This window comes from Anopheles nili, chromosome 2 (genome assembly GCF_943737925.1).
Source record: "Anopheles nili chromosome 2, idAnoNiliSN_F5_01, whole genome shotgun sequence".
NCBI lineage: Eukaryota > Metazoa > Arthropoda > Insecta > Diptera > Culicidae > Anopheles > Anopheles nili.
This window is the reverse complement of record NC_071291.1, coordinates 41,623,233-41,694,754: the sequence shown is the minus strand read 5'-3', so window position 1 is coordinate 41,694,754 and position 71,522 is coordinate 41,623,233. Positions and strand designations below refer to the sequence as shown.

Below are 71,522 nucleotides of genomic sequence, written 5' to 3'. Positions count from 1 at the left end.
GATTCACCTCGGATTGCGAAGGGATTGTGTGCTGATGCTGCTGGTAGCTGGCTGTTTTGTGTTTCGATTTGTTTGCGTTCCAACCATGGCTGGAAATAACTTCTCGGTGGGTGGGCAAATAAAAAAAAACACGAGATGAAGGGCTAAATCGTTGTTTACCTTTTGATCCGGTAACCGGGGTTTTGAAGGTGAACCATTAATCGATACATCGAGCTCGAGAATCCCAAACCCCCGCGGGAGAGAACAAAACGACCAAACCTTTCTGGCTTCGGCAAAAGGCTTCCGATCGAAGGGATCAAAACAAAGTCACCGTCTTAGGCCTTCGGCATAATGAGCGTTGGCATGAGTTGTGCGTGGAAAAAGCCGCAAAATAATGACCGGTTGGGGGAGTGTCCTTAATCGGTGTGGATCGGCCCCATTTGTCTCCGTTAAGCCCGCTCATTAGCGAAGTTGCCGAAGTTTACTTGCGCGCGTTGACGTTTTGATGTGACAAGCTTTCGGTTGTGATTCGCCACCCAAATTCATCTGTCGATTTGTGGTCAAATCCGGTCAGCCGTACCGTAGCCAAACGTCGTCGTCGGGCTAATTTATGCAACCATCCTTACGATCGGGGTGGGATTTTCTTGGGAAACTTTTCTGCCCTGGGACCCGAAGCGCAGCTCGTTCATTAGTGCCCGCGTGAGGCCTCTGTCGCCTTTCGAGGATGGGAAAAGGACATCAAGACGATGCCGCGAGCCTTAATTCCACCGTTCGAGAGTGAGTTTTCTTTCGATTCGCTTTTCCACAAACGAACCGACCGGTCGTTCCGACGAAGAGCCATCCATTGCTGGACTGTTTATTATTCATTGGCGTAATTTATGCAGCGCGATCGGTGTTGTTGTGTAATAAATAATTGATGCGGCAGTTTTCCCACCTTTTAGTGGACGATTCTGCGTGGAGGGTCCCTTGTTTTTATTTCTCGTCCATTCTCAACGTCCTCCTGGACGGTGGATGCTGGACGGATGCGACGAGTTGGCATAACAATAATCTGCACGTCGAAGCCAGATGGGTGAAAGCTGGCGCCCCTTTTTCCGAACACTGAGTTGCTCAGATGGCAAATCGTCTTAAGCGGCATAGGATTAGGAAATGGTACATCTGAGTTTCCGACCGACGAACAAGTTTTGGCTGGCTAGGCTGGGGGGAAATTTTACCGAGATCCTTAAGGAAGGGTGAGAAAAACGCGAACCGTGAGGGTCTTTGGGTGGGAATAATTAGATTTGGATTTTGTTGCAAGTTGAAGCGCACGGGGGCGCGTTAAAAATAGACAACGTTCGGGTGCGGTGATCCGGTCTCTCTCTCTCTCTCTCTCTCTCTCTCTCTCTCTCTCTCGTCCAATGATAATAAAAGCGATTTTCACCGGAGCGCATCAAGCGTCCTATTTTATATCAGAGCGTTGAGGTTTTTGTGTATTGTTTCCCGGTTGATGAAATAAATAGATAATTATTCACGGAATCTGCTAGGCGCGTGGTTCTGGCGCAGTTTCCGTGCTAAGCTGGCTGTTTGGCAAACCTTTTTGTTTGCGAATTGTTTAGCTCCCTGATGATTTTACCACAGGTTAGAGGCCACATTCCGGTGGAATGTTGTTAAAGGCCTAATTTCCGATGCATTTAGACGGTTTTTTCAGGCTTTTTTCTGCTTTTTCCTACTACATGATACTCTCCCATCGCGCTTTGAACATTTATCCAATTACCAGCGACCACTTGTGCCCAGATTCCGTAGCTTCAACTGGTGTAAAAGCTAAGAAAAAAAAAGATGGAACGTAAATTGTGAATAGCTCCATCGAAACTCGACCACAAACCGGTGGCTGGCTGGCTGGCTCATCCGGAAATCCCGTTTTCCGGTGATTCACACCCAAACGCTTGTTGCCGGCAAATGTACCATCGACACCTTGGCGAGATAAAAGCACTCTTTCAAACCCAACCAGGGACCCGCGGGTGACCAATTAAGAGAAGCGTTTCTCTTTTTCACTCGCTCCCAACCGAAAAAAGGGGTTCAAATTCCTTTTCCCTTGAGAGCCTTCGACCTCGGCAACACGTTCAAACGTTAATCCGTTCCAATATCTCTCTCTGTGCGTGGCCACGCACGCCCCGACAAAAGAGGGTGGTGTGTTTTGTGAGTCTTGTAAACAATTTTAATAACATTTCACGCTAATCGCGGCACAAAAGCCCCACGCGCGCAAACGGGCGTGTCGTGGCGGCAAAAGGCGGAAGGTGATTGAATGCGTCGTTGACGAGCGAAGGGTCAAGGGAGGAGGGTAGGTGGTGGGGTGATGGGGGGTGGTCCGTCAACCTGATAGGGCGCGTCGTCGCACGTGGGATATAATCGTTTTTCCGGTCCCGACCCGATTTGGGGAGGGTTTTTCTCCGGTCGCGCGAGGCCTTTTAAAATCGCCTCCGGCCGCTGGAACCGCAAAAGCCGATCGGTACGGGTGTGTGTGTGAGGAGGGGGGTGGGTGGGTGATGAATCCCCCTCCCCCCCCGTTCTTTTCCCCACTCAATGCCCCCTCAAAGCGTCCCGGGTGGAATGAAGATGTTAACACGCGCTCGGAACGCAACGTGCAGGCGCTAGAATAACACGAGCGACGATTCGGTGAAGGTGGTAACGGTTGTGGATAAATTTTTATCTTCAACGAGGACGAACGGTCACAGAGAAACCGTCGGAGAACCCGGCGTTTTGTGCCTTCTCGCGATGGGATTTATGTGGCCTCGAAAAGTACGCCCCGCTTGTTACGGAACAATGTTTAATTTTACGACGAATGTAACGCGTGTGGCACTGGAAAATTGCCCTTCTTCGCTGACCTATGATCGGGAGACCCAAGAAAAACCCCTCGATTGGAGGCCCTTTTTCCCTTGTCTTGCCGCGAGCGAGGAAAAGATAAACACTTCGAGTTCCATCGCCCCGTCAGGGATTCGCTCCAGAAAATGTTATTCTGGAACCTGGGCGGCTTATGTCAGGCCGGGCCCCTTCCGGATGTTGGGTCGGGCCAGGCCGCGTAGGGAAGGTCACAAAACGAGATTTGAAGATTATCGCGGGTGTCGCTTAGGCGCGCGCGAACCGCCCGAGAACCACATTCTCGGCGGGTTTAAAGCGCGCGAGCACGTGGAAAAGGGAAGCGAAGAACGAAATGAATGAAACATAAACACGCGGGCCATCATCGTCGTCGGATCGTCGGAGAAACCACGGAGTCCTGATCCAGATCAAAGCCAGGGAACCCCGGTGGGAAGCCGCTTTTGGAAACGTAAACATACGCACCTCGAAAAGCCACCCCCAGGGCTGGTAAGGACGCTGGTTTTCCCGCGGTATTCGCGGAAGGTTTTCTTTTTCTTTCTCTTTGTGGGTTCCTTGGGACCGCAAGCGAACACGTGCAAGCCGCTTAAACCCGGGACGTGTGAGTGCGAAAAGCCCTCGTGAAGCCTCGCGATGGTATGGAACACTTGAGACGCACGAAGGCGTGAGTTGGTTTTTAATGGAGGCTGAAATTGAATTCCCCCGAGATTGAGCGTAAGTAGCGGGTCGGATGCTAAGGGGCCGAAAGCGAAGCCACCTTCTAGCGACAGTTTTTGAATCAAACGCCCGCGGAAATCCATCGCGAGTGTTCATGGAAAAGCGGGAACGGCAAATGATTCGTGTGCGAAAAACACGCACGGTGCGTAATCCGAGTGCGTACGGGATACGAGATTGACGGCGAAACGAACGGGAAACACGTTCCGCTAAGCACCGATTGGTTGATTAGCAGAGGGAAAATCACACCGAACGGTTTAACGAAATGTCACCCAAATCGTGGTGGCGTTTAAAATTCATTCCCAAAAAAGGAGACGCCTGATAACTCGTTCATCTTTCGCTTGTCACTTTGAAGGAGCGCCAGTGCGAAGGAAATTTCACCACGCGGAGGAAAACTCACCGAACAGACAGGTCCTCGGGTATTTCGCCTTGGAAGACGCTCCACGTGACAGACGCTGATGGACGTGGCGTTGTTTTCGTTGAGGATTCGTCTCGTGGCGTGCCGTGGCCTTCTTAGATACATCCGTTCGTCTTTGGGTTCGCGAAGTGCAGCTGGTTGTAGAATCGTCGAAACGGAGCAGGCTGTGAAATGATGATGTTTGAAAAATTGATTCCCCTAGTCGTTGAATACGCGAGGGTATTTTGATGAAGTTTTTGAGGGGTTCGAATAGATTTAAGGATATTTAATTGACTTGTTGGGTTTATTCCTCTGGGTGTACGCAAAAACCCAAAATTAAAGAAAACATCGTTCGATGAACGCTGACCGTTACTGTGATGAATGTTTTGAACGCATTAAGTGACGGTTGATTGAGCTGGCGTAACGATAAGCCACCCTCACCCAGAGACGTTTTCAACCGGCACACGTCATTCAGAGCGTCATTTCGAGTTCAAAAACCCATCCGCTTAAACGTTGTCCGATGGGTTTTTTGTTCGAGAGGGTGTGGATGGAATTTTTCCACCTAAACTTTATCTCAAACATTATCCGAACAGCCGGACGGAGTCTCGTGCACGTCCTGTGCTGTCATTTGCAACTGTTGTAAACTCGCTCCGGCAGCTGGCACGTCGAACTCGCGCTGGTTGGTTTTCTTTCTGTGTGCCTTTTGTGTTTTTTCTTTCTTTCTGAATATTATTTTTCCGCTCAATCCGCTCAATCCGCTCGAACTGCTCAAACTTTTCCGGCCTTTCGCCGGTCCGCTCATTACACTAATTGAATTTTACCACCAATTGGTGAAGTTTCCGATACTTTTCGAATTCAAATCGGTTTTCTTCGCTCGCGCACACCCGGTCCTTGCGTGTGGTGTGTTGGGGTCGCGTTTTGCGGTCCCAAGGCGAGGGCTGACCGATTGCTTCCTTCCTCGTGGAAGGAGGGTTGGGAAAATCGGAAACTTTTCCCCATCACCACCCGCCTTTTCCACGCACCGGGGGCCAGTTTGGAAGGTGGACAAAAACGTACGATTATTACCCAATCAAATTAAGCTGATTATAATCAAATAATTTCTATTATCGACTAAGCCCGCCGGAAGCGGTCAGAGTCGTGCGGTACGGTGGGGACGGATGACGAAGGGTGCCGGAAGGGGTGGTAAAGGTAAGCAAAGGTGGGTGGGTGGGGGGACTCTCAAGAAAGGAATCGGTTCCGGTGGCACCGGTGTTATCCTTCCCAGCGCAACCGGAGCACAAATAACAGCATCGGAAAGAAATACTTTTAAACTTTTGGATAGCCTGCGAGGCTTTTTCCTCTTGAAGGGGGATGGGTGGAAAACTTTTTATCTACCCCAACCCACCACCCACCCACAGGGGTAGCTAGAACGAGACGCAAATAAGGCAAAAGGCACTGCTGACACTTGCCTTTTTTTGTTGGCGGAAGAAGAAAACTTTTCTCCACCGAGGCGACGACGATAATGACTGGGGGGGAAAGTTTGGTTCGGAAGCCCCACGCACCCGGTTCTGCCATTTCCCAGGCTCTCTGCTGGCTTAAAGAATCCCCTTGCTGGCCCGCAAAAAGGGCAAAAAGGCCGGTTGGTGTGATCAAATGGCAAAATGAACGATCGGCGAAATTTGCGAGCACAATCATGTAATGGACCGCCCATGAACCGGGTGTTTTCAGGGGGATGAGTTGGAGATAGGGGCCTGGTGGACAGAGGGACCTTTTTTTTGCCTCCCACACTCATCCATTTTCCCGGGCAGAAGGGTGGAGTCATCCACGGGGCCATAAATCACGAACACGCTGCGTGAGGGTCGCTTAATTGACAATGAATCAATTATCGTTTAAAATCGAATCACCAGCGCGTGCGTGCGTTCAAATATGAAGCGCCAACCGGCATGGCCACAAAACATTAAAAATCTCTTAGCCCCCCAAATCGGTTCATCGCTGGTTTTCCCTAGCTTCCTGCGCCTGTCCAAACACCCATTATTGGCGTTAATCGGCGATGCACAGGTGCATCACGTCGCGCGATGGCCACAAGCCCGTGTCGGTGCAATGATTTAAAAATTAAAATTTAATTAAATTCCTCCACCCGCGCGAGAGTATCGCTTACATGCGTGGGTGGAGTGTGTGTGTTTTTTTCCTCTCGTGTTTTTTTGTTTAACGCTCGGAGACGGGTTTTTCTCCCGCAATCCGCGAGCGATGGCTGTTGGCCAGCGAAGGCACGTTTCGGGGCATCGGCGTGATGCCAGCTGGTGCCTGGACGTTCGCAACAACCAGGATCCTTATCGACGGGACTAACCCTAATGGCATGGCAACAGGATAACGTGCTCGCAAAACGGCCGGTTGCATAAAGGAGCATAAGTGTCGGCTCGTCGGTGCATAACATAAATGTGGAAAAGCAAGACGAAAACGCTGCAGCTGGTAATAAGTTACACTAGCGTAGGGCATTACAGCGACAAAGCCATTTCCGGTTTATTTGTTTTCCATCCCAAGGCGCATTGTTACTGCCCGAAAGTGGGAGAGCGATTGAAAAAGGACACAGACAGCTCTGTTGCTCATTAACTGTTAGAGCTCGTTTTGTGATCGATTGCCATTCACGTGCGAGTTCAACTAGATGGAGGTGTCGGATTTGAATGCATGCAATGAATGGTGTGCATATCACACGGGGTTCGGCAAGCTAACACTAGCTTCATCCCACACGTGTGGTGCGAAAGTTTCGTGCGCTTTCCTGGGATGCGTTTCCGATGCAGATAAAACCAGCGCTCATTTTGCTAATTAAACGCCCGCACCATCCAACGTTCGCTCGGTGTTGAATGATGCAGATTTGAGTGCATCTGTTTTGCTGATTAGCGTCACGCGGAAAAGACAAACGGGAAATGGCGCTTTTCCATCGCTACCCGGGGTTTTTGCTGGGTAAATCCAGCGTGGCAAATACATGGCGTTGGCACACAAAAACAAAATAAAACACTCGACTCTTTTTGGCTTACCGCCGTGAGCTCGTCGCCGTTCGTCACACGAACCCGAGATGCTTATCATATCCGTGGGGTGGAATTACCTGCAGTGATGATTTTCCACCAGCACGCACCCACGCAATAAACCGAGAGAGCAGGTCCTTGAGGGCGCGCGTGTAGATCCTTCTAATGCGACCCAACTGCGGCGGAACCAATATTTGCCTCGAGCTACACTCGACAACTTCCGATCAATTACGCTCGTGGGGCGGTTGGTGGGTAGTGGGTGGGTTGAGGAGGAGAACGAAAAAAGAAAATGGCCGACGTCGGATGGCAAATCCGTAAATGGAATCTGGCAAACCAGGGCCATAAAGCAGGCCCGAGCGAATGGAGACTCGCGAATGGAGTGAAATAACAAGCCAACGTGTTTGAGAGTGAAAAACAACTTTATCGCTCGTCCATTCACCTCGTGTGTGTGTGTGTGTGTGTGTTTGTGGGAGGTTAAAAAAAGGATGGGGTGTTATTGTCGCATCCTTTCCCCCTCGGTGCCCAAACGAATGCTCCACACGAATTGGTGGCTTCTGACGACACGGCGGCCGTAAACCGTCAGATGATGTGTCTTACTCGCGCGCGTAAGTGGCGGCGTTCGGCAAAGTCGTGCGATTTTCTCGCGAAGCTACGAAAAAAAAGGAAAAAGCGAATTTATTGGAATAAAAACAACACCCCAAACCATTCGCCGGGCTGATGGTTGATAGTTGAACGAAAACCGAGTGAGATAGAAAGCGAGGTAGAGAAGTGACACACTAAGAGAGAGAGAAAAAAAAACGCACACACACACACACACACACACACCTTCAGGCACTTCAGCTTTACGGCCGAGCGAATGGTGTAATGCTTTTAAAATAAATTACAATAATGCGCCCCATCGCGGTGGGAGATTTTGTTATCGGACGGGTGCCACGCTGCGAGCAAAACATGACAACAGATCGAAACTGTGGAATCGCGTTCCAAAGGATTTCACGGGCGGCCTCGAAGCTGGCTCTTTCTGCAGCTGGAGACATCTCGAGCGGCATTAGCGGCATTGGGTTGGCTTCACGTGCGAGCTAGCGAAAGACATGAAGCTTCGTTTTTTTCTTCTGTTTTCAGAGTGACATCAGCTGCTATCGCGAACCTGTTATCGTCCGCTAACGGCTTTGAATATTCATCAATAATCAAACGCGATCACCTCCACGATCACGATCGCTCGGCAGAACCAGGTCGGTTGGTGAAATCCGGTGCAAACCAAGCCGCACCAAGAAGCGAATGAAGAAAGAACCACGACAAAACGGCGCCACGATGTCGCGAAAACACCTGTTCGATCGATCGGTTCGCGAATAATTAATCCCAGCCCACATTTATCACCTTCACCAGGCGTCCATTTATCGTCGCGAGTTACGCACAAAAGCGCATGTGGCGAAATGGAAAGTTTCCACCAAAGGGTGCGATGTAATTATCGACCTCTACGCCACCTGGTGCCCTTTTTAAGCAACAAGAAAATCGGCGCCGCTATCAATTTCGATTAATCTGCCCCCATTAAACCCCTCTCTGGTGGTGCGACAGCTTCCCAAGCCACTTTAATCAAAGCCACACAGCGTCACATGGCGTCGTCCCCAATGAGCACCGACCATAATGAGGCATTAACAAGACAATAACTCGCGAAATTAGTGGTTTTGGTCTGGCATTGGCTGTGGGTTTTTCTAAAGGCGCACGCGGTCACAAAATGAGGACACGTCTTCGTTCGGGACACACTATCGTTCTGCGGGATTTTTCGCGGGGACTCGCGATCGTCTGTTTCTTTCACTCGTTCGGTCGCTCTCTCACGAGCCTTTGCGTGAAATATGGCTTCACATTGGCAAACGGTTTCCAACTCACGATGGTCGGGGCTTGGGCAAGTGGACTATGAGCGGGCGAGCGAAAATCAGAACCATCGCAAAAATGCATCACGTTTCCCTTCACCCGGGCGCTTTTAGCGAGAGACTTTTGAACGGACACAAACACATACATTCATGCAGACGCTGGAAGTCGCGCCCTTTAGTCTTGTCCATTGTTCGCTTGGCTCGTGGTGATCGATACGCGCCAGGCTCCCCGGGAAGATAAGTGGGAAATGAAAAATGTCTTTCCTCGTGCGCGTACTCCCTCGCGTGGCCACGTTTTCCGCGTCGATCCCTTGTTTTTTTTTGCGCGAAATCCCTGGCGCGTCCTCGGCGCAAGAGAAGGTGTGTAATTTACACAAATTGCTTATCGCTTACGGACCCGTTACGGTGAGAACCGCCGGTAAGGGGGCTACATTTTCTTCAGTTTTTTTTCTTTTTTCACTCTCCATCTCACTCTCTCTCTCTCTCTCGGTCTTACTCCCTCCTTTTCAGGCACTCAGCCAGCGACCCAAGTAGCTGCCGCTAAAGTGGCGAGAAAATTAGCATGCAAACGCGGCGACTTGCGGTATCCGTGCGCCATTTTATCCCCCCCATTTCCACAGCAACCCTCCCCACGACGAGTGCCCGCCCCACCAAACGAATGGGGGGCCAGTTTATCGATGGCTGAAGCAGAGTGGACGTTTATGAATGGCAAACCCGCGAGCAGTCTTGTTGTTGTTTTACTTTGCGCAATCAATCAACCAGCTCGTCGATCGATGCGAGCTTGTTATCGATCGATCGAGCCGTGCGATCGGTCGATCGGTCGGTAAACGGTGGCGCCGTAGGATGCGGGCCACATCCGGGACCAAGGCTTTCGTTGGACTCATCTCAACAAGGTGCTAGCCGTCATTTTCACGCCCCGTTGGCAGGCTTTGGCCTCGCGGGGTTGAAGGCAGGAAGTGCTCATCGATCGATCGAATCTGTTGAGCGTTGGGGTTGAGGTTGAGGTTGGCAACGTACAAAGGTTAAAGGGTTTCCGCGTCTTGACGGCTCGTTGCGTTCGAGGATCACAAACGGCATGTGATGATAAATGGGTCGCTGAAACGGTGAAACGAACCATACTCGCTGAGCTCGAGCTGAGCTTCGATCGGATGCATTGGGTTTGGTTGCGCGAATCCTAACGTTCGGAAAGGTGATCAGAATGGCAACGTACGATGGGTCACGTTTATCAACGTCTTTCATCGCTTGTTAGAAGTAGCCATTTATTTTCGTTTTATTCTTAACAATTATTAATCATGCTGTGTAATATAAATCATATCACGAGATCTAACAGACCATTCTTATCTACAATAGTTGTATCGTTTAGCTTTATGAGGTTGTCTCATTTTTCGATCAGCATTCCGCTTCGTTGTAATGAGCCTGTACTCAAAGGTGAAGCCATTTTAGACAGTTAACTAAGCTTCATTGAATGCTAGTCTACTGTTCCCACGCTTAGAGAGCGCTTATTCGTGCAGTAAATAGACACCCGGAGTGTGTCAGCTGTAATAAACCGTACAACATACTTCCAGTCCCAGTGCTCGTTGGTGGCGAGAACAATTTTGCCTTCATTCTATCAATATGTCACTTAGAGCAAAGTGCAGCGCGGATGAAACAACCCCCAGAAACACCTGCACAGCTGGCTGAGTGCTGACTCGTGCCGTGAAGCTTCAACTTTTTCCCCTCCACGGTTGAATGGCTGGCGGGGCGAATGAATGAATGAATGAACACCCGAGCCTGGGATTCGGAAACCTGAAGGAATGCGTGAATTCACGTGCGCGCGCGTTCGATTCCCGCGAGCCAGTCGTGGCCCCCCGTCGATGAATAAAAGAAAAAAGAATGTTTTCGCTTTCCCCAGCAGGCCGGCGCACTGAGAAATGGAGTCGTTTAAGATTTTAAAATGTGTCCTCCTTTAGTGATTTGGTTAAGGTATTCTAAGCCTTCGAAAACTACCAGCTATGTTAGGCACCACGTTTACCAACGCTATACGAATCATCATCTCAACAAATATCCCTGAAAGCGTATCTGTTTAAGGCTTTCGAAACGTTGAACTGCAACACAAACTGGGTACAAGATGTTTTGACTAAATCCATGAAAGTTATTGCTCAAAAGTGCATTCAATTCAGTGTCATTTTCAAAAATCAGCTTACATCATTTGATGAATTTTCAACACCATTGATTCTTAAGCAAATTTGTGTGCAGTTTTGATGTAATTTCAAACGAAAATAAGTCATCTTTCTTTCCTGTCTAGATTTGACCCTTCAAGGTACGAAGGCAAGTGAATATTTCGTTCCAAAAATGCAACTTTGGCTACAAAGAAATCAGTTCCCGAGATCCGACTGGCCCTTGCGATCTGTCCGTTTCCCAACCGTCCCATAGTGCGATGCTCTCGCGCCATGAACTTGTTCTCTCTCTCTCGGTTTATCTCTCTCTCCAACTGTTCGGCTTCGGCCAATCCAGCGGAAAGCACCGCTACTCCTTCATCCACCCACCACGAATAAAAGGGGTTTTTCGAACATCGTCTTCGTGCGGTTCGTTCCGAAGTCCACCACGGCCGAATGCTGGCTGCAGCCACCGAGCGCTACCAAGCGAGCAGTGCGACCGTGATGCTCGTAAGGTCGGGACGTACGTGCGCGTGGTTCCGTATCGTGGTGTGGTTCGAAACCGTGTGTCCTTCCCCAGCATACCAGCGTACCCGTGCGTACCCGTGCGTGCGTGCGTGAGCGAGTTTTGCGCGAACGCGTGTATGATCGCGTATGGTGGCGAACTCGTCGAAAGGTCGTTGCAAAACGTTGCGAAAACAGCACCTTGTTGCAAAGCCAGGCAGGCGAACGTGTGAGCAAAAACCCAGCGAGCCCAGGTCCACTTACGTACGCATCGAAAGTGCTCTCGAACCAACGCCGAAACGCCGAGGTCCTTTTTTCATCCTTTAAGCGCACCGCAGGAAGTGTTTATGTAATCAGCGTGCGCGGAAAGCATCCACGGCAGAAGGCAAGTGAACGAGCGAAGCGACGAATTAGAGCGTGTCGGAATCGTACGGTTTCCCACAAAAAGGGGTTGTTGGTGTGTGTGCGCGCGTGTGTGTCTGGGTAGTTTACCACCCACATGAGGAGAGAGAGAGAGAGCAACAAAAGAAGAAGAAGAAGAAGTAAGCATCCTTGCTTCAGCTCCGTGTGCAGTGTCCGTTGCGGTATTAAAGTGTCCCATTCGCCGGTGCATGTGAATCAGCCCATCAAAGGCATCCTGCTGCACGTGTGTGTGTGTGGGTGGGTGTACGCAAGTAGGCCGGTCCTAACAACCGGAAACAGGATGCATAATAAGGATAAAAGCTTTCCGATGTGTCGTGGCTTCCGAAGCGAATGGTGATTACCCGACGGCGACGGTTTGCAAAAAAGGAAGCGAAACGACACAAACGGATCAACAGCTTCCAAACGGCGACGGCGAGATAACGACGCAAGACCGTCGCGAGATAGCGAGTGCCGGAAAAGCCGGAAAAGCGAACAGCCTGGCCGGAAGTGCCACACTTTGACGGGTAGGTTCGAAAGGCGATGGCACGTGACATTCGCGTGTCAACCGCGGCGTGATAATGATGATGATGGTGATGATGATGATGATGATGGTGTTGATGACGAGCGCTAGTCACCTACCCGGCGCAGCCTCGATGCAGTGAATGTGCGTGATTGCTGCATGGGCTGAGCCTAGGATCCACCCAAACTCGCGCGAGTCTAATTAAAGCATCCGCGAGTGGTCAACGCCACGGGGAATATTCCCTGCTCTCTCTCTCTCGAAAAACGGGCTCATGCTCGCGTGTGAAGAGCCACTCGAGCTGCCTCTAATCAGCCTCAAATCGTCACGATGCGGACTATCGATCGATCGTTGACCGCCGCACGGACGCTGGCGATGTAATTGAAGTCAAACAGTGTCGAAACCGGGCCTCAATGTTTTGCCAGTGCCTCGAATGGCCCTCACGTGCACTTGTGCAGTGGTGTCTGTCCGCAGGTGTTGGTGGTTGAAATCGAACCGAACCGGCGTGATGAAGAAATTCCAAGATCAAGCCTCGACAATCCGACCTCGGGGAGTCGGGATTTAGTTGGCATAAATTAGCATCGCTAACGAGTCGGTGTCCTGGTGGGTCTTGACGAGTTATTAAGATTCCCACCGACAGCTAAAAAGGGGCCTGCAGTTGAACCCTGGAATGCTGTCTTTCTGCGTTCGGAGCACCGAAAACTGGGCACATTCCAACAATCTCATGTCTTGGCGAATGTGACCTCGCAATTCGACCCGAACCGATCGGGACAAACCACAACCCACGTGGAGATGCTGGGCAAAAAGAGAAAACCCAAACCCACCCACGGGAATGGGAAAAGTTTGAGTTTGATGAGCCGATTTTTCCGAAGCCTCGCAGCGATCCTCGCCAGCTCGCAGCTTAAGCTTAAGTTTCGCACAAAACTTCGTCTGTCCCTGGAACTCTTTTTTTTCTTCTTTGGGCCGGGTCGTATGCTGGGTCGATCACCACACCACCCACCACCCACCACCCACCCACCCATTGGTGCTTCAGTGCGGATGCCCGCATGGTATGCCCTGGCAAAATTTTAATTTGACTTCGGACGCAAAACGCCCCCAGGCCGCTTGTGGTTCGCTTTCGCTTTGATCACCCGGTGATTACGGCCGCTGGCTGGCTGGTTGGCTGGTGTGTGTGTGTGTATGTGTGTTTAGCATGTGTTTTCCATACATTCCGGGAGGCTTGCTGCCAGCCGGAAAAACCCACCCACCGAAAACAAGCACCCCGACCCAGCGGCCGGAATCTAAATAACTCTTTTACATAGCGCGGATCGATTCGCCAAATCCCCCTGCACGCTGGCTCGAGGGGTTGTTGTTTCATTTTTTCTCCATTTTTTGTTTTTGCATCATGTTTCTGTACACGTGTACACGTACACGAGTGTGTGTGTTGTTGCTCCATTCACATTCGTACATAATTTCCTCCCGGGCGGGATGAAAACTCACCCGATTGGAATTGGGGGGAGAAAAAAAAAGAGAGCGATCGATCCGCACCGTTCGAAAGGTTTAGGAAAAACGCACGGAACGCGACGGGGAAACGATTTATGGGTCCACGATTTTCCCACGAGACGAGAGGCCAGCCTCGGACTCGGATGGAAAAAAATTGCTTCCATCAAGTGAAGCATGAGCTGGTGAAGTTGAATAAGAAAAAAAAGCGGACCCAGACAAAATGGAAAAAGCAAGCAGGAAAAACATTCTCGTTTCTGCCCGCGTTAGGTGGGTGGTTTTCTTGGCGTTCGATTTTCCCACCAACTCCAGCTCCCGGAGATCGCCGGAACGAGAAACATCTGCTCACGGTCCAACGTCCCCGGAAGGCCGCTCCAACGTCCCGGGCTGCAGTAATTAGGGTTAAAAGCGTTAAATTAATTTTGATTGTCACTTGACTCCTGGCGGGACTCATGTTCCGGCCCCGTTGGCCAGGTGAAACCCCTCGATACTACCACCGGGACCGGTAATTGCCGTGGACGTGTGTGTGTGTTCGGGTCCTTACGTTTTGGACCTTTTCGCGGTTTCGATCAAACGGTACGACTCTCGCGGGAGTGATTAAACTATTACTAATTGGGCTCGTCGGGGGTCGTCCTTCGACGGCGTGCGTGCATTATGGCCAGTCTGGGTGTTGGGTTGGGTTTTCGCACGTGCCGAACAGGATGCTGGACCGGAATTCTCGCACATTAGTACCAGTGGTGAGCCATCTTGGGGAGGCACGCATCGAAGGATGACGCTCTGGCCGGTTTTATGCCAGATTACAGCTGCCGAGCTCGATGCCGGTGACAAAAGTTGAGTGTTTAATTTTTACGCACGAAGCACGCAAAACCGGAACGGTGAAACTTTCCCCATTACCGAGACGTCGGCATTGAATGGAAGAGTCCGCCCCACAATCGACACAAATTTTAATGAAGTGTCCTTTTTGTGTGGCGAGAAGCATTCCTTTCCAAAACGACCCGCTTCAGAACGACACCCGGGGACGCTTCGAATGGTGCGTCCGAAATGAGACGGCCAACAAAGACAAACCCACAATGCGCCACAATTGCGCTTTCGAGCACGCCGGGCGGGATTATTTGAACATTAAACAGCTTAAAGCCACCACCATCGCATCCGCCAATGTTTCGGGCGAGTTGTGCGAGACACATCATTATCCGAGCACTTAATTAACTAATCAATTATTCCGGTTCACGGAGCGAGAACTACCACCGACGACGGCGGGCTTCGTCTGGTGCTTTGGTGGCTTTGGGTGGATGCACGAACGAGGGACAAAGTGCGACCAAATGGAGCCAATAAATGGACCGCGAGCCCACAAACCTATTCAAACAGTGGTCCCACCTCGCCGGAACTGTGGCATCCTTTCGATTTAATAGCCCGAATGCACTCGAAAGCTTTGAAAAACTGGCTGGGCTCCTTTCGAGCCGAGCTTTCATCTCGCTGTTCAGGCGCTGTCCGCTGACGCAAAATGTCAACCGGCGGTTCCGGGCGTTCGCAATTGATTTTGTGCAGCTGTTACTGTGGGTGTGTGTGCGTTTTTTTCATTCTCAACCGCTCGTTTTCTACTTCGGGCTTTTTTTGTTTGTGTGCCGCTCCATCCATTCTCAATAGAATTATGTGGTCCTGTCAATTAGGCCACGAGATGAAAGTGAATTTTCAGCCCTTCGTTCGAATCAGAAGAAGTTGTTTTTGCACTTCCGTTTGGGAGCAAAAAAACTGGCTCACCCACACACACTGATTTCCTTCTTCCAGCACATACAGCGATGCCTTGCGGCTAGGAAAAGCTGAGAATGCGAAACATAATTATCGGTGTGCGGTTTGGTTGGGATGATTTCGCCTATTTTTTTGTTTTTGCTCCCAGCCTTTTCGCACAAAAAACACCCATTACATAAGCCTTCTGCCTGTGTGCGCTTCATTTAGCGACGAAAATGGCACTGGTCTGCACTCTTAAGATGCTGGACACCACAAGCGAGCGGACCCGTGTCCGAGTGGTACGGTTGATTGGCAAACGAGGGGCACTTTCGGGGTTTTTTTTTGTCCGGGAAGCGAATAAAGTCATCCTTCGGGGGAGAAAAAACCAATGGCCATAGAACAGACGGCGAGAGAGAGAGAGAAAACAATCCCGAAGCATTTTCAAGCTCGTAGTAAAATTGACCCTTTTCAACACTTCCAGCGAAGGTTTTATTTTCCACCGATGTCGGATACCTTTGTGTGGCCATCGTCGCTTCTAATACTGCTGCTGCTGGTGCTGCTGATGGACAATAGCATCCGGGTTGCGAAGGGAGTTCGGTGGGAAAATAATTGGAGCGTGAATTATTTCCCGCTCGGTTCGGTGGTCCCATGGTGTGGCCAAGCGGGCGGTGCGAGTTGTTTGGGATCCTTCTTTTCCTCGGGGGTGGAAAAAGCAAAACAAGAAGAGGAAAAAGCACACACACAGACCGAAAGAATAAAAGCTAATGAAACTCGCTTTTCGTAGTGTGGGCGGCAAGCTGCTCCATCTTGTCGTTTGTCGGGATGGGCGAAACATAGTGAAATTCCTGCCAGTTCGAGTAATTTCCGCAAATGGAAGCATTGCTAACGGACCATTCGTCCTTGGACGGTGGTCGAATGCCGGACGGTGCGTGTGGCAGGACGAACTGATGCGACCCAGACAAGATCAATCAGAACCGGCACTGGGAGTCGGTGTGCTGTTGGGCTTTCAGTTTGGTTGGTTTGGTTTGGGAAGCCTTGAGGCCGAAGCTTTCGATTGAAGTGGTGCCGGCGTATTTGCGCCCAATCAGCAAAGCACACAAGTGTCAATCCACAACACCACGGAGCGCACTAAAACACATTAATTGCTTCACTAAATGACTTCGATCTGTCCGGAACATCGCCGAGGGTGTGGAAAATGGTCGCTGGATGGGTGGAAGCAGGCGCTTTGAGGAACAAAACAAAACGGCATCATAAACGGTGCCAACGATTATTTTGGGTGCAAGCGATCCCAGGGAAAACCCAGCCAGAGATGGTTACATCGAACGTGTTCATGATGGTCTGTGGTGTTTGTGGCGCCTTTGGAAGAGATGGTCAATCAATCCGGTGAAATACAGTGGAAAACCTGAGCGATTGAGATTTTTGCGAATATTCCATCCAAGAGGCAACGAGGCTTTAAATGCCACATTTAGTGAGAATTGTTTTCGCTTCGGGTTTGAAATTGATTCTAAAACACGTTGAGAGAGAAATATCCAAAGAACTTTCCATAATTCACTGCAAGAAGCGCGAAAAGCGTGATAAACCGATAAGCTGATGTTGAGCATCGTTGCTGAAAAAAAACAACCTTCTTTTTACATTCAACCGTCATGAAGAAGATCGGCTTTGTCGCAAGAGTAAAAAGTAAATGCATCAACTCAAGGATGTAAAGATCGTTTCCAACTGGGGGAGATTCTCGATTAGCGAATGGTGATGGTTTTTTATTTATTTATTATTCGCTATATGTTTGCCTTAAAGGAGATACATAGTAATAGACAAACCCATATAAAATCAACGCAACAACATTTCCTAACGTAACAGTTAATGATAACATGATATTTAAGACGAACGAGAAAGATTAATGGAAAAAATGGAAACGAAGATAAAAAACATTAAGTATATAAATGATCAAATAACAGAGAGTAAGCTGGAAAGCTAAAATCGATAGCATCAAGCATTGCGCGACGAAAGTTCAATATAAGAGTGTTGAAATAAAAGTGAACATAGTTTTCATTAAAGCTACGAAAACAGCACTGAAAAAGGTCAAGAGAACCCAAGCGAGTACGACGAGACGGAATCGCTAAGAGGGAACCTGCGACAAAATTCGCCTTTGCCAAACTGCGTCGATCCTCGAGTGACGCTAAACTCAAAAACCGTAGCAGATAAGACGGCAGAACTGATCCAGTACGGCCGAGGAAACGATGCTTAGCTAACCTTGTGAAATCACGCTGAACTCACCCAATTTTTGCATTCATTATTCCACCCGAGGGGCTCTAAACCACACTAGCGTACTCAAGCGTAGATTGAACTAAACAACAAAACAATACTGTGAGACAAAAAGGATCACGAAATGTCCTGAGTAAGGCTACTGATCATTCCCATAGCTTTGTTCGCTCGACTGACCGCTGACATTATATGCTCGTTGAAGGTTAATTTATCATCCAAAATTACATCTAGATCCTTAAACGAGGCAACACAATTTAGAACCAATGAGTTGATTGAATAGTTAAAAATAGGGATTTTCTTAACTGACCTCGAGAAGGACAAAACAATGCGTTTTTCTACGCGATGCAAGAGATAATTTGCCGCACACCATTCCGTAAAGGAATCTAGTGTAGTTTGAAAAGATACCGCTATCGTTGTGCAGTTGCAGGCCAAACAAAAAGGCTAAAACAGTTTCCAGGGATCGTATTTAGGTCCAAATCAACGGCAATGTTGAAGCGCAAAAAAAAAACGTACTCGTGACTCACAAGCAGAAAGTCGTTCTCCCAACGAGTTCCCTACGCTAAACACGGATGCAGATGCAACCGCACATTGCACTTGCCCTGCTCTCTTGAGTATATTTTAAAAACAACACAAACCGAACGTAAAGAACTCAACGATGCAGTCGACCGGCGATGCAACCGGAGAACTAGGGAGGGCTTTTTTTGCGTGTTAAACCCACCTCGTACGTGTTCCACATCGATCATACGGCACCAGTTGTGTTTATGTTGCGCTTTCCCAGCTGCCCGGACGGTTGGCACGTTCGTAGGTACGTCGGTACGTTTAGAAATTGAACGAAATTAAATTCATACGCGCGCTAACTGCCCTCGCAGTACTGACCACTTATTCTGCTGCTGCTGATGCTGATGCTGTTGCCGGTTGCCTTCAGGTCGAAGAAATGGCCGAAAGCCCAAAACCGTGCGGGTGGAAAATTCAATGTGTGTGTGTGTGTCGAGTATCTTCTACGCGGTCCCAACGGACACGCGGTGGCGCAATGCTCGAGGGCTGACCACACGGTGCTACCGGTCGTACATTATTATTCCGCTCGCATCGTCCGATAATCATTTCCTTGGTGGTTTTCATTTTTCTCTCTCTCTTTTTCTCTCTCCTGTCGCTGGTGTGTGGGAGTGGGGAAAAATACCACAGCAAAAAAAGGGCTTATCCAAACCCACTCGGAGAATACACTCGAGGACGCACACACACACACATTGGTGGGGGAATTTTCCCGGCCTGCTATGTTTATGCGTTCGTCGCCATGTGACAGAAAAACGACAGTGCCGCACAAACGTGTCTCTTTCGGTGCTGCAGTGCCAATCGAATCGCCATTGTGGGGTTTTTTTATCCTCTCCACCAACCAAAAAAAGCACATAAAAATCCAACCCGCGCCGATAGTTTTTAACCCTCCCTTTCTGCAAAAACAAATCGATAAGCACCGACCTCCCACGGGGGGGTTCGTGTTTAAACCTACGCCATCGAACCGAAATGAAGCCACGTGATCTCGCCGCACAACGCGGTACGATGTTCGAAAAACTGCAGCTTCACATATTTCAGCAGCACTTCGGTGCGACCTTCCGAGAACAATTCCAAGCGAGATGCTCTGCCATTTGATGATCTCACAGTCGGCACTGTAGCGGCCAAAGGGGAAACCCCGTTAGGATAACATGTTGTGTGGTGTGTCCGGGCGAACCGGAAAAACCGAACCGGTTCCTGAGTCCTGTGCCCGTCACACGACAGACACCGGGCGGTATAATCTCCAATTGACTGCCCGAACGGACGACTGCACAGTTCCCTTGTGGCGTGACGTTGTCATGGCCATGAAAATGCAATAAAGAAGCATAACTATAATATCGTACGATATGAGTTTAATTCTGTTAAGCAGAGTTTATTCCGGCGAGCGCCGGGTTTTTGCCCATTTTCCCGAAGGGCACGTAACGATCCGTCCGATGTGTTACGGAGAAGCAAAATCGCCGGCAACAAAATCGACGATGGTGATCATTCGAAAGGACATCTCCCGTCCCGGCGGGCAGCTGTCACTGACAGATGGGCCGAGAAGCGAGCATCTTTTGCGCATCCGCCCCGGACTAGCTCGTGTTTCCATAATCGTTTAATTGCAGCCATAACAATGGCCATCAATGTATGAACTATGCCGAAAGTGGCCGATCGGAGTCGGGGTCGCTCTATTACTAGCAGGAATGGCTGGCTGGCTGGCTGGCTAAAAGCTCGGACCATCATCATCGTCCGGATCGGAAACGGGGAAAAGTTTGCCGTTCCGCGAAAAAGGACTCCGATCGGCTGGTGTGCGTGCCTTATGCTGCGGCACATCGATAATGGGCACGCGTCGATGTTGGGATTCGGTGGACAAATGATAGTTTTATTGCTGCCCGCGTCCCAATCGCCATGATACGCCCGTTTCGCAAATTAACAGTAATGCGAATTTGATTGCACTGGTGGCCTGGTTTGGGGGAAAAACGTTCGCTACGTGTTGATGCTTCTTCCCGAGGTGCGGCTTTTGGGGCGGTTTGTGGAATTTTCCTTTTTTGTTTTGTGTGCCATTTTTTTTTGTTTTTTTGCTACCAAAACCTCCGTGAGTGCATTTTCATGCGAGTGTTTGTTCCGCTAAATGGCGTCATGATAAATGATGCGTGGATCAGTTGTCACGAGTGCGGGTTGCGAGTTAAATGACCGGTCCATTATGCAACGTGATTAATTTATGATAAAACACTTCACCCAAAATGCACCGTGATTTAAATGGATCGTACAGAATGCAACCCGTTATATGGGGTGGGCGCAAAAAAAAAGCAATAAATAAAACGCAACCCCAAATAATCCCACAAAAATCGTGCCGTTTGCAAGTGACAATCGAGCAGCGGTTACTGAAACTGGCATGAATATTCCATGCGGTGGCTTTGATCCTTTTTGCTGCCCCGTGTATCGGCTGTTGATAAAACAGCATCCTCTCGGAATACTTATGGTGTGTATTTTTTGATTCCCTCCCATCGAAACCAGCGCAATTTCAATCAGCAATTTAAATGAACCAGCGGGAGAGCGCTTGTTTGAGCGTTGAACAAAAAAAGAACCGTCATTAAAACTGTGAATGTTGATTTCACCAGTGTAGCATTTTTGAGTATCAATTCGTGAGCGCAAGTCTTTTTTTTTGCAACGGAAAAAAAAATTGCAACCGTTAAATAAAAAGAATAGAAACTTATCTTACCCTCCGGTGCAGCTCCATTCTAGCGGCCAAAAAACCACTCAGCTTAGGGCCCGTAATTTGGTTATGCTCAGTTTCTTACGTTCCCAGGTTCTTTTCTGCTAGTCTTCTCTCTGCACCGTGGCGCTAAGTTTCACCGTCGTTACTCATCGCGGTAATATAAAACTAAGTGTACGTCCGCCACCCACGCCACCCAGCCTTCTGACGGAGTGCAAATTGTGACATTCCCAATCGCAAGCAACCGAATCCTGCGACGAGCTGTGTCCTTCGTATCATCCGCGACTGGGCGGAAATTTGGTACATTTTTACCTTCCCCCAGCGAGGTTCATTAAACGACTGCGGTGATAGGGGAAGGTGTGCGAAGGTAGGCTGGTTTCGGTCGCTTTTCCAACCTCCTCGAATATCCCACGACGGTGGTCCCTCGACGATGGTAGCCGGAAAGGCAAAAGAAAAAGAACGACGCCTCTTCACGACCGATTAGCGGTCGCAACTTTTCGCACGCAACAATTCCCGGTGGAAAAATGGGCGGGAGGAATCACAATGTAGACCGGGATGGAAGGGGGGGATGGAAAACGATCTAGTTTTTCCGTTTCACACGCACACACCCACGCACCCGCGGCGGCGTCGCGGGATCTCGTAATTAGTCTTTATGGTCTTTATTGTTAACTTTCTCTGCCGTTCCGTGAGCTGCGTGTTTTCTTGCTGTTTTTTTCTTTTTCGTGGATCTCTCTCTCTCTCTCTCTCACTCCTCCTCGTCTCGTTTCAATTACTTTGATGAATTTGATTAGTTTTCTTTGCGGATCTTTTCGTCCTTCTACTACATGCGTTCCTTTGTTGCTGTTTGTCGTTGCGCGCATTGTTTCAGCACAATGAAAAGCGCAGTTGGTGGCGCTCGAGCGGTTCGTTTTTCCCGACATTCGATATGGCTCTGGTAGGCCATGGAACACACACACACGCACACACGCTCGCAAAACAAAAATGCTAACATTTTCGGCAATTTGTCATGGCATGCTCCTCTGGGGGAGTGTCAAATATTCCACGGGGTGGCGGTTTTATTTTACATTCAGCCGTGCGAGCAAAACAACTGCGAAAAGTAGAAAGTGCTTCTGCCTCGGGGCATTATCTCACCGCGAGCCGGCTCTCGGGAGCTGTGGCGTGATAAAAACCGCATCTAAATTTTTCAGTCCCAGCAGGATCGAGACTGGGGATTTTCTTTTTCTTCAGCCTTTTTCCGGGGCCCTTGTCTTGTTGGTTGAATGAAATGCTTTTTAAAAATTATGCGCTCCCGGGTGCGCGTTTTCTTTTGTCTTTGGCACGGATGGCCACCCGAGGGACGACGTTTTGCAAGTCGAAACACCACCCCCGCTTCGGTTTTCGAAAATTCGGCTCTCGAATTCTCGCCCCACGGATCGGTTAGGATCCTCGGGACGTTCTTCAGGGATCCTCCAAGGGGGCGGATAACTCATGAATAATCTATTTCACGGAGCCAAACCCGCACCAAATGCGACCGAAACGATGTGAGTGGGTCTTATAAGGGGGTGGGCGAAAGAGCTGGAGGAGAATCGGCCAAGTTCGGGAGGTGAGACAAATTTGCTAGAACGCTAGAAGCGATGATGAATTTCGCGCACCAAACGCACCGATATCACGCCGCACGGTGGCAAACCTAATTACGGTCGCGAGGGAAAGGACGCGCGAAAGGAGAAAGGACGATGAAAAAAGGAGAGCAGAAAACACCGACGAGTGATGGGGCAAATTTGACGACCGTCTCCCATCACCAAGTGGTCGTGCCGATCTGTCGATCTGACGGAAGCGTGTCGAAAATGTGCCACCATCACCGACCGTCGGCCGGTGCCGATAATTGGAGACTGTCCTGCTGAGCTTCGTGCTCGCGAAAAGCTCGCGAAAAACGCCAAAAACCCAACCGTCCACTAAGAGCGGCTAAGTTCGTTATCTCCTCGGTGGCAAAGGAGGACGAACAGGACCTCCGCGAGTGCCATACATCATTTTATTTGCCGCGCGTGACGTGATTTGCACAAGCCCCGTAGCCTGTGGGCCTGTGGGCCTGTGGGCCTGTGGGCCTGTGGGTGGTTCCTTTTTCCGGGGATGTCCGTTCCGTTGTCAGGGGCGGCTATTTACCGGTGACGGATGAGACACGCGAGTGACGTACGTAAAGGACTTCGTCACTGACGATTTGTGGTCGGTGGTGGTTGGATCCTCCGAATGGTGGACGTGTTTTCCAGGGAAGAAACACACGCAATGGGGTTGTAATGCTTTTCCCTGGATGGGAAGAACCCGGATTGAGGCCATGTGATGGTGGAAATGTGCGACTGAGATTCGAGACCGTCGGATTGGGACGTGCGTGTCGGTCACATTTCGGCAAGATGCACATCATATGTGGGGCTCTCGGTGGGGCTGTTTGAGTCACGTTTCGTTGCCACCGCAAGGTCCATCTTACGGGATTTGTGAACAACCAATTGTGTGCGCGAGATGACAGATACCGGACACGATATTAAGCTGCAGTTAATTTACCTATATGCCGTTTGCTGACAAATTACGCTGTTTGGTGATAGTTTGTACCAGATACAAGAAGGACTTTAATGTAAGTGGTGTGAATGCTATTAAAGGCACACGACGATGCTGCAAACCGAATGCGATCAGCTCAATCAAAGGGTGAAAATTGCATTCACCTTCACCGTTGCACAAAAGTGCATCCGCATGATGGAGATGTTTTTGAAAAAATTTCAACCCAAATACGCCACCCCATGCGGGAGCGCCAATTCATCACCGCGCGGGATTTCCATCATTAATCCTGATCGCATAACGTGCACGAGGACCTGGCGATTCGTGGTAGCGCGTGTCCTTTCGCTTCCGGTGTGCCATCCATCTTCATCCTCGACACGGTGGTGCTTCTCGCTTTCACCAATCGGGCCTGAAGGGCTGAGACAATCGAATAACACTCAAACGACCGAAAAAAAAACCGGTAAGAAGCCCCGGGCGCAACACGGAAAGGGAAAATAGAAAAGAAAAAAAGAAAGGAAAGGAAAACCAACCCCATGTTCTAACATTCTAACGCAACAAGGCCAACCGTGTGCACGGGCGTGGAAGTGTAAAAAAACTCCCCCGGTGGCGGTTTTACAGAAGCAAACAGAAGTCTAAAGCGAAGCAACGAGCTGGCGAACGCAAGGGAAGAAGAAAATACACGACCATGTCGGGGGGTGTTGGCTCCACTTCCGGTTTTGGTTACGCCAAGCCGTGCTCGGGACTGGGTGGCACAAAAAAAAAAGAAAAGGAGTGCTTATCGCACCGTCTCCCGTACCAGCCGTATCTAATTCCCAGTTTCTCACTGTTTTCTCGCATTTTCCTTCCAGGGCGGTTCTGCTGACAGCTCAACAGCGATCCATTAGGTTCGTGAGGGTGGCCGTGGACAAGCGCCAACCCGGGGATGGAACCGGAAGACGCCGGCGGACGAGCAAACAGCGAATTTGGAGAGATCATTTTGAGCGCCGCTGGGCCGGAAAAGCACACCCACTAAACGAGAGAGCGAGAGAGCGAAAGCGAGAGATAGTGCGCGAGTGATAGAAAAGAAAAATATCGTCGGAAAATTGCTCATATACAAAAAAAATGCATTACAATAAAAAAACTGAAAAAGATTCTAAAAAAATAATTGCATGAGGTCATATATATGTCATATCACATATATCTCTCATCATATCATCATCCAATCTCTATATATCTCTCTTTTTAGGTATTTAAATTGTATTTTTCTACTTAATATACAAATTCTTAAAAGAAAAGGTGTGCATGGGTTATTATATTATCTACTTTGTCAATGCATTGTATCAAACTCAAGTTTAAGTATTAGATAAAAGCACCTTACAATCGCAATTGTCGTTGAACACAAAACTAAAACCAACATTGATTTAAATGTTAGTTTATAAGTATAAATTAATCTATTAAAATATAATAATAGCTTCACTCTTAGTAGGTACTTTGCAAATTATTATGTTTCTACTCCGTGAAAACAATTTTGATAGTACAATAACATAATTTCATTTTATGTTTGCTAGAGGAAAAATCATTGTTTTCCTGAAACGTTCACCTTGCCAATATATCTGCTTCCTTCTTATGCAAATTTTATTATTACTAGTCTGTAGTCCGATTTCTTGTAGTTTGATTTATCCTTCTTGTGCTTAATGATATCTAGTGTCTGTAACAGCAGAGTAAATATATAATCATTTGCAACAAAAGGGTAGTATATTAGATCTCATAGTTCCCAGATGGGTTACAAACCAGCATAACAATCATATGAAATTATACAGTGGTGTGAGCAATGGAATATGCAAAAAGTTATGTTGCTGATTAAACATAAAACTATACATTTACATTTCGTTAAACATTAGAGGAAATGTTATTTAAAAAAAGCAAAGGAAAATCATACTTTTCGATTAAGTTAATATTAAGTTGAATTTTTCTGCACCCTACTCTAAAGATCATTACATAACCGTAGCATAAATGTAAATGACGATATTGAATATTATTGAATAGAAATATTGAAAAATAGTCAACAGAAAGATTGAAAAATACTTTTTATAAATTAAATAATTTACATTTCAGGCATTGATGCTTATAAAACAGTTCAGTGCTTCGTTGGTACAGCTCTGACTAGTCAATATTGTACAGTTATGTTCGTTATGTTTGGTACTACAGCGCGTATACCAAAAAAAACAAATTCATTTTTAACATATTTGCGGTTCGAAGTGGGTCCGAAGCGTTTCACCATTACATTATCATATGTTAAAGTATGTTTTAGGAAAAAATTGGAAATAAACAATTTTAAACATTTTTGTAAATCATTACCAAAGTCGAAAAACATGATTTTTTTTAGTTTTTTATTTGGTTATAGCCCAAAAACATGTATCTATATAAAATTTATAATTTTTAATTTACTGTAATTCAAAAGAAGACTAATTTATGTTTCTATTGATATATAATTTACCTATTTTACACCTCAATGTACTACTAAAATAGTAAGTTGAATTGTGGGTACTGACTAGCTGAAATTTGAGCTTTTTGGCAAGCTTTTTTGACTTTGGAGCTTGGTATCTTCGAAGATATAAATGCTAGAAGTCTACAATTTCGGAATTTTCTTAGTTAATTATCTGACTTTCAATCGGCAATATCAATTTTAGCATAAGCGAATAAAAGAAAATGGGACTTATGACCGCCCTTGCCCCTACGTGGAGTGGTGAAAAGTGGACAGTAACACACACAGTGGACAGTGGACGACAGTTCGGTGGCCACGACGGCCCAGCAAGGACAACGATGGCAACCGGAAGTGATGGCCGACGATCCGTGACTGGCGTTCGGTGGCTGACGCTGGGCTTCCTGATGACGCTTTTGGCCACGATGGTGGCATGCCCCGGTGCCAGTGCGTCCTACTCCGATACGGACGATCTAATCAACGAGCTCGATCGACCGAGTAAGTAATGCAACCGCCGCCTCAAAATGGCTGCGCTCGCAGTCAAAAGCGGCCAATTTTCCCCCGTTATGAGGTGACAAATTGTCTCGACTGGTCATTTGCTGGCGGACGAACGAACGGTTTTCCACGCTGACGAGATTTTTCACCCTCTAAAAACACACCCACCCCGAGAAATGCGGTTACTTAATCGGTCGATTTAGCGGTCCGGTGTGGCGCCACGAATTTAATTGTGGTACCCCCAGCGCACGAAAGACGGCTGAATTGGCCGTTTAGAGACCGCTCGGGTGCAATCGACCGACCGACGCGGGGAAAAATTGACCGACGCAATCGAGGTCGGTTAGTCGAGCGGTGGTTCGAAAATAGCAGCCACAGTTGAGCTCGTGCTGGTGGTGACGAAACCGGTTATTCTGGGAAGGTGCGATCCTTCGTTAGGATAGCGGTCGATAGAAAAGGATCCAGCGTGGAAATGGTGCATTGGAAATGGTGGGAGAGAAAAAAAAACTTACACAGAATACCTGAAGTAGGTTTCGAATCCTGCTTAAACAACCCAAAAGGGAGTTTTACTCAATCAGCTGGCCGGTAAAGGTCCGGGACAAACATCTTTGGTGAAAGAATGGAGAGAAAACACACTCACACACCCAGTGATAGGGATAGTAACGGGGAGAATGTTGAGAGAGAAAAATCCGCCCAACTTGAAGCTTGATTTATCGACAGACGAGTGGGATGATGGGTGGGCGAAAAAAAGTTCCCGACAAGGTTAGAAGTGAAACACAAACAGAGATAGCAGCTTAGAACATCGCCGGAACGACTGACATCTTTGGGCAATCAGTTGACTGGTTTGTTGGAGCGAGTTTTCCGGGAATGAAAGTGATGAAACCGACCGATTGAGAAGCCGTTGATGCCGTTAACAGAACAGCTATCATCGAATAAACGAGACCCGCATGACAGCATGGTCAACGATGTAAGTCACCGGATCACGCGATGTTGGGGAGAGTTTAATCAAAGCGAAGGGTTTATGCGGTTTCAACTTTAAACCTGCATGTTTCTTATTTAGTACAGGATTCTTATCACGTTCTGCCACGTCCAATAGATTATTGTCTAGACGTTGAACTTCTTTCGACGGCTGGCATAAAGCGATTATGCGCAGTTAAATCAGTTACTTTGAATCGCAATACTTCCTCAAAGTTTGGTGCAAGTTTCCAAGTTGGCAATGAAAATCGACAAATAAGAGAACGCTTTCACAAACCAACTGTTTCACAAGTAACAACGAAAATGCACGATACTCTCTCGGTGGCGTTGGATTCTTCGAAATTCCAAACCAATAAACAACGCTCAAATACTTCCCCAACAGGATGGGCTTTGTCTTTGAGCTTCCAGCAATACTCGGTTTGCTCTTTACGAGGAATCCGCGTTAGGCATCCAAAAGTTTGCCACTTTTCGTTCGCAAAGTTTGTCAGCGACTCATTTTAATTGAAATCCCTCCACCAATCCGATCTCGATTGCTTCAATCGCACTAGAAACGAGAATGAACGAAGCATTCCTTATGCCATTTCGGAAGGGTCCCCGACCAAGGTCAGAAAGTGGAAGATCAACGCCAATCTCCTGCTCGAGAATGATGTAAGCGCTCGCTCTTAAGCGGCTTGGCAGCACATCCACGATGCTCGACTGACCTTAAACACCTCTCAGGGCGTGATCGAGGACCCACCGTCGGAGGTCAAATCATGGCGGATGCTATTAGCAATCATTCGTGGGAAAATCCCGAGACCCTGATGAAGCCATTAGTAGGCCGAAAACCCCGTCGTACACGCGGGAGATAAACGTGCACTTGTGATTCGATTTCGTCGTGCTTCGCAATGGAGTTATTACGGCTACGAGGCATTCGTAATTACGGACGATTTATCAATAATGTAAGCGGCTCTCATCGAACGGGAACCTCGCTCCAACCGAAGCTCGAAGGAACACGCCCGTTCAGGCGCCATGTTTAATCCGTTATGACACCGAATTGGTCCCAAAAGGGGTGGCAAAGTCCGCAAGTTGATGCAGAGGTTTGCGTGATTTACTCACGCCTACCTGGCCCGAAGGGAGTCACAAAATGCCGCGCACACGTACATCAGCGGTATCAGCGGGTTGCGATAAAGGACACACCCGCAAACAGACACACACCCACACACCTACATCGAGACACAAGTACGCAAGGACATTCTCACGCCGACGGAAGCCGACACGAAACGCGCACGTGTACATAAATCAAGCAGTCGCTGGCAACACGGCTGACATTTAGCTGCTTGTTTTCCGGAAGCTTTCCACTTTGTTGTACCACCCACCGGTTGGGTGGGTTGTAATTTTTTGGCCTCTAGTTTTTCTCCACCTCTTGGCTTCTTGGCCCGGCTGTCTTCGCGAAGGTGACGATCGGAAGCCCGGTGTGTTTGCAGGCAGGTTTGGTTCTAGTTATTTCTTCTGCTTTTTTCTGGTGTTTGCTTCGTGTATTATTATTTACGGCACGTTGGAGCTCGCTGAAAGGTGACTCAGTGTCGAGGAAAAAGTCGAGCGTGATGATGCCCGCGACGACGCCAAGGACAACGCACAAAGTGTTTGGTGGTGGGGTTATTTATGGGAGAGAAATGTTTGATCTCAACCCGCCAGATATGGCCAGACTGGGTGCCAGTTGGGTGGCCTTTTGATCGCATTTTCCCGGTGTTTCGTTCTGCTTTTTTTGTTGTTTGTTGCATTGCTTCGACCCAGTGCGGGCGTTCTTACGCGTCAAAACAAAAGAACAAGGATGGAATCGGGGACAAACTGAAAATAAAAAGAAAAGGCATCCAACACTAAGATACCAACAAACAACGCGTGAACTGGGGAAAAGCACGCCAAGAATTCCGTCTCGCGTGTGGGACCTGCTTTTAAATGCCACCATGAGGGGTTTTGATTTCCTCGAGCGACATATTTCGAGAATCCACCGTCGGTTGGCGTGATATTGTAATCACTGGCGCGGAAACTTCACGTTGCCTGGGAAATGCGATGGTGCACCCGGTTACTAGGTGGGTGGGTGTCCTTGCACCGGTGCAGCAGAGATTTCTCCACGCAAAAGGACCAACCACCTGCTGTCCTGTTTGCCGGAAACTGCCAAGGAAACTCACGCTCACCTGGCAACGCGCGTCAAGGGTCGTTAAATTTGATTTTCGGTTCCACGATGAAGCGATGTAAATTAGAGCCACACGCGGAACCGTTGCTTACTCGGTCGAAAAAGGAAACATTTCTAAAACCTCCACGGGTGCAAAGCCGCAGAACTGCGCTTTGATTAACGTCACCATGCCGACGCGAACCGACAGCAAAGTTTTACATCCAAGTGTGCCAGTTTCGAGTCCGTGTCACCCTGTGGATGTACCGAGAGGATAGGACTCGGTTGAAATTCGTATGTTTCTACCTCACTCATTCCCAGAAACTATTTGATCTCGGTGCCATGAAACCCTTCCGGAAGCGTGGGTGCAGTGTGTGTGTGTCTGTGTTTTTCGATAGTTTTTTTTTCATGCTCACCAGACACTGTACACCTGCATGACTTTCTCGGACCGACGCGCTAATGAGCTGTCAAATAGAGTGCACTGGTGACTTTCCCAACAAACACACATACACCACTGTGGTGCTGCGGTTCCACGCGATGCACTTCGCGGAGATAATTCGGTGTTGGTTGGACTTTTCCCTGCACTCGCGCACGGTTATTTCCAATTTAAATTCCAACTCTGCACAGGCTGTAACCCTTTCGTGTGTCATCCGCAGCTATGTTCGCTTGCGCGTTCGAGTTTGTGGTGGTCGCGCGCGTGTCTGTTTGTATACAATTAGGGATTAATTCTCGCACCACGACGGTTTTGACCTGCGATGGCAAACGGTAAAGTTTACGCGCCCCCAAGGGGTTGAGAAAACTTTCCGACACGATCCGCGGACGCGTTTGTTTGCGCCGGTAAATAAACGCACACCACGGATGGGTGCTGGGTTTTTGCCATCGACCCACGGACACGCTGAGAAACGAGACGTCGACGGAGTTTCGGCGAGTTTGCGAACCCTCGAAAGGCCACCCATTTTCCATGCGAGCGCGTGCCGAGACTTTGGATTTTGGATCAATATTTGATGGCCACACGCGCGTGCGCCAGGGAATTTATCGCCCGGAAGTATGGCAAATTCGTCGGCCGGCTGGGATTAGACGCTGATTCTCGCCAGTGCCGCAGGGCCAGCTGCCATGAAGGATGTTTATTTTACTCGCTGCTTCGCCTGCATTGCCAATCCAATTGCTCCCGGTTGGTGCACGGGTTTTCCAACCAGCGAGAGAGTTTCCACGGGGCAACAGTTCCACGGAATCTTCATTACGCCCAACCTAACTGGCGACTGGCAAGGGAAACTAATGTTTGCAATGAAATCAAACTAAACCATCGGTTTTGCGTGAAATTGGCAGCATTGATTGAAGGCAAAGTGGTTATGCAAACATTCACCTATTCGCGTGAATTTCTACTGGCGCGCACGTTTGATAAATGTTGCGTACGAACGCCCAGCCAAATTGTGCAATGTTTCCGAAATGAAATGAAATTTCTACCGCTAGGGGAGAACCGAGAACTCTTGAACGCAAAATCGAACGCGCATGATGCATTTGCTGTCAAATCCACCATCCCATCGGTGCTCTCGGCACCGATCAATCATGAACACCGGAAAAGCCACCCTCGCTCGAAGGCACACCACTCGTTGCACAATGTCACACGCTCTCAGCCCTCAGCTGCACCTTCAGCCGCGTTTGCCATTATTCATTCGGCACCATCCGACCACCTGCCGATCAGGTGGCATCCCGACCGGGTTGGGCTAATGGAGCGATCGAACGTCTTGCCCAGCCGGTTCGGGTGCTTTGGCGGATGAATAATATATCCTAATTCTCTTAACATGTTAATTGCAGACTGCATAATAAATCACCCCATGCTTCGTTTGTTTGTTGCTGCGGCCCCAAACCCGGCGAAAGAAGCGTGTTTTGTCTTCCCAGTGGAACTGGCGCTTCTATTTGTCTAGCCAAGCAACGCGAACGCGTGAGGTCCTTGCAATTGGGGTCCATCTTCGGGGTTTCGGACGCGCGCCTTTTCGAGCGAAGAGCAGCACAAAAGTGATGCGTACGGACGGACTGGTACTCCTCTTAATTATGTTTGCGTAGGGTTTCTCTCAGGACGCGTGCATCCTTACCACAAGAGCCCTTACTCGTCCGGGCTATTGGCCGTATCGTTGTTGTGGCCGTATCGTAAGAATGCTGAATTTTCCTTGCGAAACCCCCTCGAGGGATGGCCTTTGCTACTCCCACTGCAGGGAGAAATCAATTCTCGCCCCACGCTCGGAGAGGATCGTTGTCATTCTCGTTGGCAAAAAGGGAACCAACCCAGACACGGGGGTCCCAGAACCGAGGTGCTCAACGATGGAGTTGTTTGACAAGGGTACGTGTCTGGCGTTTGCAACGAGCCGCGTAGGGCGTGCGTCTTGCCGGCAGGAAAAGCCATCGTTTTCCGTCGAATTAAGCCGCGCTCGGGTGAAAACAATACATTCGCCTTCGACCCAGGGCAAAGCGAGATTTGTGAAAAGGGCTGCTTGCTTGCTTATGCTGAGCGATTCTGAGAGCAGAAAGTTTTGCAGCCCTCAGCCGAGGAGAATGAACCACGTGCCGACGTCTTCGGAGGTCGGTCGTTTTTGCTGATGGCGCACTTTGGCGGTTTATGCTTATGCTGCCGGTTCGGCGCGCGTTCCAACAACTTTGTGACGTTGAAATATTCATCCTGATTTGCAATGCGAGAAAAAGCACTTTTGAACGATTTCCTCCTTTTGCCGATGGTGTGCTTCCGGTAGCGGGCAGCGAGTCGCAGCGAGTTGTCTGCCGATTGCAAATTACTTTCTCCCGGCCAGCGGAACAGCTTGGGCCGTCCTTCGACGATGCATCCTTTTGCGCTGGGTGCTGGTGCGAAGGCAATCTCCGGAGACAGGTGCAATCCGGTGCAAGTAGTCGGTGTTCTAATTCGCTCACTCAGCGCCCTTGGGGGCTTTTTTCAGTTTCTTAAGGTGAATTTGCGATAGGAGTTTTTTAAAGGAATAGCAAATTTGCCCGATTTCATTCTCGTCGGTGTTCGGTCTTTGCGAATAACTGTAACAAATCATACAATGATAATTATACAATGCATGGAAACATAAAAGGTTTAAACGGAATCTATCAGTTAGTTTGAACATTCAACATGTTTTTGTGGTTTTACTGATCTTTGTTCTCCTTAAAATGAGATAAAATAAAAATCATAGATGAATTTTTACGCTCTTTTTCTAAATTTGAAGGCTTCTATCGTTCTGCTTAATCCATACTTAGTTTCTATTAATTGAATATTCGAGGTTCATAATAGAGCTAGTTTCTTTAAGATATGAGAAAAAAAGGACCATTTTTCATTCTAAGTGAGAGTTAAGATACCTACTGATTTGTGTTCGAATGATGCGAGAGCAAAGCGACAAATTAATTATACATATATATACAAACATTCATTTTTCGTTAATGGAAGATTTACATTCCAGCTTACCAGCTAAGCTAGTTCTCACCGACGTGGCTTCTGTTACACACCTGCCTTGGCTTCGAATGCTCTAGAGCAGGATTCAAGTCCTGACGGGCACGAAGGACCCTTGGCACCACGAGACGGGATAACTTTGACCGGCTTTGTCACCTTCTGACGTCTAGTGCGGTTAAGTTGAGCTTTACTTTTGCTCTCTCTCTCTCGCTTTCTCTCTCGCACAACCAGCGTGCTTAATGAAGAAAGTAAACCATAAATAAATTAGACTTTATTTCGCCGCCCCATGAATGGGGAGTGATTTATGCGTCTTTTGACTTTCGCGCGACAACGCCTACTCCATTGGAAGGAGGAACGGGATGGATTTGCTTCAGAAATAGCCGGAAATGGCCGATCGAGTGGCGTGACTCTCTCTGGGTCTCCCTGAAGGTGTTCTTAGGAAGGGCTCAGATATAAGCCGGAAGCGACAGAGAAAGGTTTCCGTCGATCATGGGGACGACGACTGTTTTATGATTCTGAAAAGTGTGTTAATTCAAGCGATGGGAACAAACTGTTCGACGGGGTCGATAAAAGGACTTTTTTCGTGAGGAAAAACCACACCAATTTGCTAACTGTATTATCCTTTTTAGTTGAACGTTTACCGTGAAGTGTTTGGCATGATTGAACCTAATGCTTAAGGACGCTTCTTGGGTTTTCTGTTCGAAAACGTTCCTCTTTCCACGTGAATCGTCAAGATGTTGTATGCTCGAGGCAAACCATCCGTGCCTGATTGACGATAAAATCCACCGTGCCTTGTTACGCTTTGTAAAAGAAAAGAGGTACATTAAGGACATCCGATAGCATAAGCCCATCAGAAAATTCCTACAAAAAAAATGCATCAAAATAATCACACCGAGATCTCGAAACTCCAGCACATGCAGGTGACAAACCCGCCTGGAAAACGGTCACACAACTCCACACACACAGCAAAAAGGACATATTCCCGTCACACGTCCACCGAGACCGGACAAACGCATAAGACCAAAGACCAAGCGGACAAAATAAACCATCTCGCGCGCTAGACAATGAGCTAATTGGGCGGTGTTTATGAGCAAGTATGTGCCTTATCGCGGGCTTAGCAACTCCACGTGTGGTTCCAGGCAACTAACTTCCGCCAACCGGATTACGAGCCGAGCGCATCGTATCGAGGCGGTAACATATGCCGACGGCTCGACGAGCGTTACAACTCCGGTGCACAGATAAATCCTTGCCCGGGTGGAGTGGACGTTCCGGGTTTTCAGCTCACAAACGGCAAGCAGAAGCTTCCGGTTGCCCTCGAGCTGGCTTTCGAGCGCACGATATGTGTGTGTGTGTAAGGGCTTTCTTTTTATGCAACCCACTTTTCCAGCTCTATCATGTGTGCCTTTTTCGCTTGTATGCTTCACTCTCTCTTTGCTGCTGCTGCTTTACGCCGTTTTATCACTTACACCCAGTGGGCTCATCTTTTCCCATCATTCGGTTCCCGGTTTCGAAACGGCCGACCAGCTCGTTGTACATGTGTGTGGGAGGATTTTCGTTTCAAGTTTTTTTCTTCGCCTTCTTCCTCTCATGTCCTTTTCTCGCTGCTTTGGCCCCTGGCGGTTGCTCGTTCCGATCCTTGTCAGAACGTTCTTTTCCCTTGGGCGGCGACGGTACGAAATGAAGCGGAAAGACACCGAAGAAGACGTACCATAAAATCAGCCACCCAACCACCCACTCGGCGATGGGCGGTCGAGTCATTTTTTTGCTTTCCACGCCGTGTGAAAACGGGACAAATCAAGCCACCAACCGCAAACGGTTTCGGTCTGGTGGAGCCTGCAAAAGGGCTCAGAAAAACAGAAAAGAAAAACAACATCCCCGGGAAAACATTCGCACACGTACATGTCGTGTTAAAATGGCGTGTTCTTGAAGAAAAGAAGCAAAAAAAACAACCCATGAACGGGCGCACGATGTGCCATAAATAATAAGAGCGGCGGGTGAGAAATAAAAGCGAATAAAAATTGCAACATATTCGTTGGCGTTGTCACACAGCTGGCGGGATCGGTTTTGGGTAGCCATCGTGGGTCACATTGTCAGACTGGACGCCTCACGGAAGTATAAAAATGTTCACAAAAACCTCCCCCCATTTCAAAGCAGCCAGGAGCAAAGGATCGAAAAGCAAAGATGGGTGGCCAAAAACACAACAACTCTCCCGCTCGTTTGTGCGTTCGATAATCGAAAGCGGTTACTTCGGGAAGCGTTGCGAGCGGTTTGACTTTCCTTGGGTCCTTTCCTTGGCTCGAAGGACTCAACACCGCCAAAGGCTGGGCCTGGGCTCGCGTGGCGTCGTGGCTCACGGTTACAAAGGTGTAATTACTTATCGGACCGGGCGCATCTTAATTTATGCAGCATTAATTAGCATACCACCCTAAAAAGGGGTCCTAACCCGAAACGGAGGGGCCATCTTCGAATTCTGGTGAAAGATTTTATTGGCCTGCCAACAAAACGCCGTTCCCAAGGGCCACACCATCTGATAAGACACGGCTTAATTGATGGCCGCGAAACGATGGTGGGGAGGGCAAAAAAGGTTCCCTGTGTAATGTACTGTTTTTGGGAGGGATGTGTATTTTTTTTGCTCCTTCTCCACCTATTTTTTTTTCTTCTGTTCCCCTTCCGGAGGTCCTTGCGTGGGAACTGCGCGGACCTGGCGCTTGTTCGTTGCGATAGCCCGTTTGATGTGAAAAAAGGCCCAAAGGGTTTGGTTAAGGAACGATTCCTAATTGTTTATTGCCGCTTCGGTTGCCGGAGAGTTGCCTTCGGTTGTGTGGGTGTGTGTGTATTTCCCCAACGCGTGCTAGATTTGCACGAGTAATTGATTTTCGAACGTGCGAGCGAAAAGCGGCTGAAATGAAACCAAAACCCCAAAACGGTTGCTCCTTCCTTAAAGCCTGGTGTACGTTTGCTTTCAACAACCCAAAAGAGGGTTAGCTAAGCCCTCGGTGAGTGGGGGTGGGAAAAAAATAAATGTCCTTCGGCTGCGTGGAAACATAACCTCCCTCGTTTTCTCACGTAACGGCGTTTGGAAAAAGGAACCGAAATAAGGAGGAAAAAAGTGCACTAAATCTCAGGTAACCGCCGATGCGTTCGTTAAATCCAACCCATTAACGTGCCAGGAGGTGCCAGGGAGGACCAGCATTTCGCCACCCCCTCGATGGATTTATCCTCTCACACTGAAAAGGGGCAAGTGGCCCTCGTTGGAAGAATATTCGGGTCGTCGCCGTCATCCGGGGCGGATGGTTTTGATGGGAGTTTTGAAGGATGAAAAATATCCCTTCGATGGAAACCCATTCTAACCACCCCCACGGGTGACCCCTTATCGGTGGCTCTCGATCGGAGACACACTCCGGGCCACTTGACCGAAACACTCGCTCTACCCGTTCGAGCGCCCCAAAGTTGCGAGCAAACAACCCAACGCTGGCAGGCAAAACGAACGAGTGAAACAACGGAGCCCTCACGGAGTGTCCACAACCAGAACCGCATGCACTTCGCTCGGCTAATGAAAAAAAAACGCCTAATTGTAAACACTGCTGCAAACAAGCTGAATGCAGCGGAAAAAATTGCTCCGTAAAGCCGCCAAGGTTCACCGGACGAATGAGAAAAATCTTATCTCTCTATAAATTGCTGTAATGGATTTTATTAATCATCTTCATAAGCTATTACGTGCCGAGGGGTTTTGGGTTGGCCCCTCGTCTGCCCAAGGTGGTACTTCCTTCTCACTCCATCTCTCTCTCTCTCTCTCTCTCTCTCTCTCTCTCTCTCTCTCGCTCTCACTCACTCACCGGAAATGTGACGGAATGTCGCCGGTGTTGTGGCGAATGAAGCCCGGTTTGGCTGAAAATGCGGCCAACCGTGCTGTCGCGCGGGTCGCTTTTCGCATGAACCTTACTCGCGCCTACGGGCAGGAAGTGGGGGTAAAGGGGGGCTAAAATAAACTTCCGGCGAATTTTCGCCCACCAAGCGGCGGGCCAAACACATTCCGGTTTTGTGGCCGCGCTACATGACTTTTATTCATGTCGACGTGTTGAGGTGATCCTTTTTTTTCGTCCTGCTTCTGCTTCTTCTTCTTCTTCTTGTTTTCCTTTTTGCAACCCTCCCTTCCTCTCACCTCTCCACCATTTATCCATTTTTTTCCTTTCTTTTTTGCTTTCATCGCTGTTGTTCACCCGCGCGCGCAAGGTTCATGAGGAGGGTTTTTCCCTACTTTTCATTTTTTTCGTCCTTTTCCTTGCCACACCGCGCCACTGGGCTGTTCCGGTGGCTCGTTTGTGTCTTGTTTTTTACTTTCGGCAGGCGTGTCCTTCGCGGCGATCCTCTCTTTTCTCTCGGGTGCTTTCGCCGTCGTCCCACCCGAAAAGCCTTGTGTGTGTGTTTGTGTGCGGTCTCATTTCTGTGCGCCATACTCCCATCAAATGGAGCCCCCCCTGGGATGGTGCTGGGGGGGTGGGGCCGTTGTCGTTTTACGGAAAATTAAAAGCGTCCTCCCTCCACGCTCCCAGCCACCTCCCAACCCACCGAAAAGTGGGACATTTTCCAAAATGTGGTGGTGCGGCACGAGTGGGAGCCGAGGGACACAAAAACTAAACTAAACATTAGCAGACGGGTGGTTCGGCTGGCTGGGTGTATTTTTTTGTCCTCCTCCTCCTCCTCTTTCTTCTTATTCTTCTTCTCTGCTGGTTGGTGTTGTTGTTGTTGTTGTTGTTGCGAAAGCTTTTTAAACGCCCCCATTGCCGCTCCAATCCTTGCAGCCCTTTTGCTTTAGTTTTTCCGACCCGCGGGTAAATGTGTACGGGTGTATTTGTGCGTGTGATGCCGTCTTCACCCGAGCCCTTTTGGACCCGGCCCTCTCCGGGGATACGGCCATGCATCTGCCGCCCCCTCAAAACCCCTGCTCTCTCTCTCTCCCCCGCAATGCCCTGTTGCGAAGGAGCAACACGCTCCCATTTTACGGCCGTGCTTATCGTATGCCCTACGGATAGCGCTCGCTGGTCTGCCCTTTTACTCCTCACCACCCACCCACACCCTGGTGGATGGTACAGAAATCATGAATACCGCTACCAACCCCCCTTGCATGGTCGGAAAAACCACCCCTCCCCCACGCCACGCCATTAGATTGTTCGCCAGAGATTATGGTTCCGGCTGCACGTCGTGCACCAGTGGGTGGGGGAGAAGGTTGGAGGGCTGTAGTCGCGCCTGGAGGGTGGTTGCATCACGACCGGGCGGTCGATTAATTATTCAAAAGCTCAAATTCATACCCTGCCTGTCGGGAATGGCAATCGGGTGGTGGTGAAGGGAGTCCTTCCAGCCCTTGCTAAAGGGGGTGGTGGGTGGTTTTGGAGATGAATGACTCAACAACGGACAGGGCAGGTTACAGGACACCAAGGGCGGATGTTCGGCTCACCACCCACCACCCACCACCACTTCTGCCGGGAAAAACGGTACGGCGTGGGTTTGCGAATTGAATGTAAATGGGCTTTCCCCTGGGCTGGCCAGGTACGTGCCGGGTGTGTGTGTGTGTTTTTTTTCGTCTGCACCCATCCACCCACCCACTCGTTTGCGGAGTGACCCCACCAGGAGGGACTGGGTCAACGTAAAATGACCAAAGCACCGCATCAAAACACACGGAGCACTGTTGAAAGTTGGCATTGCTTCCGGTTTTTGTTTGTCTATTAACCCGCAAGCCCCCGGTGGTCGGATTCGATGGGAGGGTTTGTGTGTCTGTGTGTGTGTGTGTGGGAGAGAGAGGTTGCTTTTTTTTTGCAAATTCGTCAAATGCTACCAACTCGTATGCAGCAAGGGTAAACAATAGATTATTTTTAACTGTTTAACCCCTCTCCGGAGGCTAACTGACCGGTAGGAAGGTGTTATTGTTTGTATGACACAAAAAAAAGAAACTAGAACGCTTTGCAGGATATGTGTGCGCGTGTGTGTGTTTGTTTTTGTTAGGATGATTTTCAGCGTTCTATTTGAGTGGAATGCGAAGGGCCAAACAATCAAGCGTAGGACAGGATGCAAGCGTTTCGTTGAAGGAACAAAAAAACACGCACACACACACTCATCCGGGGCATTGTGGTTCGTTTTATGAGACCAAAGCAACTATCGAAACGCTTTAAAGAGGATTGGTGGGCTGTGTGTGTGGGAGCGCTGGTAAAACCGTACAGAATTAATTACATTTGCCTGTTTGGCCGCACATAATGAAGCGCAAATATTGTCGCAGGAAGCGTGATTTCACTAACAAAGTATAAGTAGATTTAAAGCGATTTTTCGTGTCATAAAATCCGCTTTCATTCAACAAGCATTTGCAGCTCCAAAGTGCTCCACGCTGCTCTTTGTAGGGAGCAAGTGGATAAACCTGTTGGAAACAAGTGGGTGACGGCAAATTATCGATAACGCCATGTCGCCCATTTTTGGGTGACGGAAAAAAACGCTTGATTTTAAAATGCAATTTTGGAATATTTAAAACAGCAAAATATCAAATTTTTAACCAAACAGAAACACGAATGAACGAAAAGACAGCCAAAAATTCATCACAAACGTAGAGAAAACGTGAAGAATTAGAGCCGGTGCAGCGGAAACTACCGTACGCAGGATTGACTGTTCAGCTACGAGTAATCAAAAAAAAGTCATGAAAGCCTTGTCTCTAAGCATAGCAAAGTAGGCCATGTCATAAAGAAGAAGAAGACGAATCTACCAAAGCTATGACGTATAAGCAAGAAACACTTGAATCGTGGCATTCTGTGGAATTTCTTTTAAAAAAACGCTTGGCTCGTAAGGCAACTTGCTAGGCGGCCAATCAAGCGTTCGACGCGGTAATCGAGCGCGGTAAAGATCGTATCATGAATGCGAACAAGCTTTACCAAAAAAACCCCACGAGCTTATCGCGTGTTTCTGGTGCACATTTTCGTGACCAGCAAGTGTTTGGTCAGATCCGCTTCGATTCTCGTGCTGAAACGCTTCACTGACGATCGAATCTCGCCCCCCACAATCAAACTGCAACGCGCGCAACAGTGCGTTGTAAATCGCGATCGCTTGTAACCCGTATCGGGTGTTTTATCCCAACCCGGAAAATTCATCCTTCCCCCACAAAAAGGATACACAATCGCGTACGCGTCCATTGCATTGTGCTGTACAAAGGACCCACGGGTTTCGGTTTCGGTTGCGGTGATTCGCAAATTGTCGCCATCTTGAGGACGTGAGCCAGCTGGCGTCAAGACCTGTGGGTGGTTCGAGTCCGAGAATCGAGGCGGAGTGGTTTGTCCTGCTTCTTGGCAGGCTGACCCGAGGTTTGTTTGCGCCCGTTTTGGGGTGTTGCGGCTCCTAAATGCGGCCAATCGATCGATTCCGGGCGCAAGGATTCGCTCGCTCGGAGTGGAACAGAAAACGAACCAGAATAGACCGCATCCGGTACGGTGTGTTTGGGTCCTCCATCGTCCCGTGGCCATCCCTCCAGAGCGGTTTTACCCACACACACACTGGCCTCAGCAAGGACCGGGATCCTGCCTTTTAGCGCAGGATATCGATATGGTACGGCTGCACCCGGAGCAGCTGTAGCAAATCCACTCTTCGTGAAAAACATGGCGTTGGGTGGAAAAGCCCCCAATTTTCCCGCTTTTCAAACTCACCGCCTCCTAAAGCCGAACGAACGACGTGCCAACAGCAACGCCGGTGGCGCTTTTCCGCCAGTCGAGCGAGATTATGTGTCCGCACGATCAATAAATTTTGCACCCCTTTTTTTCCGGGCTCTTGGGCTGGTGGCTTGTGGCAGGGATCTGGACAACGGAGGGTTTCGCTCGGAAATCGTCGACCGTTTCAACGGGCTTGTTCACTCGGACGTCGCTTTTCTTTTTCCCGGGACCTCGGCGCTTCGTGCGCTCTTTGCTCTCGGGAAAGCTATTTTTTCTTTCACCCTCGCTGGGCTGGAGGGAAAACTTTTCGACAGGCTACCGAAGGGTGGGCTGGGAAAATCGGGGTAAGAGATAAAAAAAATGTATATATCTATATTCAAGAGGTGGCCACGGGCATTTTCACAGGCGCGGGACGGAGAAAACCACCGGCAGCTATCGATGTTGGCCGGTTGAACAAAGCTCGCCCCTTTCCGAGCGTCGACGAGTACGAGCCTGTCGGGAGGTTGGGTTCATTTTGGACGAGTTCTTGCCACCACCCACCTCAACCATTTTCCCGTTCCCAGCGTTGGAAAACTCGCAGCGAAAGTGCGCTTGATCGGGCAATGGATTAAACTTGATGAAGGTTAAGACATTTGGCGTCGCGGTGTGTGGCAAAAAACCCCCGAAACCGAGCTGCCGGGAAAGCGGCCACGTGGTGGGTTTAATATTTGATCGCCGCCCCCCAACGGCGTGTGGGTTTTAATATTTCACACATTTCGCAACCGCAATGATGGGTCCCCGACCAAACGGGGGACGTTTCTGTCTCACCTCTTTTCGTTCTTTTTTTTTGCGCTATTAACGAGCGGAAAAATTCCCATCGCGAAACCTTGTCGTCTCGGACCGCAAAGCGACGCGGCAGCAAATTAATGACGAATCGAAATCAATCGATTGGTGTGGCCTCTCGATCCGAGGTCGATTGAATCACGGCTGGCCTGGAGTGGGGCATTCTCAATTCAGCAATCGGGCCTGGGTCGATTCGATCCACGGACAGCGTTCTGTTTGATTTATGGTGGCTGTGGAGGAAATGAAATGAACCAAGTGAGGAGAAAACAACCGAAACGCCACTCGGGTGGGCCTCGAAAAGGGTAAAAGCAGAAAAAATCAACCCCCACACTCACACACAAATCATTCGGTCCCATTAATTAAGCGAACCGACGAACCAGAGCTGAAGAGCCGCCTAAAGAATGAGGGCTCAAGGGAAGGCAAGGTCACCACCGCCCACGACGTCCTCCGGATGGATGGATGGATGGCTGGGGGCCCTATAATCAGGTTCATCGATTCTTCACGCCGTCATCGTTGCTGGTTTGTTTGATTTCTTTTCGCGAATACGGCTCGGTCGCGCAGCCGGCAATTAAAAACGGGCCCGCGGACGTGCTCGGGTTGTTCGGTGCCGTTCCGGGAAATACGGGCGTAGTTTTCACCCTTCGGTTCGGTTGGGAGGGATGACGGCTGGGTGACAGGGCGCGCGAGAGTCCAAACACACCGGCAAACGCCGAAAAGGTGGTCAGGCCGTTGTTACCTGCGAATGGGGGATTTTCCGGCGTCCTCCGAACAGTTTGCCTTCGCCGGAAGCCCTTTTCTGGGTGGGTCGGGGAGATGCCTTGTAAATATTGATTAACGAGCGCACGGTCGAGCGGGCTTACGAGTCAGAAAAAAAGCGCTCGAAGGGAAAATCAAACGGACTCACCGTGCAGGAGCTCACGGGAAAGCCGGAAAACTGGTGCCGTTATGATTATTCGTCTAATTGAAATTTGATTTCAGTGCGCGGCGGAGAGAGACAAGAAAAAAACACAACCCCCGTGACCTTATTTCCGTTTGCTTTCCTCCTTCAATCCACCGAGTGTGGGTGGGAAAATAAAAAGAAACAAGAGAGGCCCACCCACAATGCGTGGCGCACGTTCGCTCGTTCGCCGGGTTTTGGAGCTAGTGTAGAATGTCTGCTAAACGCCCGACTTTAATGACACACACTCAAGTAAAGAATGCACAAAATAGATGATCAATGCAGTAATGGACTAAATAAGGCACACTAACCGACCGACAGAGGAAAACAATATATCCGCAAGAACAAGGTAACCAACCGGACAGATAGTCGAGTAACATTTCCACCAACGAGTAATTCAAAGTTATGAAAGCCTTTGGCTGAGCTTAGCAAAGTAGGCCATGACATTACGACGTGCTCAATTGTGAGCGGGTCAGTTATAAAGAATAAGAAGAAGAAGAAGAAGAAGATGATACAAAGTCAATCATGTTATTAAATAATGCTTCAAACCAATGTTTAAGTGTAAAAAAACGTCAATCTGGAGCTGAACGAACAGAAGCGCTCCAGAAGGCAAACTTATCACTTTGTGTTTTTAATTCAAGAGCTTTGAATGTCCCTCTGCCCAAGGAAAGGCCTCACAGTCTGTAACAATCCAGTATGGAAGCTCACTTCTAGAATTCCAGCGATCGCCTGAACGATCAACACCTTCTACCGTAGGTAATGTGTCCGATCGAATGATCGACACGTTATGTTTGCCGTCCGACTGTAGGCGACTGTTTAGCAACCTAGCAAAAACCCTTTTCTATTACACCAGATTTCCGTTGCAAAACGTTCCGAGCGGAAAATGCAAACGTTTTTGTTTACGCCCATTCACGGAAAGTCGTGTTGGATGTGAAAATTGGCCATTCCTATTCCCGAGAGCACTTGGCGCGCATGGGGGTGGCTTATTTTCCATGTGCATTTTTGCAGCGCGAAACTGACGAATCTTTCGACATGAGCGAAACACCGATCGAAACGATCGAGCGCGCGCGCGCACACTAATTGCATTTCCGGAAAGGGCGCAAAATGTTCCCCACTTCTAGAAAGAGCGAATCAACGCCATCAGCTGTTGCCGAGCCACGTTTGAGTGGTGTTTTCTGCCGGCATTTCCATCGATCAATAACCTAGTCCCGGAAGCAAAAACGGGTCATTTTTCTTGCTGCAAAAGCCACCACCGCATTTGCGTCGGGTCAACAGCATCCGTGGTGAGTTTGTCGAGCTTGTCGCGTGGTGATGCAGAAACCGGAAAGGGGATGTAAAATTGCAAACTCCAGCTGGAAAAGGGTCGTCGGTTGGGAATAAATAAATAAACGAACTCTCAGTCTCGGTACGGACCGAAGAGCGCTTGCAGCAGCAGCACCATCGTTCGCCGTTCGTTTGGCACAGGTGGCGTTTATGAATTGATGATGGTCATTTTATCAGCGGCTGGACGTGTGGGTGGATCGAAAAGGGGCTGGGCCGGTGCTATGACGTGAGGGCGCCATAGCAATAACAATGAAGTGTAATAAAATAAAGTTCAAACGGTTGGAAACGCAATCCGTGCAATCTGCTCCCGGTCGGTGCGGGAGGAAAAGTGGATGAAAATCATCTGCTCGGAAGCGTACACCCCATCCCGAAAGGGGTTGCAGGAAAAAAAAACATCGACACCGTCGAGTCGGGTAGAAGCGTAGAAATTAGTCACCCAAATGAGCCGTTTGGCCGTGTGGGAAAATTCGTTTCATGTGCGGCCATTTTCACGAAGCCTTTCTCTACTTTTACCCCCTTTTCTAGGAGGGTTACACCATCTGGTCCTTCAAGCCACAAACACATACATAGCTATCAGCTTATCAAGTGCGGGCTGAATGCCTCGACCGGTGATAGGCTCCCGGAGTCCTTTCAAACCCGGAACCGAAGCAGTGGGTTAGTGGCCGGAAAAGCCATCAACCGGCCTCCAGATTCACCGAGCTTCACCGGTTTCGGGGTTTCCTTGGCTCCACACCGAGCCCATGAAGCTTTGTCGTCCTTTTAATGGCCAGCCCATCGAGGGGGTTCGTAAATCGTGGCGCACTTTCGAGGCGATAAAATAACCGTACGGGAAATTAAAGTTATTGACACAACGCTGATAAGCGGACGTTGGGACGTTGTCTAGTTGCCAGGAACAGCTCAATCAAATTAACCACTTTATGGGCCCCGAATAACCCGTTCCGCTCTTTTCTCGCTTTCAGTTCCCATCACGACCGTCAGTGGAGTGCTGGGCAAGCAGGCCAGCCTGCCCTGCGACATAACGCCGCTCGAGCGGGACGATGCCGTGTACATGGTGCTGTGGTTCAAGGAGGACGACAACGAACCGCTCTACAACTTCGACGTGCGCGGCCGCCAGGTGGCCCAGGCTCGGCTTTCCTCCTCCGAGAAGTACTTCGGCAAGCGGGCCTTCTTTCGGGCCACCACCCACCCGGCACAGCTGCTGGTCGACGAGATTAAGCTGTCGGATGAGGGCATGTACCGGTGCCGGGTGGACTTTCGCAACTCGCCCACGAGGAATCTCAAAATTAACTTCACCGTCATAGGTACGTGCGGGTTACTGGGCGTCTCCATCGGGCTGGGCGAGCCATCCGTTTTAGGGCAAGAACGGGTTGTCCGTTGTTACGTTAATTACGTGCTTATGAACTTATGAGCGCATTGTTTCCTTGTGATGTTGCGACGAAAAGTGAATGTACCGTGCCACGTGTTTCCCCTTATGCTGCAAGCGCGTAATTGAAGTAATTGGATGTGCTGGATGGTGCTTTGGTATTTTGCATTGCAACTTGCAATGTTCGGTTTTGTGAAAGATGCCTGCTTTTGTTAAATTACTTAGGCACCAACTTAGGTTCTTTCAATGAGCCGATGGATAGGTCGTCTCTATCTTTTCTTGTTTTGTTTTCTTTGTTATCTGGCATATATGTTTTGTAAAGGAAAGTTGAGGCTTTTTTCGTTTGCCTATAATCAAAATCATGGTATTTACAATTTAATCCAATTCAATCGTTATAAACCTATACAAAATGCTAAGCTCAATGAGGGCTTTGTTTTGAGATGCTTTCCATGTCAACTCGAGGTCCATATCGTGTTTGGTGATTATTTCAAACAAAACTGCACAAAAGCTTCCTAAACCCCTTGACCAACACGTTTTTTATGCTCAATTTTGTCCATCAAATCTCTTAACCTGCATCATCCGAGCATCGTAACACCGTTGCGCTTTAAATTAAATTCGTGATTAACGTACGGCAGCAATAGCAAAGCAGACCGAAACACCCGGGCCTTCACGCATCTCGCTAATTATCATTTCCACCCCCACAACGGGAGGTTATGGCATTAAATCAAACCAATGGGACCCACGGCCCGTTTCGCTGCCATCACCGGTTTTATTGCTTGCCATAAACTCGAACCAAACCCTCCCACGAGCACGGTGTTTCCCCGATTTTCCACCCGAAAAAGGGGAACTCGGAACCCAATAAAGGCCCTTCCGGTCGCAGGACCGTAGGTGGTCACAGGACGCCAAACGGGGCCACGAATTTCATCCCATCCATCCCATCCGTTGTTCGTTTCACAGTGCCACCGGATCGGCCCATTATCTATGATTCGCGACGCCGGGAAAAGGCCAACACGGTCGAGCCGTACAGCGAGGGCAGCGATATCGCGCTGATATGCGAGGTGAAAGGAGGTAAGTCACACGACGATGGGTTTGATCGATCGTTCACCACCCGAACCAATGTGATCAATGTTTCCCAATGTCCTCCTTGCCACAGGACGACCGCGGCCAAACGTTACCTGGTACCTGGACAACAGCGTCATCGATGAGTCGTTCGAAACGCGCCCGGACGGGACGACGGTCAATCATCTGTCCTACCCAAACATCGGTCGGCAGCATCTGGACGCACGGCTCATGTGTGTCGCGAGTAATACCAACCTGACGCCGCCCAACAACAAGGTGGTCGTGCTGGACGTTAACCGTAAGTATGGCACACGATGGGATGCACTCCGCGTGTTGGCCAACTAACGCTCTGGTTCATCTTCTTCCGCAGTCAAACCGGTGGCCGTACACATCATGGCCAAGGAGAAGTTCGTCTCCGCGGACAAGCGGTACGAGATCGAATGCAAGAGTTCCGGGTCGCGCCCAGAGGCGGTCATTTCGTGGTGGAAAGGCACTCGGATGTTGAAGCGGATGACGAAGAATGTAAGTATGACGGTGGGTTTGCAGTTTGAACGATCGGGTTTTTGGCTAGCAAACAGTACGATTTCGAATCAGAAAGGCCAAAGCGTGAGCTATTGACGACACACGACCACCATTCGACCAGCAGCTCCCGTGATTGGTGCAGTGTTTTGAGGGAATTGCTTTTTGAAGAACATTTCGTACGAAACCGCACTACAACGTTGACCCTGGCTCGGTTTTCGAGCGTGCCTTTGATGTGATAATTGAAGGAAAAACGCACCCCAGGGTGCTGGAAAAAGGGACAAACATCGCGCGGGTTTCCGCACCGTGCCGGTAAATAGAAATTGGTAAATATTAATTTTAAATCAAACCCCACAACGCCACGCACCGGTGTCGAATGGCATTTCCTCGCACACGATAATTACGGACGGCGCGTGATTTCGAAACCGCCCAGCAGCCGAGCGGAATGGAGGAAATAATTAGCGAAACCAATCGGAAATAATTATTAATCAACAATTTCTCGATAGCCATTATCAGGCGCTGCGAGTTGGTTTGCTGTTTTGGCTGTGGCATCATCGTGCGTTTGGGATGCTGCTGGTTTTTGTGTTTTTGAGGCCGGTTCTGTTGGCCACCCTCTCTTGACAATGTTTCGGGACCCGCGGCTGATATTGTTTGCACCGGTGGCCTGTGTGAGTATTGAGTGCGCACGTGATTAAGCATGCGTATATTATTGGGCATCATTATAGCCGCTATTTGCTCGATCCGGTGCCGTGCACGTGAAATAAATCATTGCACAATTTGGTGCGCAGGAAACGCGGTAAATGCAGGGTTGATTATTCCTTTTTTTTCGGCTACAAGACCGGCGGCCAATATCCATTATCGCAACAACGCTGGCCGCTGTGAGGTCGGGAAAATGACATTACACACGCGCGGTTTGACGTTAGGATTTAAATCAAAATAGCCCAGTTTATATCGCTAGTTCAAAGTGCTCGATGGTGTTATCTGCCACGTGAAGGTTAGGTTTTTTTTCGGGCTTTTACTTGTTCGATGGGTGGTGGGGTTTGATAAAACATTTATTGCTAACACAAAAGAAAAAAACAGCTCCCCTTGGCGTATGCAATTGGCGGAAGTAAATGGATCAGACCGTTCGTTGACAAGCGAATTTATATGCTCATTCGCATTATGACGTAAGCGCACTGCAGCCGAAGCAAGAAAAAACTGCTGACGGTCGAGCCTCCATTGCCACACACACACACCCAGCGTGGCCACACTTAGTTGCAGCTTGATCCAATACAAAGTATAAATAGAGTCGAAGATCGTGTCAGCCCGGTTTTGCAGCAGTAATGGAACCCGAAGTACCCGCCGGAACGTGATTGCAATGTATAAAGTTTCTTATATTTTCCCGACTTTCCCGGGCCTCGGCTGGGTGGCTGAGTGAAGAGCGAAACAACACTCGAATGGCCTCACTTTCACGAGCTTTTTCTCCTTCTTCTTCTCTTCCTTCTACCATTCTGTTTCGTTTTTTTTTGCTCTCTTCCATTCGCAGTTTTCCGACAACGGCAACCAATCGCTCAGCGTTATATCGTACACGCCGACGGTGGACGACGATGGCAAATATTTGACTTGCCGGGCCGAGAACCCGCTCATCCCGGACAGTGCAATCGAGGACAAGTGGCGACTGGTGGTGCATTGTAAGTAGCCCTAGACGTACGGTACGCCTTCACGGGTACGGGTGGTGGGAGGATAGCTTTACGAGCGCGGAAGAAAATCCATTCAAACATTTAAATGGAAAATTGCTTCATCCGATGCCCAGATGCCGATGGGCCCATGGGCAGGGATTTTCCGAACCGTTGGAAAACTCCCCGTTTATAGCGGGGGTGGGCCTCGTTTCAACCACCCCACTGCACTGCACCCTGAGTGCTCGAGTCTTATTAAGGTGCAAGACCCCCTTGCTCGTCGAGAAGAGAGAGAGAGAGCGAAAAATGAGCAAATCAACAAAAGAAGCGAAAAACAAAAAAATTATGTTCATCTCCCCGTGGCCCCTGATTGAGTCGGGCCGAGGTGGACGCATCCGCGGGAATGAATCAATTGAACCGGCAAGACGAGGCACCGTAAAACGCGCGGGAAACAACCCCCTCCCAGAGTCCAGGCCAGAGGAAATTGAATTTCATTTACAGCCCAAGAACAACATCCTATCAGTTTTATTTGCTTTCCGTCGTTTCGATCGCTGGGCCGATAAAAACGGGGCGCTCGTGTGCTGGCGGCAGAAAGCAGAGAACCAACGAAAAACTAAACGAAAAAGACCTTCCTGTGTGCGCTTTTACTGCGGCCAATAAATGCTAAACTCCAACTAAGACGCCATCATCACTATTCGCGGTGCGTTGCCCTTAGAATCCACCCCAATGGGTGGGCCTAATTGAGACGCAACCATATAAATCGGCCATCGGAAACGACCCCCCGGGGCGAGCCGTCGACCAAAAGCGCGAAATCTAATAAATACTGTAGCATAAAGCGGGAAATTAACTTATTTCGCTTGGGCTTCCCACACCCACTCGGAAAAGTTGCCATTTCCATCGAAGGAGGAAGCGGCCATTTTTTTGCAATGTTGCTTTGTTTGCCATCTATCTTTTTTGCCTGTGTGTGTGGGTGGGTGAGGGTCTTTTTTCTCCTTTATTCTTTTTTTTTTATGCCATTCGTTCAAGTTCTCCATTTTTATCACTACCCCAGTGCTTGTGTGTGTGTGTGTTTTGGTAGGGGTTTTTTTTGTTGTTTTTCTCCCCAAGCATGTTGCTCTGCTATTTATGCTTCGTGCTCGCCGTGTTTATGCAACCGTGAAATGATAAAAAGCAGACACTTGAAATTGTCCTTTCGAGAAGTCTTCTCTCCAGCGTCGAGTATCTTTTTAACTTCCGTTTCGTTCGGCTTCCCGCCACTTAACCAGCGGACTTGCAGAACTTGACTCCTTCTGGGCTGGCGATCCTTTCGGTCTTCGATTGCATGGGTTTCCGACGAGGTGAGAGCTCGCCTACTGAGGTGGGTCGTAAATAAATACGAATGGCAACAGCATCGAAAGAGGCGCACACAAACACACACAACGACAGGCGAACACCGATGCGAGCACCAACGACAAGTAGCCCGTAAAACTTGTCTCCTTATGGCCTGCTAGATCCTGCGGCCAGGATACCCTCGGTACGCGAATGGGCGCTGTAATAAAAGCCATCACCGACACGCTGCGTAGGCTACGGGTTTGAGCAGCAGACTCACTGACTTCGGTGGAAAAAACGACCATCCACCATTTGCATCGATTGCGCCCGATCGGTGGTCTCTTTCGTCCGAAAGGAGGTTGCAGGCATTCGAGAGTGAAGTGGCAGATAAAGCGAAAAGTGAACTTACTGGTAAGATTGTGCCTTACTAACAACCTTGGTGCCTTGATTACCGGATGATTTTTACAACTCGCTCGCGAAACAGTGGGGAAGTAGTTTTTTGCTGGTGGCGTCGAATTCGGATCTTTCCAGACTCGTGACTTTTGGCTGCACTGTGGTGTTTGTTATGGATGTTTGATTTTTTTTCGCTGTGTTTTTGTTTTCCATCATGGCCTCGGGATGGGGGTGAAATGCAACTCTTCGGTGGTTTTATTTTGCCTCCAGCCAAAAGCCATCAAAGACGCACCGTCATTTTGTACCCGTTTTTTTTGCTTTCCTTCACAGACATGCCGATCGTGACGCTCAAGATGGGTTCATCCCTTAACCCGGACGACATCAAGGAGGGCGACGACATCTACTTCGACTGCCACATCCAATCGAACCCGAAACCGTACAAACTGGCCTGGTATCACAACGTAAGTATGATGGTAGTTTTTGTTCCATTTCCAGGCCCCCAACAGGCTGCAAGGACTCGCGTATCCATAAAACGGCATCGAAGCCCCATACATGAGTGGGAGCCCGCGGTCCTTTCGAAATCGCACGCTCAGCAGATAAAAAAATGGACCCCCTTGGCCGTTTTTCCGACTATTCGGTGTGCTTGGGTGGAGGTTTTTTTTTTCTTTCTTTTGCCCCAACACTCCCAAGAAGGATGCTTCCGTGGGTGTGGGTGTGTGAGAGCGTGAGTTTAGCGGATGATGGACGTTCGCGACCAGTGGGGACGAGTCCTTGCAACCACACGAAGGACACGAAGGCGTTGTGGTTTTTGATTTGCCTAACCACCAGGAGGATTGGTTGTAAATGGGATTTTGCGCACCGGGCGCGGGTTGCAAATGAAACCGGAGAATTGCGTGCTTTATTGTTATGGAGAAAACTGTTTAATAGCGTCCACGCATTGACAGCCGCTCAGGTTCACGTTCTAGCAATATTGTGGAACGCTTGTTGCTATCTTCAAACCCGACTTATCCGTGTTCATCAGATGATACGCCGAGAACAACAAGGAAATAGTCAATTTGGTTTCATAAACAAAAACTGGACGAAACAATGGAAGGTACGGCGCAATTTATCCCGTCGTCGAGAAAGGTAAAATAATTCTGGAATGTTGGCCATTTGATTGGATTAATGCATATAGTGATGTTATTCAATAGAGTTGCGGAGCGAACGAATTCTTCCTAAATGATCCCAACCTCCAACTGATGCTGATTCCGAATCACGATTCAAACTGGGAGAGCGATAAACTATTGGAACGAACTCCGTGGATACTGATAAACGAGTCATATGATTTAAACCACCTACTGAATTAAATTCAATCATGCTTGCATTGCTGAAAATGCTATCTAATTGGTAGAAACAACTTCAAACAATGCTTATTGGAAGGCTGGGAAACTCTGAGATGCAGCTCGGCTTATTGAAGTGCACGCTTTGGATTGCTTGTAACATCTAAGCATTTGTAAGCAGAACGGCTTAACTGCACTGCAATACTTGTAGTTTCTTTGTTTCATTTAATCGCAAGCCTTTTAATGGAAATCTGCATGCGACATGTTTCGTTATGAAGATCATCTTTTCCACCGTAAAAGTGTCGTTTCCGTTGAAAGGACAACTCAGTAACTCTATAGCAGTATTGTACATCAACCCGAGACGAGCACTCTCCCGAGACGAGTATGAAAGCAAAGCAAATAATGCACCTGTAATTAATAATCCAAGTTCATTAATTTAGCTTCAATTTCTTTGCTTGAAGTTTACGCACATTTCTATACCTGAACTATGCGTTTGCAATGCGACCAACTACCGCGCCAACAACGCTGCGTTCGTTCAAGATTCCACTCAATTACGTCGGGCTTTAGTGGCGGAACATTTTTGAAGCACCGCCATGAATCAAACGAAGGCTCGCGCCCGACGGGATGAGGTTTATTGTTTCTCGTCGTTTCAGCGCACGCTCTTGAACTTTCCCAATGCACAAGGCTGCGCCTGCGGCTGTGTGCATTGGGCTTGCATTGGTGCATCACCGTCACTGGGAGGTACATTTTTGATTTCTTCTCGTATTTTTTTAATTAGTCAAATGGATGCCATAGAAGTGCTGCCGTGCCACCTACAACCATTCCACACCGACACTGGCCACCGTTCACGGAAACGGTGTAAAACTTACGGCTCGGGCGCTTCATTTACATTTTAATTTGCTTGATTACGGCGATACTTTATCAGAACGAAGTTTTACTGTGTTTTTTTGCTGTTCCTTCTCCATCCTCGCCCGGCTACACGGTGCCTCCTCAACGCGATTGTTGTTTGCGTTGGCGTTTCCACGGGCAACACTGGGTCCGGTTTTTAGGTGTCAACTTCTGCCAGGCGTAAGGTGCCCCACTGGATGTCGGATGTTCGCGTCCCATGGGCATCTGCTCCGCGTGGTGGCTGCTCGATCGGTGACGTTGTTATTGTTGTTTCGCTTCAACTTTTCGCATCGCGCTTTCAGCGTTGGGGGATAATTTTAAGTTTTTCCCGCCAACGCTCGGTGCGCGGGACCCTTTTTTGGACAAAACTTTGATTAATAATATTCCAAATTTTTGCATATCTCCTCGCCCTGGTGGGCTGGCGTAATTAGGCGCTGATAATAAGTTTTAATTTCTTACTCCTGGCCGTGGGCGGTTGGACGGATGCTTCGCCGGCTGGGAGATTGCTTTCTCTAATCAAGCCGATACCGGAAGTGAGGAAACGCAACACCCAGGGACGGACAATAAAGCGGCATTGGGGCATTGTTTGGTTTAGTAGCTCGTTTCGAAGCCTTCCTAAATGAGCCTTCCCGGGTTTACTGCCCACAATGGCCACTTGATGGGGGGAAGGTAATTCGAATTTCAGATAGGCCTGAAGTACCCCACAAAAAAGAGAGCTCGTAAGGTCGAGCAAGAATTGAGCGAAAATTAGGTGATCCGTCGTAATGTAGCCAATTAGACTGACGGTTGGATTAGTTTGGCGCAAAAAAAGGAGGTTATGTTTGCGATGGAAACACGGAGTGAACCAAATCAAGAAAACTGCAACTGTTTATTGTGGCTTCAGAAAAGATAACTCAACAATGCAACGATGCTTCTTAAATTCAACAGCACGGAACTCGGTGCGGTGTTACGGCAGGAAGTAGTGCACCGGATCCTTCGCCTTCCAGCAGCTGTTCAACCAGAACGCCTTCTCGCAGGCGGTCTCACCCACCGGGTACAGGCACCGCTTGAACCAGTTGAGCGTGATCAGGTGCATCGACTCGGGCAGAAAGTCCTGTATCTTGACGTAGTGAAACTCGCCCTTATCGTTCACGGCGCCCGCCTGCTGGAACAGACAATTCATGTAGCACTTGAGCGCGTCGTCCTCGTGGATGTCCTGATCGCTGAACCGCTTGATAGCGTCTGGTGGAGTTGGAAATAAAGGGTTTTTTTAGTGAAAAGTGGGTGGATTTATTCAGACAGGACACCCGACGCGTTACCCTCGGAGACGCCCGTCTCGGTTACGCACGCATCGTGCATCAGTTTCATCTTTTCCAGCAACTCCGGGGGTGGATACTGAAACGGACCGCATGTTAAGGGCTGCTGGTTCATTGCTCGAATGCAAAGACAAAAAGACAAAACACTCACGTTCGCGTCCCGTCTCGGCGAGTCATCAGCGAGCACGTGCCGGGTGGAAAAATCCTGTCCAACCATCAACAGCAACCCCAGCAACAGTCGGTGTTGCCCTACGCCAAAGGTAGCCATTCCGTGGGTGGTGGGTGAGAAAACACCCTTCGGTTCTGCGTCTGCGGTAACACGTATTTAATTTTCCACCGGCTGGGGTTTCCGCCAAAAAATGGCCGCCGACGAACGAACGAACGAACGTTGCCGGGTCGTGCGTTATCAATAATTAAAATGGAGATTTTCACGCTCACCGCCGACGGGCAATGTGCTCGAAATAAAGGGTGAGGGCACAAGAAAAAAGCACTGAGATGCACCCGACGCGACTCGTGAATGTTGGCACGTGATGCAGATGAAAGGACCCTCCCTTCGAGTGGGTGGCTTTTACCGCAATCTCTGTCCGTGGTACACGAATTTAATTGCTACGACACAGGCACACAAAGGCACAGAGCCACTTTACTACGAGAGCTGCATCAAGCCGGTGTGCAAAAAGGGTGTTTTGCAGTCGCGGATGTTTTCGCGCAACCACGCTGCCTTTTATATAGCTAGGCTAGCTAGGCGGACGTTCTCCCTGGAAGGGATGGAATGAGTTTTCTAAATTGCTGCTGCTGCTGCTGCGCGTCAACAATCTGCGGGCACTTGCGGTTGACTTAAGCTGATGCCAGTTCATCCCCGGTCAGTGCTTCAAGCTCTCGGGTTGCGCTTCCTCGTGAGTGCACGGGTGCGGGCCTGGAAAATGCCACCCTTTTTGCGCGTTCGCCATGACGCAGCCATGTACCCTTCGAGTGTTGGTGGGTGGTTGTATCAAATCTTTCACTACGTGACACTCAAAATGAAGGGCTGGCCCACGATGGAAACAAAATGCGAACCGAGAACTTGCGATTGCGACAACGCAACGTGTCCGTGGGTGGGGTCGAATGATGCGAGAAATAATTCGCACACAAAAATCGTTAATTCATCTTTTCCGCGCGAGCAAAGTTTAATTAAAAGCCCCACGTGGGGGAGGGCAGCACTTGCGATGCCGTTGCGGGTGGATTTGGGTGGGTGGATAATTAACAGGCGCGGATCCGGATTCAATGCAATCGTAATTACCGAACATGATGAAAAGTTTCGTTCGGCGCAAAGACAAAACGCAGCGCTGCCGGTGGTGGGATGAACGAAGAGATAATTAGTGGATGTGGGGGAGGGCATTTTTGATAAAAGAGAATATTAGGGCCAGTGGGAAACGCTGGATGGCGTAGAAAGGGTGGGCTCTCTTCTAGAATGGCCTCAGGGGGGGGTAAAAGGGTTCGCCGAAAGGGATGCTTTGAGACGGTGAAAGGACTCCAACGGCAATTCCGAGGAATATCCTGCTCAAACACAATGGTCTGCAGTTTGTTGCGCCACCCTGAACGCGATGAAAGCAATGTAAAAAAAGAAAAAGTTATGCTGTAAGGGTTTTTTATTGTTTCGAGCCCTTTTCTATTGGTTGACTTATTAAGTGACCAGAAATGCAAGTAATGTTTCCTTTGATAGGCACGGCAGTGGAAATGCAGTGCTAATGACTGGTGCAGTAGGCCATGCGAAGCAGTTTGAAAAAATAATTAACGTAACATTTTTCACATGAGTGCGTAGCTTGGAATTCAATTTACCGTGTTTTATCGTATTTTTTTTGTGGAGAGGAGTATTTTTGGGAAAAAAAACTTTTCGAAGCATATTTATTTTATCTTTAATCATCAGCATAGAGGCTGTTTCACACGGTACATCTTTCTCTGCACAAAGATATTCAGTTGATCTTACTTGCCGATTTGGTGACTGGATAGTGGGGAGGTATTATTTTATCAGTTTTTTTACTTAAGTGCGCAATATATTCGATAAAATATGGTAATTAATAGAGCCGAGGACGATTATGAACTCTTTCAATCTTCAGCTCGATTTTTTTGCACTTTTTTAGGATGGAAAATAAAATTTAATCCTATTATATATATTCTCTTTGAACTCTTTCAGCCGTAAGCACGATTTTATTCAGTTGAGGTTAAAAACATATTAAATTATACTCCTGCTATACTTTTTAATCTATAATAATCCATGCTTTAATTATAATCCATCAAAAATAGGAAATCAATTTATCCACCATCGGATAGCTACAAAGTAACATAACGATTATTTTCGCTTAACGCCATGCTAATGTATCTTAACGCCCCCGGAACAAATAGCAGATTCTATTCGCAACTGCCACCAGCACTGCACAAAAACGTAATCCACGACATTAAAACCTGCTCAATCGTTTACTGGTTGATACGATTGCGCTTTAGATTATTTATTCCCATTTCGCAGACGGATATTGCAAAAAACTGGAAGAATCCCCTCACTCGCTGGTTTGCTCCTGTTGCAGGACGAGATGTGCAGGAGAACGAAAAGGAACCGCAGCGGAGGAGCATCGAAAGAAGATGGGGTCAGTGAAAAAAAATGAAAGAAAGAACGAGGAGAAAAAAAAAACAACTACACAACAGCGTGATGCAACGAGAAGCGAAAGCGAAATAATGTGCTCTCGAATAATGCTTTCATTGCATCGATAAAAATAAATCACATCCTTTATTACACCCGCTCAGGTGCAGACAAAAGGTCCCCTCGGTGGCCCCCCCCGGTGAAACCCGGTGGTGGTTCCCAGTGGAGTTCTTATCGCGAAAGTACCGGTTCGCTGGAAAAGCGGCAGGAAGCGCGTGATTGCGAGCGCAATAATATCCTGCCCACGGAAGTGCGCTGTGGACCGACGGAAGGGAGTTTTCTTTCTGTAAGTGTTGGTGCATGGGGGGGAGGAGGAAAAAAATAAATAAAATGGAGAAAAAAAACGCCGGCATCTTCGCTTTTGATGCGTCAAAAAACAAACATGGTTTGCAGAAAGAAAGAAAGAAAGAAAGAAAAAAAGAAAGAAAGAAAGAAAGAAAGAAAAAAACACCCACCACTCGAGGTATAAATAAAAATCGAATCCAATCGAACGGAACCGAACGGGTGTGTGGATACAACTCCTGGTGGCAATAAAACGCCACGAGACGTCTTTATCATTCGGTCCCGCACGCTGGATGGGTGGAATGCATCTCTAGCGCCCTCCCCCACCCCCCAAAACCAAAAGGGTGGGTCATTAGGGGTTGGGTTTGAGTCGAACGCCAATTCCCAGTGGATGGTGGCTTTTCGCTTCTGAAACACATCCTTGTTGCTCTTGGTCCATTGGTCCATCGGGGCGGATCGCTGTAAGCATGTTTGGGTTGCTTTCCACCCCCCAGTAATCACCCCCTTCCCACCCATCCACCCACTCACCCGTTTCTTACCCCATTTTTTCGCAGCAGCCCTTTTCGCGGTGAATGGCGCACTCCCGCCATTTGTACTGATCAGAATAATTAGTGGTTGTAATTCATCAATCTTTACGCTCCATCCTTTGACCCTTCCTTCCACCACCACCCCTCCCCCCTGTCCCACCCCTCGAGCGGCACTCGACCGGTCTCGCTTTGCCCACGCTTTTGCTACAAATCGTTGTGAAGATCCCGGCCAACCCTCATTTGTTTGGTGCCGGTACGGGTTGGGATTAGCCCCCCGGGGGGTTGTGGGGGCTTGTGTTGGGAAAGCGGGGTTGAGATACCATGCACCCACACCCCCGTCGCGGGGTGGGATATACTTTTTAATTAATCTAAAACTTCCGACAATGCTCGATTTCGGGCCGGGCATTTCGTTTACTTTCGGATTATTTTATTTTTCTAGGTACCGGCTGGGGATGGGCCCCCTCTCTTTTTTTTTGTAAGCTTCCATCAGTGCGAGTTTTTCCGGGTATCCCTTTATCTCTCTCTCTCTCTCTCTCTCTCTTCCTTTCTCTCTCTCTCGCAACCGAGCCACGGAGCAATCGATCGGTGCGAAATGGATCTGTAATCAGTGCCGAGAAGTGGAACTGAACCAAAGCGAGAGAAAAAAATGTATGGCACTGGTGAAAGAGAGAGAGAGAGAGAGAGAGAGAGAGTGAGAGAGAAACACACACACACAGGCGTGCGGTGACAATCCGTTTAGGGAGGCAGTTTTCCCGACTCGTTAGACCCGCAGCGTGGCGAACAATCCTCGATCGACAATGAATAATTACCACCGATTACCGGAAACGGGTTGGCAGGGAAAAGGATTATCCGAAGGACGCTCCGGGTTTTGCTCCATCCGTCTGGATTACCGGAGTTCCGAGGGGTCTCTTTTTTTTTAAATGCGGGAAGGAATATAAATTAGGATTATAAATAGTACGCTCTCCACCTCCAAGTGGGTTGGGATGGATCGATTTAGTCGCCACGGAATGGCGAGCGAAAGATAATGTGCAATCGCGATGGTGACGATCGAAATGGCCGCGAGCCATTGGTGAGGATCTTTTGCGGGAAAAGTGTCGCCTTGAAGGTAAGCGAGCCTTTTGGCGGTGTTGATGAGCTGTTGGTTGAAAAAGGAGGTGTAGGAATAGCAAAAAGAGCAAAGGAAAATGAATTCCAAATGCCTCTCGTCTGATGGGTTCCATGATTTTAGCGCCATTCTTGTTAAATAATCGAACAAATCACATTCTTTTCGAAGCTAAAATTGAATGTCCATTGATCAACAATTGTGTGGTGTTTGTTCTAACATAAAAAAAATAACGTCTTCAGGTCTGTGTACAGCGCTGATGTTACATTTTTATCATCCGAAAAGCATTTTCCACCAGTACCTTTTGTTTTGTTATTGTATTCCGAAAGGGCATTTACTCCTTTTATTTGCCTTATCCCGGGCATTCTCGGTTAAATTTCGTGATTATGTTTTATAAATGTGGACTGTTTGTACGTTTTGTCTATTATTGTTGGGTTATTGTTGCGTTGCAGGTGTTGTGTGTGTTGTTCGTTGACCGACTATTGACGAGAGCTTGTTAATAATTGTTGAAAAAGGTAGATTCAGCGTGCTGTAGTATATCGTTAAAAGTAAAAAAATCATTTTTATAATTCATTTACCGTAACGCAATGTCGAATCCAAATACTTATTTGATCACTGATCGTGAATTATGAATTCCAAGGACAATATTTATCAAGACAAGGACCATTTCGAAGTCTTGAGCTTCCAGGACATTCGTTCGTTTTTCTTTATTCTGCCAGTCCTACCTTAGACAGCTTCTCTTGTCAGACTTTCTGAGCTCAGAATGTCCTTAGCGGCATTTGCAACGCTTCAATCTACCTTTCTAGCAGCAAAGGACTTCTCGTTGTCTAGAAACTATGAAAGGAACACCCAATACTGCGCTACGTCTCTTCTGCAATCAATGGGAATCTCCTTTACCTCCCAAAATCACCCAAATTCATTCCGACGGCGTAAGCGCAATTTTTGTGCAAATCTAACGCGCCAAAACTCCATTCAACAAGCGACCTGCAGCATGCCCAACACCAATCAAACACGTTATTAAAGTGCATTAATTGCACGTGAGTGTGTGTGTGTGTGTGCACACGCGCGAACGCAACCAAAGACAACACCGACAAGCGGAGCGTGGAGCAAAAATTAAAACACCATTTAAAAACTATATCTCCGGCTCAGCCCCCGACCGGAGGGTTAATTTGCCGCACACACATACACACACTGGCGCTGGGCTAAAAGGGCCGCTCTCCCTCAACGAAACCCCACGACCAGTCCCCGCCTAGCCATGAAAGTTGATAATCACGCAAAACAAGTGAAAAGGTGCGATGTTGCTGAACACGTTGCGGTTGGCGTTTTGGCGTTGCAAAAGTTTTGCGCTTAGCAGGCAGTTTTTCCCCGTGCATCTTGCACGCCTTGCATCGTCTTGCAGCTTAGCCGGTTTCGGGCTGACCGGTTTAGCTCAGTTGGCCCCCAGTTCTGCCCAGTTCTGCCCGGTGCCAGCCAGGACGTCATCACGCAACAACACGAATCGGACGGAACCCCTTTCGATGGCGTATGGCAAGTGTGCATGTGCTTGTGCATGTGTGGGGCGTGTGGCGTAACAAAATTAAAACTAGCTTGCATCGACCCACCCGAACCCAGGGAGAGGCCACTTCCGATGAAGGGCTGGAAATGGAAGTTTCATAATCTAATTTAAATTAAATGGCAGCTATTTTTTTGTTGTTGTTTGGATGTTACCACGTGTTTCATGGCCACTTTGCATGGCGCTGTTTGCAATGCCGTCGTTGTTGGTTGGTGTCTGCTGCCACCCTGGGGGTGTTCGGTTCGGTTGATGGCTTCATCAGGCGGTTCCACGGCTCGAAGAAACGGAAGCCAAAACCGAGCGTCGATCGGCGCCGCCTGCTTCTTGGTTCGTCTCCGGTTTATTATCCTGTCGGGAAACAATTTCCTTTTGCCCTAGCCAGGTCGTCGTCGTCAGCTTTATCGTATGGCTGCTGGGGCCGGATATGGTGCACGAGTGCTCGATGTTATCCTTGCATGCATGCGCATGTACGGCAGCTGCAGTTGCGCTGATGCAGGTCGCGTTCAATCGTTGAAATCGCTCGCAGGACCTCCTACGGGAGTCCTGCGACAGAAACGGGACGAGAGTTGGGGGATTGGGCGGCCGCGCGCTGATAATGCGCTGGAAATTATGCATGCAAAACAAGATTAGACATCGTAAATTGCAATCCAATTACGAAAATAGATTTGATTTGCCCCGCCGCTGTAATGCGAAAGAACTAACTGCGAATTAGGATTTTTCTTTCCCCCCATTCGGGTGTGTGTGTTTGTGTTTTTGTTCTTCTTCTTCGTTCGCGTCCTAACCCTTTTTAACTTGCGGTGGAATGGCGCTTCCGGGCAGTTTAGGACGGTGGCTTTTGCTAACTGCTGACGAAGGAGGTAAATCAGGCAGCGTGCACCGTCGGTATCCTTAAAGGCGGTTCTATTGATTGGGTTGCTTTTGCTTGTTAACGGGGTGGGAAACTGCGGCGATGTGAGAGAAAGTTCCTTACTTTCGTGGGGCGTAGACTTCATTCGGGCGTTTTCAAAGTTTGGAGCTATTGTACTCACACTGCACACAGTGGGCATCTGAGAGTTTCAATTGAAATGTACAGAACGATGTTCTAGAAGGTTAAATTTAACAAGATCTTAACGGGAGGTTTCATGTTGATTGACGAATTACAATACGCATAAATACTTATAGAATACTTAATCGAACAAAAGCTGTTTATTCAATAATGTGTTAATGTGGAAATAATAGATGCAAATCAAGTAATGATCATACTCCCTTCGTGTACTTTCCCTAAGTAATTCATCTGCTAAGTTTCAGCTACCTAAAGATTAAATCCAGGAAATTGTGAAGCAATTAGTACCATCATGTCTTCAGTAAATGTCTAGGCAGCAATTCATTCGCTACAACTTTACTTGAATCACCCATGGAGTCGCCCAGTCATTGACACTAGAGCAATGCATTGTTTCAAGTTTGAATAGTTTTCTTTGTCACGGGAGGTCGCACCTAAATCAATCATTAAATTGAACTTAAATAGTCACAGAATAGTTTGTGAGAGATGAAACTTTAGGATCTATGAGGACTTTTGTTTGGCACAATGTCAAACACAGAATTTGTATGGTTTTTCACTAATATTTTGAAAATAATTACTTTTGAAATAAGTTTTGAGCAACGAAAACTTAATATAATGTTTTTTCTAGTAAAATGTAAAATATTTATAGCAGTTTTTTTAATAGTAGTTGTATCTTTATTTTAAAATTAATATGTTCATATAATTGTGAAGATTACATTGATTCTGGTTTACATAATAATTTGGAACAATGCACCTCAGAAAAAATAGAGAAATACCAATAGCAGTTTTAAAATATTAGTTTTGTTTTTTGGTTATTTTGTGCTTCATTTTGAGCAAAATTTAACTCTGCGGGCTTGTATTTTAAAAACTAAAAGACTTTCAATTATAAATTTCGCATTTTTCTTAGCTCAGCCCTGTAGACTAAGAAATCATTTAAAGTTTTTCGAAAATCCGATTTTGATTTCCGGACTTTATAAAGATACACCATCTCACAGACCGCATAGTCAGAGAATAAGCTAGTAAATTTTTTACTTGAAAAGTTGACATTCTCTTGTCTGTAACGTTAATTTTTACTTTGTATAAATAAAGAGCTTTTTGTGCGGTAGTAAGATCAGATCACCAGCATCAAATTACGAGCTCGTGGAATTTGATCAGTACATTGCAATCGGTTTACTTTTTGATTAATTTTATGCTACCAACCGATCGCGTTTCTGCAGAGTTCTGCCAAGACAATTTGTATCACAACCCCGCCGTACTCAATACCGTCTGGAAACTCGCCGGGAAGCGCTGTACAACGCTAATGTAATTTCCCGCTTGATTAGCTCCCCAACGGTGCGCGCTAAAGAGTTGCGCGCGAAGTTTATAACACAAAGTTCGCTTCTTGTCGACTTTTACCTGCATTCGGCGAGTGCATTTGGTGAGCGTTGATCCTTTTTGTGGAAAATTCCCTCCACTCGCTGGCCATTCTTGGTGTGGCAGGCAGAATTCAAACACACACAAAAGAAAAATCCACTCACGTTCGGAGTTTATAAATAAAATCCGAAATAGAATCCGCACCGTCGCGCGGCCACCTCACGGTGGGTATGATATCGGTGGAAAAGCTAGCTGGAAAACTTTCGCACCCCTTCACCACACGCGCGCACAGGACTGTCCAGGTGGAAAAATGGCCCCCCCTGTCGCTCGTGCTCCCCAAAAATGCGTCACGAAAAAAAAGGAAGCTTCCGAGTCGTGAAATGGAAAACTTTCCATGGCATTTGCAACCCCTTCGGGCACCAAAGGAGTGCAGCGATGCGCACGGTACATCGATTGGTCGCATCATCAATTTCTTATCTTCTCACCTGCGCCTTTTCAGCCCCGGACTAGGCTGGGGCTGTCCTTTTGTGCGGACTGGTACGCTGCCCGGCGGTTTGCAGCGGGCGACATTCTTTCGACCGACCGAAGGCCGCTCAAAAATTGGCCGCAGTGCAATAAATCATCTGCGGCAGGATATTAACGACACGGCCATCACCCAACTCCCGTTCGTGTATCCTGCGGACATATTCCTGGCCTGGAGATTCCAAGAAGACCCTGGTCTGGCCTGCCCAAGACCGCCGATTCGCGCAAGGCTCCCGAAAGGGCCATAAAACAAAAACTTTCACCCGGGTCCATTCCATTGTCTGCCAGGTTGGCGTGGAAGCGTGCCTACTTTGGCGCGCGCGCGTTTGCGTATGCGTCGTCGTTGGCCCGAACGAGGGAGCGGTTTTTGAAAAAGGGGGTTGCTCTCCCAAACCCCCTACTTCTTCACTTCTGCTTCACGTTCTTCCACAGGAAGGGGGCTCATTGTAAAAGTGCAGAAGTTAAAATGAAATTCACCAAAGTTTAATGAGGTGTACATTTAGGTGGTCGACGCCTGGCACCGGCCCGGTCCGTTTGACAGCATTTTTCGGGCCTGGGAAGCCATTTTGCACACCGCTTCTTCCACCCTCCAGTTGCTACCGGGAAAATTCGTGCCCGATTATCACCCAGAGTCACCGAAAGGCGCAGGAGTTGCGCAAATGCGAGAGAAAAGCGAACGCGAACAGCAAGTAATGCATCCCAGACGAATGGTAAGTGGAAGGTGAAGATGGGATGCATCCCTTTGCACTTCCGGTACTTTCCGGTCGACAGCGCGGGCGGAAAATACAATTGTGGTAATGCGGTGGCTCTAATTCATGTGAGCGAATGTGTGCGCTCTCGTGTGCAGCGCCATCTAGCTTGAGAAATGGAAACTACGAATGCCTGCGAATGGACTCGGAAGCTGACGAAGGGATTTGGCGGGAGGAGAGAAGAAAAGCGCCAAGTTTTCCAACCGACCGGTGGGGGGGGGGGAGAGGAGGCCCCTATCTGACACTCCTCACCTCCACCACCACCTTCCATAGGGGGTTTTCACACCCCATCGAAGGGAGGACGATACGAGAAAACGAGAAACTGCCATGGAAATGTGCATAGTTTATCTCACTGGCACCGCTGGCTCGCTGCCTGGCGATGGTGGTGGAGGTGGAATGGCCACAAGAAGAAGGGAGAGGGGACTTTGGGAACTGCGGGAAAGTGCCGGGCTGGCGATGGGAAAATTGCATTGTAAATTGGAAGATTTATATATTCCATTCAATGGATTCCGCTTCACCGGCACCGGCCTTTGCGAAGTGTATTGCAAGCGACATCATTTTGTTATTCGCCTTTTGCGTTAAAACCACCCACCCACTCACCCCTTGCGGCATGGTTCATGCGTTCCCCCGTCCGTCCCTTCCTTCCCTTTCTTCCCGACCAACCTACCTACCCACGGTCCTTTCCGCGGGCTGCGTCTGAAAACTTTTCCTTCCTTCCGCATGACGGCATCGTTGGGGATGGTAATTGAATAGGTTTAAGCGACATACATACACACACACATATGCCCACACACACACACACACATGTTTCGGTGTGGGGGGTGGGGGACTGATAAGAAGCGTCGAGCGATGCCTTGCGTGCAGTTTATTTATTTATATATAACACGTTTTTCGCTCTCTCTCTCTCTCTCTCTCTCTTCTCGAAAGCTCGAAAAAGGAGCACGCACGCAGGTGTACCGCATCCTTGCGTGGACTCGTGTGTGTGCGCGGGGATGATTGAACCGACGGGAAAGCGCTTGTTAGGGGTCCATTTTTTTACTTGTCGCGTTGCATCCGCCATTTCCGTTTCCGCTCCTTGCTTGCTCGCGTGGGTCTCGAATGGGGGCTCGATTTGTGTTGCAGATGCGCTGCACTCGGTTGCATAAGCGCAGCAGCGCGTTTTGTCGCATTTCCGTAATGCTTCCTTCAATCATCATTTCGGGACGGGCGTGCGAAGTGCTCGAATTCGGGGCTCGGACCCGACCGGTCCGAGTGCAAAAGCCCTGCGAATGGATGACAAACGCAATGGATTGTGCGCTCGATATTTTTTGTGCAAATAGCAGATGAAATCTCTCTCGGTCCTCGCTGGTGCGCTAACATATTGTATGAGCATATTTTTTTTGGTTTGAAGCGAAAGAAAGCTTGCTATCGATAAGTGTGATAAGCGTGATCGGGTGGAGCTGGTGATCGATGGTTATAACTACAATTCATTTACCAGAAATCCAGAAAAGAATCCTGTTATCGATAAGGATGATAAGCGTTTTCTGATGAACGAGGTAAAAGCTGCAACTGAAAATGGTACCAATGTGCAGCAGGACGCTACAGTTTTTATTATTTTTCCAGAAACACAGAAATCCAAAAATCCTGATATCGATAAGGGGTGATAAGCGTTTTCTGATGAACGTGGTAAAAACTGGAACTGAAAAATTTTCCAATATACAGTTTTCGTTATTTTTTTCCAGAAATCCAAGCGTTGTAACAACTGAAACAGATAATTTATCCGATGGTTGAAAGTTATAATGACAATTATTTTCCCAAGAAATCCTGATATCGATAGCGGAGATAACGCTTATTAACGCTGATGAGTGTGGTAAAAACTACAGCAGATATTTTATGCGATATGTAGTTGGGCGTTACAATTATAATTATTTTTTCCCAAAAAGTCAGAAAGGAATAATATGTTTTTTCTTCGCAGACCTTCAATAAATCTCACTTCAATATACGTACCAATTAAAACCTTCAAACATTCCTCGATGTTGTTTAATATATTTTTCAACTGATAAATGCGTTAACTCTGTGTTGAAGAACAAATGTAGATCTTCGATGCGTATATTTAGAATATGGTAACATGATCGCAACAATTACAAAGTACAGAAAAGAAGGTTTTTGCCACCTCTTTGTGCACGAGAAAGAGAGTGCCAAAAATGCATCTGGAATCACATGTGATGTCGTCAAATGTGCTAAAATTATAAGATCAACACGTCGCGTCGTTACATATTACGATTGTTCGGTGGAGGAATGCGCCCAAAAGCAAAGCTTGATCCTACGAATGTTTAACGAATGCATTACCAGGCTGACAAGCCACCAAAAAAAGGGCACAATTATATGACGAACGCCAGCACCAACCAACGTATGCGTCTGCGTGCCAAAGTGAAGCGCATTTGAATGCCCAATTGTGCCGCTCGAGCCCATTCCAGCGCAAGTTCAAGCGCACGGTTGAGCACAAACTGCTGAAGCCCACATTCACCGCGCGGTCATTTGCAGCTGCCAAAGCAGAGTCCGGTGGAGAAAAAAAACAAAAAGGGACCACCTGGACGGTAGATTCGTTGTCGCGACCGCAAACCCCAACCGAGCCGAACGCATCGCAAACGGCCACGAAAAAGCCCACACACCTGAATGTCCGTGTCCAACATCGGCACGGCTTAGCACGCGATAATGGAAAAACGCAGGTGAACACCTCGACAGTGCTGGCCATTTAGGTTTCAATTAAAATTAAAATAATTGAAAATCACGTCGAAGCCCACCATTCTGCGCAGAAGCCTCTCCCGGGAGCTAAGCTTACGCGAGGTCGGAAAAGCGCCCTGGAAAAGCGCCCTGGAAAAGTGGTTCTCGCGTACGCAAACGGACGTGTCGCAGAATGGCCAGCCTCATGCGTGGCGTTCTCATGCGCTTTTCCGTTTCCGATCCGAACCTGCCGACAACTTTGAGCACATATTCAGGACCTCCACCTGCCAGCTGGCGTATGCGTGTGTGTGTGTGTGTCGAACGGTTTTTCGAACTCCAACGCAAAACCCTCCCACTCGAGGGTTGAGGCACCGTCGTTTTTCCAGCATCCACAGCCTGAGCGCACACCGGGAACACGACAATCCGCACGCAGCTGTTGTCACATCGATAGAAAATAAATTTAACACTTCAATAAGTCCAATTAAAATAATTTTCAATCAATGCAGCGCGTCCAGCGAGTGCACCGTTTGCGTGGCGACGATGCCCCATTTTCGGGGACGAGCATCGTCTCGAGCGACACGACATCGAATCAACTCCCGATGTAGGGCCCGGTTTTTCCGCACAGAGGCCTCCATGTCCTCCGGTTGGCATGGATGTGTCGGATGTCCTATAGCTCTACGCCTAGCTGGGTCAGCTTAGCAAACCCTTTACACAAGTGTGTGCCACACGACGAATTGTGAACGCGCGATCACCATCAACGGCGAGCAGCAGCTGCATTAGGTGGTGTCGACCGCGAAAGTGTCTGGCCTTTCGTCTGGCCAAGGCGAACGACCCGGAACGACGGTTTATGAATCAACCGAGCTCTTCACACGTCCCTTCGGTTTCGGCTGGTTCGGCTCGTTTAATTAGAGAAATCAAAAAGTTCGACATCCGGTGTGCGTGGTGGTGACAGTGCGCTGTTGACCATTTCCCTCGTGCGCTTGTGTTTTTCACGCGCGAACGAACGGAGTCCTGGTGCACGGTCTTGTCCGAGCGAAAGCCCTGATGGAACGGTTTAATGAGGATGTTGGCGTACGGTCTATCGGACTCGGACGTGACACTCGGTGGAAAGGTTGGTGAAACAAAACCAAGACGACGGTGCTGGGTGCAATTCGGGTTTTCGAGTGCGTGCAATATTTGCATGGCACCCTTTTGGCGGCTGTGTTCGGGTAGGAAAATGCGAGCGAATTAATCGCAATATTCCGTGACGGACCTCGAGACATCGAGAACGTTGCTCAAGTCGGGTTTTAGGTGCACCAAATACGCTGCAAAAGGCAACGAACGAAGCAATCGGCTTCGACTTTAGTGAAAATTTCACCGTCGCTAGAGATAAGCTTCGTTTTGTGAGCTGAATAACACCTTTGTAAGTGTTTCGAACGCAAAGGGTAGGATTAAAATATCATAGGCATTACCTGTAACTCTTGGAAAGATCGTTGTTGTTTGCCGAAATGAACATTTAAACTTTGATGGGCACAATAACGAGACCGGAAACGAGTGCAAGAATAACAGAAACAAGTGCAAGAATCAAACCGAACCAAGCGGGTTCGGAATTTCTCCCAAAATAACAAGAGTGCAATAAACAGGAAAAAGGATGCATTCCCATATGCGCAGAGCGACAGGCGGGAGCATCATAAAACATTCAGAACATTCATCCACCATTTACATCCTCAAACATATCTAGACGTAGCCTAAAACAACAACCGTATAATTTATGCGTATTTTGGAAAGAGATAATGGAAAATAATAGAAAATATGAGCTAGGAACTTACTATATGAGAACAAAAATTGTAAATAATAAAGCAGATTAAATCAAGAGCTCATTCGAGGAGGTATTCTTCATTCTGAAACGTCTTCTCACACTCACAGCACGCGGTTGTTTCTCACACACTGGCTTTCTGCCCACATCCGAACTGACAACTGACCAGATCTCGCCCCTTCTGCGGCATAGGTTTCCCGAATAATTCGGTAACTGGAACAACTAGCGGGAAGGTTGGAAACTCCTAGGACTCCGGTTACAACTATATTTTTGCTGCTACCAACGATACTCTCTTGCTAGGAGGCCATTCCTTCGCGAGGCCTGCAACGAGACATCCGCTCCAGCAACAGTTAGTCATAAACATTCACATTAAGTCTGTTAATCCATTAAAAGCAGTCAGTAGATATCATCAAACAAATAAATAAATAAATAAGCAGCGCGGGAAAAAATAGCCTCTTTGCAGAGGTGCACGAGATTAATCTTTTTTTTAATGATTTTTTCTAGAGACTTTGATCTTGAGAGATTCATTCGCCTCTTACGAGATTTATCAGCACAAAGAACCGCTTATTCCTGCTCACACCATTGCTCACGGAATGAGTTTTATTTATTTAAACTGCACCCACTTCCGTCTTACGTAATTGGCCCCGTTCGTCTTCGTTTGGGTTGGGTGGACTGGGTTTGATTAAAATTGCACCAAATTGCATCGTCCGTTGCGAGCACTTTCAACATCCGTTCCCCGGAGTGGTTTCTTTGCATCGCCTGGAAAGCATCAGCATCGCTCGGGGTTGAAGTTTCCATGCATCCTTTACAACTCTTACGATGGCGTTGATAACGAAAGAAAATTATTTTCACCCCGCTGAAGGACCAACCGGTGCATCTTTCGCGATCCGGAAGTGCATTCATCGGTCTCTTGCAGTCGAATCTCGAAAAAAAGCTCGAAAAAAGCTCGAAAAAAAGCTCGAATATCAAACGCGAACGCAACCCCGTAATTGATAGCAGCAGTTAGCGTACTGCGTTCTCCCGGGAAACCGAACCACCGATAATTCACCACTAATAAACTGCCCCGGATCCTTCTCCAGGGATACCTGGAACCGGAACCGGAATACCGATGCCAAACGGTGCGCCAGTTCTTAAGCAGCAGACCTTAACTTTTCAAACTCCCTTGCATTTGCTCGGTGTTGGGAAAATTACGCCCCCCGTTGAGGTGGTTTTTCCGACATCCGTCTTCAACATCATGCCCTCCCCGTCGTGTTTAGTAAACCCCCCCCCCAAAGGACCTCTCCCGCCACAGGGTGGTTCATGTTAATGATGGCATCTCACCCATCGAGATGGATCGAAGCTGATCAATTTAACGTGCGCTCTCTCTCTCTCTCTCTCGCCCACCAACTCTCGCTCGCTAATTGACTTTCGAGCTGATCCCGCTGTACGCGCCTGTACGCGCCGAGAAAGGGGTGGCTAATTACCGACGCAAAGGATACCACACGCCGGCCGGTGCGCACATCTTGAAAGGTGAAATGAATTTTTAATCAACCACAACAACCACAACAACAACGCCTGGTGCCGTCAGCTGCAGAAATTGAAAAGTACAACCAAAGTAAACGACCGGCGGGTGTTGCGATGCTGGTGTGGTGGTGTAGTTGGGGGGAAGGGGGGGTGTGAGGGAAAGGGTCCTTATTCCCACTCGATCAATTGCCCCGCTGGAGTGCTGGAGTGGGCAAATTAAAACCGTCTTGGCCGAAAAAACGCACGAGCGGCGAGCGAAAAAGAAATTGGAAAATGGTCTCTCTCTCTCTCTCTCTCTCTCTCTCACTCGCTCTGGCGGAGGCCAAGTTTGTCACCCGAGTGGGGGAGGGTGGAATTTCCATTCACCATTCCGAAGAAAAAAAAACCGCGCTCCGATGGAATCATAATTCCCGAATTCAATTACGTATCTGCCGGCGACGGTGAAAAGGAGTGGTTTTTTTTTTGAATTGGAGAAGATTGCAGCACCGGAGTGGGTTTCGAATGGAAGATTTTGGAGCCTTCCTGCCTGCCTGCCTGGTTCTCAGTGCTTCCTCTTCCGTCCCAGATCGCTTTCCCTGCCGATCGCTCGCTCGCTTGCTTTTTTTGGCCAATAATTTTTGCTCCCAACAGCTCAACCAGCTCACCGTGGTGGCGTGGATGGAAATCACTTCACGAGCAAAACCACCCCTTGAACAAAATGATTGCATCTTGCACCGTGCACCGTGCATCCTTGCAATGTCCTTGGTAACCTTTGAAGCTCGATCCGCCGGAAATCGGGCCATCCCAGCTTCGATTATGATGAGCTGCGACGTGCGAGCTGAACTTTTGCTTCCATCCATTGCAAAAGCGGCAAACCCGTTTGAGCGCGTTTGAGTTGTAGTTTTGTGCGTCGTTTTTCGAGCACACGCACACACGCACACACACGCTCGGTCACCCATCCACCCAGTCAATCTAAATAGTTATTTCAGCTGCACTCGAGAGCTGGCTGTTCGGTTTCGAAGTTGCCTTCGGCGCGTGGGGCGTTTTTTTTGTTGTTATATTTCCTATCGCTTCCTGTTCACTCCACTTTCCGGTGCATTTTTCCGCACGAACATTTCCTTTTCCCAAAGTGGAGTCAATTTTCTTTGAAGCAGCAACACTCCCCTTTATCTCCTTCTTAACCCCCACGTGAAGGGGGTACGAGTAGCAGCATTCTTATCTCATTTCACCTGGAAGCGAGTCGGGATCGGTTTTCGAGAGACGCCACGCAACCGGAGCTGGCCGAGTCAATCGAACCGAAGGCCAAAGACGATGTACAAACATTCCCGGGTGGGTTTGGTTTTTTGTTTTTCTCTCCTTCCCCCGTGCTTCCCATTGTTTGCTCGCCGTCGGTGGCAATCTTAAGTTTGCGAGCTTTATCCGAAATCGAATCAATATTGAATGAAGCACTGTGTGTCGTCGCATCGATTCGGGAAGAAAAGCGCTTGGATAAGAAGCGAAAGAGGACACCAGTTTTGTCTCCGCCCCCTGCTAAAAGGACTCCCGAGTTCCCCCTTTAGGTGGGGTTGTTTAGCCAAACATTGGGTTTCCGGAAAAAGGGAGCTTCCGGACGGCTGTCATGGCTGCCACGAAATATGAACCAGGACGAGCTGTAAAGTTCTTCCGGGAGTTCGATTGATCGTGTCCATCGACCTGACCGTGGACGAATGGTGCCACTAATCGGTTGCCGAGTGTCCTCAGTTCGTCTGATGAAGCAGCGCTTCTAAGAAGCAAGCCACTCTGGCCCGGTGAATAGCGTTAAACGGCCCAGGCCATCGGAGACCAGTTGTAAGCGGATGTTTGCTGGTTTTTCAAGCGAATTTCGAACGACAACGCGTACATTTCCGCCCGAAAAAAAGGTAGCGCCCAGCCCAAAAGTGACGCACAAAAGCGCAAGCTAATCGCGCTGCAGTGCCCTGGAGATGTGGACCCCTTTTCTTAAGGGGCTGAGACAAAACGGCTTGTGCTTGCGGTGTTTGCTCAGCGTCAACCTTCGTGCAGCGTCTCGGTCACTCGGTGATTTCCTTGCGAAAGGGAA

The 71,522-nt window shown here is 48.4% G+C and overlaps 2 protein-coding genes across 2 annotated transcripts; one reads left to right on the top strand and one right to left on the bottom strand.

The window, feature by feature from the left end:
• The first annotated feature begins 26,394 nt into the window (after window positions 1-26,394).
• LOC128723212 (synaptogenesis protein syg-2-like) lies at window positions 26,395-52,052 on the top strand. The gene is made up of 8 exons (XM_053816934.1): window positions 26,395-26,551; window positions 44,829-45,170; window positions 46,190-46,300; window positions 46,386-46,589; window positions 46,662-46,813; window positions 48,336-48,480; window positions 50,497-50,627; window positions 52,026-52,052. The coding sequence occupies exons 1-8, from the start codon at window positions 26,395-26,397 to the stop codon at window positions 52,050-52,052; spliced, it is 1,269 nt and encodes a 422-aa protein (XP_053672909.1).
• A 1,267-nt stretch (window positions 52,053-53,319) lies between these two features.
• Window positions 53,320-53,936, bottom strand: LOC128723202 (pheromone-binding protein-related protein 6-like). Its single transcript, XM_053816923.1, has 3 exons — window positions 53,820-53,936; window positions 53,672-53,747; window positions 53,320-53,594 (listed from the first exon to the last, which is right to left on the bottom strand). The coding sequence occupies exons 1-3, from the start codon at window positions 53,934-53,936 to the stop codon at window positions 53,320-53,322; spliced, it is 468 nt and encodes a 155-aa protein (XP_053672898.1).
• Between the last annotated feature and the right edge of the window lie 17,586 nt (window positions 53,937-71,522).

Coding starts and splice junctions, on each gene's coding strand:
- LOC128723212 (XM_053816934.1), top strand. CDS start 26,395: ATGGCAACCGGAAGTGATGGCCGACGATCCGTGACTGGCGTTCGGTGG. Junction 45,171..46,189: donor AATTAACTTCACCGTCATAG/GTACGTGCGGGT, acceptor TTCGTTTCACAG/TGCCACCGGATCGGCCCATT. Junction 46,814..48,335: donor TGAAGCGGATGACGAAGAAT/GTAAGTATGACG, acceptor TTCCATTCGCAG/TTTTCCGACAACGGCAACCA.
- LOC128723202 (XM_053816923.1), bottom strand. CDS start 53,936: ATGGCTACCTTTGGCGTAGGGCAACACCGACTGTTGCTGGGGTTGCTG. Junction 53,748..53,819: donor CGCCGAGACGGGACGCGAAC/GTGAGTGTTTTG, acceptor GGTCCGTTTCAG/TATCCACCCCCGGAGTTGCT. Junction 53,595..53,671: donor CGAGACGGGCGTCTCCGAGG/GTAACGCGTCGG, acceptor CAACTCCACCAG/ACGCTATCAAGCGGTTCAGC.